Source organism: Ranitomeya imitator, chromosome 9, assembly GCF_032444005.1.
Source record: "Ranitomeya imitator isolate aRanImi1 chromosome 9, aRanImi1.pri, whole genome shotgun sequence".
Taxonomy (NCBI): domain Eukaryota; kingdom Metazoa; phylum Chordata; class Amphibia; order Anura; family Dendrobatidae; genus Ranitomeya; species Ranitomeya imitator.
Window position 1 is genome coordinate 36174153 of NC_091290.1, and position 70022 is coordinate 36244174.

A 70022-nucleotide genomic window follows, 5' to 3' on the forward strand; every position below is an offset into this window, starting at 1 on the left:
TATTTAGTGCAACATGACTCTGATTTAAGGGCATAAAAATTAAAAGTTTGAAAATTGTGAAATTTCGCAAATTTTTTTTTTTTTCACAAATAAACTCAAGTCATATCACAGAAATTTTACCACTATAATAATAGTGACAGTTAGTGAAAATCGGACCGCACTCGAATGTCATCACACACCCATTCACTAGCATTGATGATTTTTATCTTACCCTCGGATCAAAATGGGACTTGACTCTGAGATTTTTCGCAGACCATTTGGTCTGTGAAAAATCACGGACATGTGAATGGCTCCATAGACTATCGAAGCAACACGTGTTATCAGTGAACACCACAGATAGCGCTCCTACGAGAATATTGGACGTCTGACTGAGTCCTTAGGAAAGTTCCCATGATGACTATTTGATGAATTTTTTTCCACAGTGTATTTTTGTGTGCAAAAAACGCAGCATCTTACAGTTGCGGCAAAGTGGATGGGAGTTAGGCTGCGGTCACACGGTCAGTATTTGGTCAGTATTTTACATCAGTATTTGTAGCCAAAACCAGGAGTGGGTGATAAATACAGACGTGGTGCTTATGTTTCTATTATACTTTTCCTCTAATTGTTCCACTTCTGGTTTTGGCTACAAATACTGATGTAAAATACTGACCAAATACTGCTAGTGTGACAGCAGCCTTAAAGAAATTTAATGTCCACTGTTCTTTTTTTTTATTTTTATAATGCTGTGTAAGGCCGGTTTCACACGTCCAGATAATTCCAGTACCGTATAAAATCGGTACTGGAGTTGTCCGTGTGCTCACTGGGTACCACACACACAATGCAGGAGACAGCGCTAAAGTTTAGCGCTGTCCCCTGCATCGTGCTGAATCCGCTATTCATATCTTCCCTGCAGCAGTGTTTGCTGCAGAGAAAATATGAATAATAGTGTTTAAAATAAAGATCTATGTGCCCCCCGCCCTCCCACCCCCTGTGCGTCCCCCCCGCTGTTCTGAAAATACTCACCCGGCTCCCTCGTTGGCTGTCGCTGCTTCCTGTTCTGGCCGCATCTTCTCCTGTATGCGGTCACGTGGGGCCGCCGATTACAGTAATGAATATGCGGCTCCACCCCTATGGGAGGTGGAGCCGCATATTTATTACTGTAAATGAGCGCCTGTGCATTGCAAAGTACTGCAGTGCACAGGCGCTGGGAAAGGTCAGAGAGGCCCGGCGCCTGCGCACTGCAGTACTGTGCTCTGCCCTCAACAGGACAGACAAAGTACGCCGAAGCTGCAAGGTGAAAACAAGAAGAGGACATCATACTATGAAAATGGAAGGCCGCGGACAGCAACACCCATCGTACTGGGACCACCCCTGGGTGAGTATAATCTAACCTCTTTTTCTCATCTTTCAGGATACATCAGGGCTTATCTACAGCATTACAGAATGCTGTAGATAAGCCCCTGATGCCAGTGGGCTTAGGTCATCTTCGATTTTGGGGGTGACAGGTTCCCTTTAATCAGTCTGCATAGTTCCTCCTATGTTTTGCAGGTCAACAAGCCACAGGATCCACACAATGGTCAATCAACATAAGTATCAAACATCCATTCTTCAACGACCCTGCAACAACAAGTTACAACATAAGTCAACGTAAAATCTATAATATAACGCTGGGAGCGTCACTCTGTCCGAAGCCTCTATAGACTGCGCAAGCGCCGGCGCAGTCTGGGACTCACAGAGCGACGCTCCCGGGAGATCGCGGTGTGCGTTCACACTGAACGCACACCGCGATCTCCACCGCAGAAGCAGGGACCGCCAGGAGGGTGAGTATCGGCCTATATTCACCTGTCCCCGTCCCATCGCTGAGCGGCGCCATCTTCCCGGTCTTCGGCCTGTGACCTTCAGTTCAGAGGGCGCGATGACGCGCTTAATGCGCGCCGGCGCCGCCCTCTGACTGAACAGTCACAGCCAGGAGACCGGGAAGATGGCGGCGCTCAGCGATGGAACGGGGACAGGTGAGTATAGTAAGTGCTGGGGGGCCTGAGCTGGCGGCGATACCGGCACCTGACCCCCACAGCGCACCGGTGTCCCCGCCTGCTCAGGCCCCCCAGCACTCGGCGCCGAGCGGGTCAGAGGCAGTATGGGGACGCAGGATGGAGCAGCACATAACAGTATGGGGACGCAGGATGGAGCAGCACATAAGGATGGGGACGCAGGATGGAGCAGCACATAAGGATGGGGACGCAGGATGGAGCAGCACATAAGGATGGGGACGCAGGATGGAGCAGCACATAACAGGATGGGGACGCAGGATGGAGCAGCACATAAGGATGGGGACGCAGGATGGAGCAGCACATAAGGATGGGGACGCAGGATGGAGCAGCACATAAGGATGGGGACGCAGGATGGAGCAGCACATAAGGATGGGGACGCAGGATGGAGCAGCACATAAGGATGGGGACGCAGGATGGAGCAGCACATAAGGATGGGGACGCAGGATGGGAGCAGCACAAAAGGATGGGGACGCAGGATGGAGCAGCACATAACAGTATGGGGACGCAGGATGGAGCAGCACATAAGGATGGGGACGCAGGATGGAGCAGCACATAAGGATGGGGACGCAGGATGGGAGCAGCACAAGGATGGGGACGCAGGATGGAGCAGCACATAAGGATGGGGACGCAGGATGGGAGCAGCACATAAGGATGGGGACGCAGGATGGGAGCAGCACATAAGGATGGGGACGCAGGATGGAGCAGCACATAAGGATGGGGACGCAGGATGCAGCAGCACATAAGGATGGGGACGCAGGATGGAGCAGCACATAAGGATGGGGACGCAGGATGGAGCAGCACATAAGGATGGGGACGCAGGATGGAGCAGCACATAAGGATGGGGACGCAGGATGGAGCAGCACATAAGGATGGGGACGCAGGATGGAGCAGCACATAAGGATGGGGACGCAGGATGGGAGCAGCACATAAGGATGGGGACGCAGGATGGAGCAGCACATAACAGTATGGGGACGCAGGATGGAGCAGCACATAAGGATGGGGACGCAGGATGGAGCAGCACATAAGGATGGGGACGCAGGATGGGAGCAGCACATAAGGATGGGGACGCAGGATGGAGCAGCACATAAGGATGGGGACGCAGGATGGGAGCAGCACATAAGGATGGGGACGCAGGATGGGAGCAGCACATAAGGATGGGGACGCAGGATGGAGCAGCACATAAGGATGGGGACGCAGGATGGAGCAGCACATAAGGATGGGGACGCAGGATGCAGCATGAACATAAGGATGGGGATGCAGGATGCAGCATGAACATAAGGATGGGGACGCAGGATGCAGCAGCACATAAGGATGGGGACGCAGGATGCAGCATGAACATAAGGATGGGGACGCAGGATGGGAGCAGCACATAAGGATGGGGACGCAGGATGCAGCAGCACATAAGGATGGGGACGCAGGATGGGAGCAGCACATAATGATGGGGACGCAGGATGCAGCAGCACATAAGGATGGGGACGCAGGATGCAGCATGAACATAAGGATGGGGACGCAGGATGGGAGCAGCACATAAGGATGGGGACGCAGGATGCAGCAGCACATAAGGATGGGGACGCAGGATGGAGCAGCACATAAGGATGGGGACGCAGGATGGAGCAGCACATAAGGATGGGGACGCAGGATGCAGCATGAACATAAGGATGGGGACGCAGGATGCAGCATGAACATAAGGATGGGGACGCAGGATGCAGCATGAACATAAGGATGGGGACGCAGGATGCAGCAGCACATAAGGATGGGGACGCAGGATGCAGCAGTACATAAGGATGGGGACGCAGGATGCAGCAGCACATAAGGATGGGGACGCAGGATGGAGCAGCACATAAGGATGGGGACGCAGGATGCCGCAGCACATAAGGATGGGGACGCAGGATGCAGCAGCACATAAGGATGGGGACGCAGGATGCAGCATGAACATAAGGATGGGGACGCAGGATGCAGCAGCACATAAGGATGGGGACGCAGGATGCAGCAGTACATAAGGATGGGGACGCAGGATGGAGCAGCACATAAGGATGGGGACGCAGGATGCAGCAGCACATAAGGATGGGGACGCAGGATGGGAGCAGCACATAATGATGGGGACGCAAGATGCAGCAGCACATAAGGATGGGGACGCAGGATGCAGCAGCACATAAGGATGGAGACGCAGGAAGGAGCAGCACATAAGGATGGGGACGCAGGATGGGAGCAGCACATAAAGATGGGGACGCAGGATGGAGCAGCACATAAGGATGGGGACGCAGGATGCAGCAGCACATAAGGATGGGGACGCAGGATGCAGCAGCACATAAGGATGGGGACGCAGGATGGAGCAGCGCATGACAGGATGGGGACGCATGATGGAGCAGCGCATGACAGGATGGGGACGCATGATGGAGCAGCGCATGACAGGATGGGGACGCAGGATGGAGCAGCACATGACAGGATGGGGACGCAGGATGGGAGCAGCACATAAGGATGGGGACGCAGGATGGAGCAGCACATAAGAATGGGGACGCAGGATGGAGCAGCACATAAGGATGGGGACGCAGGATGGGAGCAGCACATAAGGATGGGGACGCAGGATGGGAGCAGCACATAAGGATGGGGACGCAGGATGGAGCAGCACATAAGGATGGGGATGCAGGATGGAGCAGCACATAAGGATGGGGACGCAGGATGCAGCATGAACATAAGGATGGGGACGCAGGATGCAGCATGAACATAAGGATGGGGACGCAGGATGCAGCAGCACATAAGGATGGGGACGCAGGATGCAGCATGAACATAAGGATGGGGACGCAGGATGGGAGCAGCACATAAGGATGGGGACGCAGGATGCAGCAGCACATAAGGATGGGGACGCAGGATGCAGCAGCACATAAGGATGGGGACGCAGGATGGAGCAGCACATAAGGATGGGGACGCAGGATGCAGCATGAACATAAGGATGGGGACGCAGGATGCAGCATGAACATAAGGATGGGGACGCAGGATGCAGCATGAACATAAGGATGGGGACGCAGGATGCAGCAGCACATAAGGATGGGGACGCAGGATGCAGCAGCACATAAGGATGGAGACGCAGGAAGGAGCAGCACATAAGGATGGGGACGCAGGATGGGAGCAGCACATAAGGATGGGGACGCAGGATGGAGCAGCACATAAGGATGGGGACGCAGGATGCAGCAGCACATAAGGATGGGGACGCAGGATGGAGCAGCACATAAGGATGGGGACGCAGGATGGAGCAGCGCATGACAGGATGGGGACGCATGATGGAGCAGCGCATGACAGGATGGGGACGCATGATGGAGCAGCGCATGACAGGATGGGGACGCAGGATGGAGCAGCACATGACAGGATGGGGACGCAGGATGGGAGCAGCACATAAGGATGGGGACGCAGGATGGAGCAGCACATAAGGATGGGGACGCAGGATGGAGCAGCACATAAGGATGGGGACGCAGGATGGGAGCAGCACATAAGGATGGGGACGCAGGATGGGAGCAGCACATAAGGATGGGGACGCAGGATGGGAGCAGCACATAAGGATGGGGACGCAGGATGGAGCAGCACATAAGGATGGGGATGCAGGATGGAGCAGCACATAAGGATGGGGACGCAGGATGCAGCATGAACATAAGGATGGGGACGCAGGATGCAGCATGAACATAAGGATGGGGACGCAAAATGCAGCAGCACATAAGGATGGGGACGCAGGATGCAGCATGAACATAAGGATGGGGACGCAGGATGGGAGCAGCACATAAGGATGGGGACGCAGGATGCAGCAGCACATAAGGATGGGGACGTAGGATGCAGCAGCACATAAGGATGGAGACGCAGGAAGGAGCAGCACATAAGGATGGGGACGCAGGATGGGAGCAGCACATAAGGATGGGGACGCAGGATGGAGCAGCACATAAGGATGGGGACGCAGGATTCAGCAGCACATAAGGATGGGGACGCAGGATGCAGCAGCACATAAGGATGGGGACGCAGGATGAAGCAGCGCATGACAGGATGGGGACGCATGATGGAGCAGCGCATGACAGGATGGGGACGCATGATGGAGCAGCGCATGACAGGATGGGGACGCAGGATGGAGCAGCACATGACAGGATGGGGACGCAGGATGGGAGCAGCACATAAGGATGGGGACGCAGGATGGAGCAGCACATAAGAATGGGGACGCAGGATGGAGCAGCACATAAGGATGGGGACGCAGGATGGGAGCAGCACATAAGGATGGGGACGCAGGATGGGAGCAGCACATAAGGATGGGGACGCAGGATGGAGCAGCACATAAGGATGGGGATGCAGGATGGAGCAGCACATAAGGATGGGGACGCAGGATGCAGCATGAACATAAGGATGGGGACGCAGGATGCAGCATGAACATAAGGATGGGGACGCAGGATGCAGCAGCACATAAGGATGGGGACGCAGGATGCAGCATGAACATAAGGATGGGGACGCAGGATGGGAGCAGCACATAAGGATGGGGACGCAGGATGCAGCAGCACATAAGGATGGGGACGCAGGATGCAGCAGCACATAAGGATGGGGACGCAGGATGGAGCAGCACATAAGGATGGGGACGCAGGATGCAGCATGAACATAAGGATGGGGACGCAGGATGCAGCATGAACATAAGGATGGGGACGCAGGATGCAGCATGAACATAAGGATGGGGACGCAGGATGCAGCAGCACATAAGGATGGGGACGCAGGATGCAGCAGCACATAAGGATGGAGACGCAGGAAGGAGCAGCACATAAGGATGGGGACGCAGGATGGGAGCAGCACATAAGGATGGGGACGCAGGATGGAGCAGCACATAAGGATGGGGACGCAGGATGCAGCAGCACATAAGGATGGGGACGCAGGATGGAGCAGCACATAAGGATGGGGACGCAGGATGGAGCAGCGCATGACAGGATGGGGACGCATGATGGAGCAGCGCATGACAGGATGGGGACGCATGATGGAGCAGCGCATGACAGGATGGGGACGCAGGATGGAGCAGCACATGACAGGATGGGGACGCAGGATGGGAGCAGCACATAAGGATGGGGACGCAGGATGGAGCAGCACATAAGGATGGGGACGCAGGATGGAGCAGCACATAAGGATGGGGACGCAGGATGGGAGCAGCACATAAGGATGGGGACGCAGGATGGGAGCAGCACATAAGGATGGGGACGCAGGATGGGAGCAGCACATAAGGATGGGGACGCAGGATGGAGCAGCACATAAGGATGGGGATGCAGGATGGAGCAGCACATAAGGATGGGGACGCAGGATGCAGCATGAACATAAGGATGGGGACGCAGGATGCAGCATGAACATAAGGATGGGGACGCAAAATGCAGCAGCACATAAGGATGGGGACGCAGGATGCAGCATGAACATAAGGATGGGGACGCAGGATGGGAGCAGCACATAAGGATGGGGACGCAGGATGCAGCAGCACATAAGGATGGGGACGTAGGATGCAGCAGCACATAAGGATGGAGACGCAGGAAGGAGCAGCACATAAGGATGGGGACGCAGGATGGGAGCAGCACATAAGGATGGGGACGCAGGATGGAGCAGCACATAAGGATGGGGACGCAGGATTCAGCAGCACATAAGGATGGGGACGCAGGATGCAGCAGCACATAAGGATGGGGACGCAGGATGAAGCAGCGCATGACAGGATGGGGACGCATGATGGAGCAGCGCATGACAGGATGGGGACGCATGATGGAGCAGCGCATGACAGGATGGGGACGCAGGATGGAGCAGCACATGACAGGATGGGGACGCAGGATGGGAGCAGCACATAAGGATGGGGACGCAGGATGGAGCAGCACATAAGGATGGGGACGCAGGATGGAGCAGCACATAAGGATGGGGACGCAGGATGGGAGCAGCACATAAGGATGGGGACGCAGGATGGGAGCAGCACATAAGGATGGGGACGCAGGATGGGAGCAGCACATAAGGATGGGGACGCAGGATGGAGCAGCACATAAGGATGGGGACGCAGGATGGAGCAGCACATAAGGATGGGGACGCAGGATGCAGCATGAACATAAGGATGGGGACGCAGGATGCAGCATGAACATAAGGATGGGGACGCAGGATGCAGCAGCACATAAGGATGGGGACGCAGGATGCAGCATGAACATAAGGATGGGGACGCAGGATGGGAGCAGCACATAAGGATGGGGACGCAGGATGCAGCAGCACATAAGGATGGGGACGCAGGATGCAGCAGCACATAAGGATGGGGACGCAGGATGGAGCAGCACATAAGGATGGGGACGCAGGATGGAGCAGCACATAAGGATGGGGACGCAGGATGCAGCATGAACATAAGGATGGGGACGCAGGATGCAGCATGAACATAAGGATGGGGACGCAGGATGCAGCATGAACATAAGGATGGGGACGCAGGATGCAGCAGCACATAAGGATGGGGACGCAGGATGCAGCAGTACATAAGGATGGGGACGCAGGATGCAGCAGCACATAAGGATGGGGACGCAGGATGGAGCAGCACATAAGGATGGGGACGCAGGATGCAGCAGCACATAAGGATGGGGACGCAGGATGCAGCAGCACATAAGGATGGGGACGCAGGATGCAGCAGCACATAAGGATGGGGACGCAGGATGGAGCAGCACATAAGGATGGGGACGCAGGATGGAGCAGCACATAAGGATGGGGACGCAGGATGCAGCATGAACATAAGGATGGGGACGCAGGATGCAGCATGAACATAAGGATGGGGACGCAGGATGCAGCATGAACATAAGGATGGGGACGCAGGATGCAGCAGCACATAAGGATGGGGACGCAGGATGCAGCAGCACATAAGGATGGAGACGCAGGAAGGAGCAGCACATAAGGATGGGGACGCAGGATGGGAGCAGCACATAAGGATGGGGACGCAAGATGTAGCAGCACATAAGGATGGGGACGCAGGATGCAGCAGTACATAAGGATGGGGACGCAGGATGGGAGCAGCACATAAGGATGGGGACGCAGGATGGAGCAGCACATAAGGATGGGAGACGCAGGAAGGAGCAGCACATAAGGATGGGGACGCAGGATGGGAGCAGCACATAAGGATGGGGACGCAGGATGGAGCAGCACATAAGGATGGGGACGCAGGATGCAGCAGCACATAAGGATGGGGACGCAGGATGCAGCAGCACATAAGGATGGGGACGCAGGATGGAGCAGCACATAAGGATGGGGACGCAGGATGCAGCATGAACATAAGGATGGGGACGCAGGATGCAGCATGAACATAAGGATGGGGACGCAGGATGCAGCAGCACATAAGGATGGGGATGCAGGATGCAGCATGAACATAAGGATGGGGACGCAGGATGGGAGCAGCACATAAGGATGGGGACGCAGGATGCAGCAGCACATAAGGATGGGGACGCAGGATGCAGCAGCACATAAGGATGGGGACGCAGGATGGAGCAGCACATAAGGATGGGGACGCAGGATGGAGCAGCACATAAGGATGGGGACGCAGGATGCAGCATGAACATAAGGATGGGGACGCAGGATGCAGCATGAACATAAGGATGGAGACGCAGGATGCAGCATGAACATAAGGATGGGAACGCAGGATGCAGCAGCACATAAGGATGGGGACGCAGGATGCAGCAGTACATAAGGATGGGGACGCAGGATGCAGCAGCACATAAGGATGGGGACGCAGGATGGAGCAGCACATAAGGATGGGGACGCAGGATGCAGCAGCACATAAGGATGGGGACGCAGGATGCAGCAGCACATAAGGATGGGGACGCAGGATGCAGCATGAACATAAGGATGGGGACGCAGGATGCAGCAGCACATAAGGATGGGGACGCAGGATGCAGCAGTACATAAGGATGGGGACGCAGGATGGAGCAGCACATAAGGATGGGGACGCAGGATGGAGCAGCACATAAGGATGGGGACGCAGGATGCAGCAGCACATAAGGATGGGGACGCAGGATGCAGCAGCACATAAGGATGGGGACGCAGGATGGAGCAGCGCATGACAGGATGGGGACGCATGATGGAGCAGCGCATGACAGGATGGGGACGCATGATGGAGCAGCGCATGACAGGATGGGGACGCAGGATGGAGCAGCACATGACAGGATGGGGACGCAGGATGGGAGCAGCGCATCACAGGATGGGAGCAGCGCATCACAGGATGGGGACGCAGGATGGGAGCAGTGCATGACAGGAAGGGGAACGCAGGATGGAGCAGCACATGACAGGATGGGGACGCAGGATGGAGCAGCACATGACAGGATGGGGACGCAGGATGGAGCAGCACATGACAGGATGGGGACGCAGGATGGAGCAGCACATGACAGGATGGGGACGCAGGATGGAGCAGCACATACCAAGATGGAGACAATATACCAATATAAATGCTCGCCACCCGGGCGTAGAACGGGTTCAATAGCTAGTATAATATAATATAATGTCTCTGGGTCTACTGAATTTACATCTGGCACACTTAAAGGGACACTGTCACCTGAATTTGGAGGGAACAATCTTCAGCCATGGAGGCGGGGTTTGGGGGTTTTTGATTCACCCTTTCCTTACCCGCTGGCTGCATGCTGGCTGCAATATTGGATTGAAGTTCATTCTCTGTCCTCCGTAGTACACGCCTGCAGAAGGTAATCTTGCCTTGCGCAGGCATGTACTATGGAGGACAGAGAATGAACTTCAATCCAATATTGCAGCCAGCATGCAGCCAGCGGGTAAGGAAAGGGTGAATCAAAAACCCCCAAACCCCGCCTCCATGGCTGAAGATTGTTCCCTCCAAATTCAGGTGACAGTGTCCCTTTAAGAAGAAACACTGTGTCCTCACACTGACCAAATACTGAACGTGGCCTAAGGCTGCCATCACACGATCAGTATTTGGTCAGTATTTTACATCAGTATTTGTAGCCAAAACCAGGAGTGGGTGATAAATACAGAAGTGGTGCAGATGTTTCTATTATACTTCTCCTCTATTTGTTCCACTCCTGGTTTTGGCTACAAATACGGATGTAAAATACTGACCAAATACTGCTAGTGTGACGGCAGCCATCAGCACCGAAGGAAGTGCTGGCAGAAAAAAATGCTGCATACAATATACACACTTTCATGATGCATTTTGATAGTTCTTTTTCTCCCCGTTCATTTAAAAGAATTGACGTGCTGCAGATTAATAAAACGCTTTGTTTAAAATCTAGAAGGAAAAATAAGCAGCACATAACCGACGTGAGATTATAGAAATGTCAATCACTTTGCTGCAGTGTTTTCTTTTTACCCTTGTGAAATGAGGGGGTGGGGGGTGGCAAAAACGCAGAGTGTGAACAAGCCTTTACATTTTACACTTTTTTTTTTTGCAGTTTTTCTTTTTCACCTGTCATTTGTGCGTACAACTGCTGAGCACTTGGCTCGAGGAAGTACAATAAAAAAGCGCGTTCCCAGCAGGAGCTACAGAACGCAGAGTCTGCGGCGCCTCCATCAGTGCGACAGATGCGACACTGCGCGCCGCACTTCACCACCCGGCGTCCGCACAGCCGCCAAGTGTCTCCGCCCCCCACATCGCAGACTGGCCAATCACTTCCTTCTTTTCATTTTGGCAGCGAGGCGAAGCTGTAGAAAGACGCTCAGTGATTGGTTGCCAGAATTTAGGGTTGCAATTGGTCGAGCTGTAGCGTGTGGGCGGGGCTGGATGTAGCCAGGAAGTGTTTGTGCTGTGCACCGTGCAGTGGGTGCTCGGCGTGTGGCGGTGCGGGCTGTGCGGCTCCGGTGTCACCAGCCGGTATGTAACCTTGTCATTGCACGGACGGGAAGGAACCGGTGTGTGCAGATTTATCTGCTCGAGTCATGTCATCCTCATGGAGGGGTCTGCTCTCCTGGGATAAGTAGTTCCTCCTTCTCCGTGAAAAGCGATACAATCGCTTGTGCTCTACCTTTAGGCTTGTTCACACACTGCGTTTTTATTTTTTACTATCCAAAAAAAAAGTGCTTTACAGTAGCAGCAAAGTGAGTCAGATTTCTGAAACCTCACGCACCTGCTGCTTATTTTTTTTTTCTAATTACAGAACTGAACCTCCAGCGGTTTTCACCCATCCTAATGAGTGGATAGAAAAAATGGGGACGGACTAAACTGCATATTGGGATGATGGGCTGCAATACTAGACTCCACCACTAGATGGCAGCACATTTTACAAATGCAGCCCAGGAAATGACTTCTTGTAATATAGCAAGAAGGGAATATGGGTATAATTATTGTTCTGTATGGGGATTATGGGTGAAATATCACAAATACACATGACCAGGAACATCATCTACTTCTGATAGGAATATGGGTATAATTATTGTTCTGTATGGGGATTATGGGTGAAATATCACAAATACACATGCCCAGGAACATACTTCTGATAGGAATATGGGTATAACTATTGTTCTGTATGGGGATTATGGGTGAAATATCACAAATACACATGCTCAGGAACATACTTCATCTACTTCTGATAGGAATATGGGTATAATTATTGATCTGTATGGGGATTATGGGTGAAATATCACAAATACACATGCTCAGGAACATACTTCATCTACTTCTGATAGGAATATGGGTATATCTATTGTTCTGTATGGGGATTATGGGTGAAATATCACAAATACACATGCTCAGGAACATACTTCATCTACTTCTAATAGGAATATGGGTATAATTATTGATCTGTATGGGGATTATGGGTGAAATATCACAAATACACATGCCCAGGAACATACTTCATCTACTTCTGATAGGAATATGGGTATATCTATTGTTCTGTATGGGGATTATGGGTGAAATATCACAAATACACATGCTCAGGAACATACTTCATCTACTTCTAATAGGAATATGGGTATAATTATTGATCTGTATGGGGATTATGGGTGAAATATCACAAATACACATGCCCAGGAACATACTTCATCTACTTCTGATAGGAATATGGGTATATCTATTGTTCTGTATGGGGATTATGGGTGAAATATCACAAATACACATGCTCAGGAACATACTTCATCTACTTCTAATAGGAATATGGGTATAATTATTGTTCTGTATGGGGATTATGGGTGAAATATCACAAATACACATGCCCAGGAACATACTTCATCTACTTCTAATAGGAATATGGGTATAATTATTGATCTGTATGGGGATTATGGGTGAAATATCACAAATACACATGCCCAGGAACATACTTCATCTACTTCTGATGGGAATATGGGTATAATTATTGATCTGTATGGGGATTATGGGTGAAATATCACAAATACACATGCCCAGGAACATACTTCATCTACTTCTGATAGGAATATGGGTATAATTATTGATCTGTATGGGGATTATGGGTGAAATATCACAAATACACATGCCCAGGAACATACTCCATCTACTTCTGATAGGAATATGGGTATATCTATTGTTCTGTATGGGGATTATGGGTGAAATATCACAAATACACATGCCCAGGAACATACTTCATCTACTTCTGATAGGAATATGGGTATATCTATTGTTCTGTATGGGGATTATGGGTGAAATATCACAAATACACATGCTCAGGAACATACTTCATCTACTTCTAATAGGAATATGGGTATAATTATTGATCTGTATGGGGATTATGGGTGAAATATCACAAATACACATGCCCAGGAACATACTTCATCTACTTCTGATAGGAATATGGGTATAATTATTGTTCTGTATGGGGATTATGGGTGAAATATCACAAATACACATGCCCAGGAACATACTTCATCTACTTCTGATAGGAATATGGGTATATCTATTGTTCTGTATGGGGATTATGGGTGAAATATCACAAATACACATGCTCAGGAACATACTTCATCTACTTCTAATAGGAATATGGGTATAATTATTGATCTGTATGGGGATTATGGGTGAAATATCACAAATACACATGCCCAGGAACATACTTCATCTACTTCTGATAGGAATATGGGTATAACTATTGTTCTGTATGGGGATTATGGGTGAAATATCACAAATACACATGCCCAGGAACATACTTCATCTACTTCTGATAGGAATATGGGTATAACTATTGTTCTGTATGGGGATTATGGGTGAAATATCACAAATACACATGCCCAGGAACATACTTCATCTACTTCTGATAGGAATATGGGTATAACTATTGTTCTGTATGGGGATTATGGGTGAAATATCACAAATACACATGCCCAGGAACATATTTCATCTACTTCTGATAGGAATATGGGTATAACTATTGTTCTGTATGGGGATTATGGGTGAAATATCACAAATACACATGCCCAGGAACATACTTCATCTACTTCTGATAGGAATATGGGTATAATTATTGTTCTGTATGGGGATTATGGGTGAAATATCACAAATACACATGCCCAGGAACATACTTCATCTACTTCTAATAGGAATATGGGTATATCTATTGTTCTGTATGGGGATTATGGGTGAAATATCACAAATACACATGCTCAGGAACATACTTCATCTACTTCTGATAGGAATGTGGGTATATCTATTGTTCTGTATGAGGATTATGGGTGAAATATCACAAATACACATGCCCAGGAACATACTTCATCTACTTCTGATAGGAATATGAGTATAATTATTGTTCTGTATGGGGATTATGGGTGAAATATCACAAATACACATGCCCAGGAACATATTTCATCTACTTCTGATGGGAATATGAGTATAATTATTGTTCTGTATGGGGATTATGGGTGAAATATCACAAATACACATGCCCAGGAACATATTTCATCTACTTCTGATAGGAATATGAGTATAATTATTGTTCTGTATGGGGATTATGGGTGAAATATCACAAATACACATGCCCAGGAACATATTTCATCTACTTCTGATAGGAATATGGGTATAATTATTGTTCTGTATGGGGATTATGGGTGAAATATCACAAATACACATGCTCAGGAACATATTTCATCTACTTCTGATAGGAATATGAGTATAATTATTGTTCTGTATGGGGATTATGGGTGAAATATCACAAATACACATGCCCAGGAACATATTTTATCATTATTTTAAGAACATATATATTTATCCCAAATAGTCATGCCCAGTACCACATTTGATGAATTTCCCATAATAATATGAATAGAATTATTCACCTCCATGGTAATTCAATGTGAAATATTATATTTACAGAGGCTAAATAATTTTGCAGCTTTGTTTGAAAAAATATCTTTAAAAACTTGTGGGCACCTAAGCTCCATAATAAATGAATACCTATATGTACATTTATATTACAGCGTCAAATAGGCTAAGTAATTTCCTTTTACAGCTTGGTAATTCTGCATTCAATAGCGCTGCAATAAGTCAGTATAGGCTGTTTATTGTCTCTATATGACGGCTTTTCATTAATATAGCGATAACAGTTTGAACTATTAATTTGAAAATATCTGCATTGATTTCCTGGACATATGCAGTGTTTATACGCTCAAAGATGCTGAAACAGGCCTGGAAAGACGGGTTTAACAAAGTTTTTGCTTTTTTTTTTTTTTTTTCTTCAAGATTGTGAAAACTGTCTGAAGCATTGACTTGAAAATAGCTTTTGTGACTTTATTGATATATGTTGTGGTTGGACGTCAAGGTTGCTGAAATAAGTAAATAAAGGCTGATTTAAGAGACTTTTAACTGCTTATCTTCAGTACTGAAAAAAAGGCTTAAAGCTGACCTGTCATCACATTCAATGCCACCAAGCCGCAGCTATGGTGGCATAGCTGACAGGTCCAGCAGTGTGGACAGCCCTCTATCCGCCTCCCTGGTGCCTCCGCACTAAAATATTACACTTTATTCCTCTCGACGGGCACCACTGGAAGCATGAAGTGTCTGTATCGGTCCGATGGAGTGTGAACAAATCTGCGCTATCTACAATGCACTGCGTCATCAGTTGCTGGGCAGGAATTTTTTTACTGCCCAGCGACTGATGACGCGGCACAGCGCAGGGCTCAAGCACTGATTGGTTCACACTCCAAAACACCAACAGGACCACTTCTTGATTCCCGTTACGCGCGCCAAGGGGGCAATAAAGTTTAGTATTTCAATGAGGAGGCACCCAGGGAGGTGGACAAAGGTCTCTCCACACAGCTGGACCTGTCAACTATGCCACCATAGCTGCGGCTTGGTGGCATTGAATGTGATGACAGGTCCTCTTTAAAGCGTCGAGTTGAAAATAGCCTGTGTTTTCTTTGTGAAATTTAATACTTAGCTGCTCAATCGTGCATGGCGTGTGCTGTCAACCAACAAACACCTTACCCCACTAATTTCACATAAAATGTAATGTGATATGATCATCAGATGTGGATGATTATATTATTGATTATTATCAATATTCATTTATATGGGGATTATGATTTGGATAACATGGCTACAAATCCCAACTCCCATATTTATCCTTTACCTGATAAAAATATCCAGTAGAGTCTCTTTTATCCAAGCTAAACGGGAGCAGAGGGTGCTTGGATTTGTGAAAAACTGGGATAACTCAAACAACTGAATAAAATGCCCCCCTTTGTATCCTGCTGTCCCGCTTTGGGTCTTCCTGTCCCTCTTGTATCCTTCTGTCCCTCTGAGTATCCTCCTTTTGTGTCATCCTACCTCTCTTTTATGTTCTACTGTCCGCTTTTGTCCGCTTTTGTCCATTTTTTGTGTCTAAAAGGGGAGCCCTGGGCAGCCGCCTGGATGCTTGGATAAAGCAGTAAATTGGCTGGCAAAGTGCTGTACAGTCATGGCCAAAAGTATTGAGAATGAGACAAATAGTAATTTTTCCAAAGTTTACTGCTTCATTTTTGTAATGGCAATTTGCATATACTCCTGAATGTCAGAGTGATCAGCTTAACAGCAATTACTGTACTTGCAAAGTCAATATTTGCCCAGAAAATGAACTTTAACCCCCAAAACACATTTCAACATCATTGCAGTCCTGCCTTAAAAGGAGCAGCTAACATTGTTTTAGTGCTTGATCCATTAACACAGGTGTGGGTGTTGATGAGGACAGGGCTGGCGATCAATCAGTCATGATTAAGTAAGAATGACATCACTGGACACTGTAAAAGGAGGCTGGTGCTTGGTATCATTGTTTCTCTTCAGTTAACCATGGTTATCTCTAAAGAAACACGTGCAGCCATCATTGCACTGCACAAAAATGGCCTAACAGGGAAGAGTATCGCAGCTACAAAGATTGCACCTCAGTCAACAATCTATCGCATCATCAAGAACTTCAAGGAGAGAGCTTCCATTGTTGTCAAAAAGGCTCCAGGGCGCCCAAGAAAGACCAGCAAGCGCCAGGACCGTATCTTAAAACTGTTTCAGCTGTGGGATCGGACTACCAGCAGTGCCGAGCTTGCTCAGGAATGGCAGCAGGCTGGTGTGAGTGCTTCTGCACGCACTGTGAGACTGCGGAGACTCTTTGAGCAAGGCCTGGTTTCAAGGAGGGCAGCAAAGAAGCCACTTCTCTCCAGAAAAAACATCAGGGACCGACTGATATTCTGCAAAAGGTTCAGGGAGTGGACTGCTGAGGACTGGGGCAAAGTCATTTTCTCTGATGAATCCCCTTTTCGATTGTTTGGGACATCTGGAAAACAGCTTATTCGGAGAAGAAGAGGTGAGCGCTACCACCAGTCTTGTCTCATGCCAACTGTAAAGCATCCTGAAACCATTCATGTCTGGGGTTGCTTCTCAGCCAAGGGAATCGGCTCACTCACAGTCTCGCCTAAAAACACAGCCATGAATAAAGAATGGTACCAGAATGTCCTCCAAGAGCAACTTCTCCCAACCGTCCAAGAGCAGTTTGGCGCCGAACAATGCCTTTTCCAGCATGATGGAGCACCTTGCCATAAAGCAAAGGTGATAACTAAATGGCTCATGGAACAAAACAGAGATTTTGGGTCCATGGCCTGGAAACTCCCCAGATCTTAATCCCATTGAGAACTTGTGGTCAATCATCAAGAGACGGGTGGACAAACAATAACCAACAAATTCTGGCAAAATGCAAGCACTGATTATGCAAGAATGGACTGCTATCAGTCAGGATTTGGTCCAGAAGTTGATTGAGAGCATGCCAGGGAGAATTGCAGAGGTCTTGAAGAAGAAGGGTCAACACTGCAAATATTGACTTGCTGCATTAACTCATTCTAACTGTCAATATAAACTATTGGTACTAATAATATGATTGCAATTATATTTCTGTATGTGATATAAACATCAGACAAACACTAATAAAAACCAGAGGGCAGCAGATCATGTGAAAATATAATTTTGGTGTCATTCTCAAAACTTTTGGCCACGACTGTATACGTTACCCTCATCTTTTTCCCACAGCCACACACAAAAAAAAAAAAAAACAATATGAACAATATGAAGGTTTCCATTCCCATTCAAGTGAACCTGGATGGAAAACAGGCACATAAGATTCAATAATGCCTTGCCTACTGACGAAGAAGCAATACTGAGTCCTATATCAGACATGTGAACGTAAGCAGCATCATTTATTGTTCCATGAAAGCTATTTTGTTGGATTTGTTATGATGGCCTTCGTATTAACCTAGAGACCAGTATACACTAAAATACATGTTCCATTTCCAAATATTTTTGTTAAGATAAAACCTATTATTTTATTAAAAGTTATTTAAAAAAAATTCTATATATCTCCATTAAAAGTTATTGATGTCAACAAACCTAAGTAACCAATAAAATCCTGCAAAAGATCCAACATCCTATAAAGAACAATGTATTGAGAATAATATAGGTATATAAGCAAGAAGTATGGTGCAAGACTGCTCATCTCTATGACATGGCCGGCCTAATAAGGAGGTGGGAACACTGGGTCAAAGACCTATGATGCCAGGGGTGGGAGAAGTCAATGGACATGTAATCCTGTCAGATGCAAATAGGTTACAGGATCTGTATATCCATAGCATTCTGACCACAACCCCATATAGAATAATAAATATACCCATATTCTTACCGGAAGTTAATGAAATGTTTCATCATATTTTACCAATAATCAACATATAAAACAATAATTGTACACATACGTGTTCTTACCAGGAATTGATTGAATATGACACTGGGCATGTGTATTCATGATATATCACCTATAATCCCCATACAGAACAATAATTATACCCATATTCCTAGCAGAAGTAGATGAAGTATGTTCCTGGGCATGTGTATTTGTGATATTTCACCCATAATCCCCATACAGAACAATAGATATATCCATATTCCTATCAGAAGTAGATGAAGTATGTTCCTGGGCATGTGTATTTGTGATATTTCACCCATAATCCCCATACAGAACAATAGTTATACCCATATTCCTATCAGAAGTAGATGAAGTATGTTCCTGGGCATGTGTATTTGTGATATTTCACCCATAATCCCCATACAGAACAATAGTTATACCCATATTCCTATCAGAAGTAGATAAAGTATGTTCCTGGGCATGTGTATTTGTGATATTTCACCTATAATCCCCATACAGAACAATAGATATACCCATATTCCTATCAGAAGTAGATGAAGTATGTTCCTGAGCATGTGTATTTGTGATATTTCACCCATAATCCCCATACAGAACAATAATTATACCCATATTCCTATCAGAAGTAGATGGAGTATGTTCCTGGGCATGTGTATTTGTGATATTTCACCCATAATCCCCATACAGAACAATAGTTATACCCATATTCCTATCAGAAGTAGATGAAGTATGTTCCTGGGCATGTGTATCTGTGATATTTCACCCATAATCCCCATACAGAACAATAGATATACCCATATTCCTATCAGAAGTAGATGAAATATGTTCCTGAGCATGTGTATTTGTGATATTTCACCCATAATCCCCATACAGAACAATAGTTATACCCATATTCCTATCAGAAGTAGATGAAGTATGTTCCTGGGCATGTGTATCTGTGATATTTCACCCATAATCCCCATACAGAACAATAGATATACCCATATTCCTATCAGAAGTAGATGAAATATGTTCCTGGGCATGTGTATTTGTGATATTTCACCCATAATCCCCATACAGAACAATAGTTATACCCATATTCCTATCAGAAGTAGATGAAGTATGTTCCTGGGCATGTGTATTTGTGATATTTCACCCATAATCCCCATACAGAACATTAATTATACCCATATTCCTATCAGAAGTAGATGAAATATGTTCCTGAGCATGTGTATTTGTGATATTTCACCCATAATCCCCATACAGAACAATAATTATACCCATATTCCTATCAGAAGTAGATGGAGTATGTTCCTGGGCATGTGTATTTGTGATATTTCACCCATAATCCCCATACAGAACAATAGTTATACCCATATTCCTATCAGAAGTAGATGAAGTATGTTCCTGGGCATGTGTATTTGTGATATTTCACCCATAATCCCCATACAGAACAATAATTATACCCATATTCGTATCAGAAGTAGATGAAGTATGTTCCTGAGCATGTGTATTTGTGATATTTCACCCATAATCCCCATACAGAACATTAATTATACCCATATTCCTATCAGAAGTAGATGAAATATGTTCCTGAGCATGTGTATTTGTGATATTTCACCCATAATCCCCATACAGAACAATAATTATACCCATATTCGTATCAGAAGTAGATGAAGTATGTTCCTGAGCATGTGTATTTGTGATATTTCACCCATAATCCCCATACAGAACAATAGTTATACCCATATTCCTATCAGAAGTAGATGAAGTATGTTCCTGAGCATGTGTATTTGTGATATTTCACCCATAATCCCCATACAGAACAATAGTTATACCCATATTCCTATGAGATGTTGATGAGATATATCACCAGGCGTGTGTAACCCGATATTCTACACATAATCCCATATAGTTACAATCTTTTTTCCCTGGTTCAATTATTAAACTTTAATCCAGCCCTGTGGATGTTCTGATTCATTTAAGTATTTCCATTGAATTCCCTTCTTGCTATATTACAAGAAGTCATTTCCTGGGCTGCATTTGTAAAATGTGCTGCCATCTAGTGTTGGAATCTAGTATTGCAGCCCATCATCCCATCATCCCATAATCCCAATATGCAGTTTAGTCCGTCCCGAAAAAATGCCATTTAAAAAGCTAATTTTATACAACTTTTCTTGCTAACTTTTTTTTTTGCTGCAGATAAAGCTCAATGTGCGCACACGACCTACGGCCCCGTTCACATCAGGGTTATTCTGGGACCTGGAGAGGAAAGGAATGGTGGAGAGATTCACTGCCGCTCCATGTTCTGGTTTACAAATATTGCCAGAAAGTAGATTGAAAACACAAAAGGAGTTTATACTATAAACAAATCAGGAGTCAAAATCTGCACTTAAACAATAAATACATACAATGCAGGGTTAAATGCAGATTTTTTTTATGATTTTCACCTTTTGCAACCAACATCAAGTCAGTGGGAAACGTCCATGTAGGCGGATTTTGCAGTAGATTTGTCCACGGTGTGAAATGCTGCGTGTGCGTCCACTCAGAACAATGACCTTACAAAAGTCGCTCATTGTGTCATACTGGCGACTACTTGCCTCCATCCGGGAACACGAGCAGCTTCACTCCAGTCTCAGTCCGAGGGCTATCCGTCAAAAAATCAGATTGCAGCTCTGGACATTGTAATGATTCTTTTTATTGTTGTTCCTGTTTAAAATTTCATTAAAATTTCAATAAATATATTTACGGAAAAAAAAAAAAAAATCGGACTCGGACCGATGTTATCCAATGGGACCGTGCAGATGAGCAATTTTTTTTTTCACTCAATTTGGCGTGTGAACAAATTGCAGCATGCACGATTTATCATAGGCTTGGATGAGACTCGCAAAAAAAAAAAATAAAAATGTATATATATAATAGCTGAAGCCGTATGGAGACACCGTATGATTTAACAGATGCATAGGAAACTGTAAATAATTAATTGCTGCTGTAAAAAAAAAAATATATCATTCTGGACCATTTTTTTTTTCTCTTTATAAACCCCATTGTGTGAACCTAGCTGTAGACCGAGATAAACCTGTATGCGGAAAGCTGCCGGCCGTGTGTACCCATCGGACCGCACTGTGTGAGGCAATTGATGAATTTTGTGCAAAGCCCAAAATTGTATTTTTTTTCTACTTTTTTTGTGACTTTTTAGTGCAGAAAGTCCTATATTTTGCAAAATGTCTCAAAAAATGCAGCTGGCGTACATAAAAATCACATCAGGAGTGAAGTAGAGTTGTGACAAATTTGGAAACTTTATTTAGTACGGTAGCATTTCATGAATTTGTGTGAAACATCTGGAACAGCCACATTGGTGTAAATATCAGAAAAGTAAACCACAAAAGGCGACTTGGGGAAGAAAAAAAGCGCAAATCGTTTGCAGAATTTGTCACAAATCCCAAAGGCAATGACTTAGAGAGATTCACGCCAAAAAGATGCAATGATGATTCGGGGCCTAATTCTGCAGACAAAGTGTAAAGTGATTATTAGCTGTGACCCTGAGCTTCCATCACTTGTATTACTAACTGGCATCTTTCTTTCTTCTTTTTTTCTCTCCTCTGCACAGGCTATCCTGCCCTCCGACCAACACGACCTCCTCTCTCGCTCCCTTTATACGTTCTTTCCTCTTTCACCCAATTCTGTATTCTTCACGGATAACTCTGATTTCCACACTGAGCAGTAATGTGACACACAGCAGCACGTAGAGGCTGACACTGGAGGAGGTATACAGCCCACCCCGGCGTATGCGCCCGTCTTCCAAGCATGGTCTGTCTGTTGGCTGCGTACACCCTGTAGATATACACAGCGGAGCCTGTGACGCTGCTGATACAGACACGCACTAATGGTCACAGCTTCGGTTTGGATCCGCACGGCATTTAACTCTTTATTAACCACTCGGCCTTGTTTTGTGAGATCGCCATATACTTCACTATGTCCACCGAAGTGTCGCCTCCTCTCCTTCAGTGGGTGGAAGACATGTTTGTAATCTTTTTTCTGCGGACTCGGCGGCTGCTCCTCCAGACTGGGATTTTGGTGTGTGTCCTCCTCCTGCTCCTGTGGGTGTCCATCTTCCTGTACGGCAGCTTTTACTACTCCTATATGCCGACTGTGAAATATTCCACTCCGGTGCACTATCAATACAGGTATGTAGGCATGTGTACCCTGCAGGTGGCACAATGCTTGTTGGAGAATATATATATATATATATATACACACACTAGATGGTGGTCCGATACGAACGCATCGGGTATTCTAGAATATGCATGCCCACGTAGTATATTGCACAGCCCACATAGTATATTGCCCAGCTACGTAGTGTATTGCACAGCCCACGTAGTGTATTGCACAGCCCACGTAGTGTATTGCACAGCCCACGTAGTGTATTGCCCAGCTATGTAGTGTATTGCACAGCCCACGTAGTGTATTGCACAGCCCACGTAGTGTATTGCACAGCCCACGTAGTGTATTGCACAGCCCACGTAGTGTATTGCACAGCCCACGTAGTGTATTGCCCAGCCCACGTAGTGTATTGCACAGCCCACGTAGTGTATTGCACAGCCCACGTAGTGTATTGCACAGCCCACGTAGTGTATTGCACAGCCCACGTAGTGTATTGCACAGCCCACGTAGTGTATTGCACAGCCCACGTAGTGTATTGCACAGCCACGTATGTCACAGGTTAAAATATAAAAAATAAACATACTCACCTTCCGATCCGAGGGCCCCTTGTAGTTCTGTCGGCAGCTTCCGGTCCCAGGGTGTGATGATGTCGTGGTCACATGACCGTGATGTCATGGCAGATCCTTGTCGCATACCATCGTTGCCACCGGAACCTGCCGCTTGCATGGAGCGGTTACCGGAGCGTAGCGAGGAGCGGGAAAGGCGGCGGAGGGTGAGTATATAATGGTTTGTTTTTTTTTATTATTATTTTTAACTTTAGATGTTTTTACTATTGACGCTGCATAGGCAGCATCAATAGTAAAAACTTGGTCACACGGGGTTAATAGCGGCGGTAACGGAGTGAGTTACCCGCTGCTCAACGCGGTCCGTTACCGCTGGCATTAACCCTGTGTGAGCGGTGACTGCGGGGAGTATGGAGCGGGCGCCGGGCACTGACTGCAGGGGAGTAGGGGAGGGACTAATCGGACCGTGGCCGTCGCTGATTGGTCGCGGCAGCCATGACAGGCAGCTGGCGAGACCAGTCAGCGACTTGGATTCCATGACAGACAGAGGCCGCGACCAATGAATATCCATGACAGACAGAAAGACGGAAGTGACCCTTAGACAAATATATATATATATATATATATATATATATATATATATATATATATATATATATATATATATATATATATATATATATATATATACACTGCTATAAGGTGTGGGTATAGTATTACATATAGAGAATAATGTACACAAAGCAGTATTTCCATATAAGCCTGTGTGTCAGACTTTATGCACAGCCCCCTGTTGCTGATGTGTGAGCGCCTGGCACCACATTATAAGTGAGGACCATTAAGTTCCAGTGGTTCCCATCATATGACAGTTACAAAAGCAAACCACAGAATACATGAGAAAAGAGCCTAACTTGTTCTTGCTCAGATTGTTGTTGGGTTTTTTTTTGCTCTTCTTTGTATTGATACTTTGCTCTCATACATTTTTTGCTCCTTTATGAAATTGAACATTAACATGTAAATTAATTGCTTGTCAAACAGAGCTCGCTTTACTCTACCTGGCGTGTTAACATTTTCTGGTTCAAGCCAATGTCTCTCACAGTCAAAAAGTATATACTTGGGGTAAATTAAACTAGACTCACAGAAAAAATCCCCCAAAAAGAAAAAATCTCCTAAAAATTATCCTTTATTTAATATATATTAAAACCATAAGTGTGCACTTGACAACACCATCACCAATAGATGCAAGCGTACTACAGGAGAGGCCAGGTTAGTACCAAGCCCTACGCTTTCTTAGTGCTCCCTACCTGCCTGCGGAGGTTGGCACCCTATTATCCTGCGCTGTGGCGCCCCCGCTCCTCGTCGGCTAGCCCTGCTATCCCTATAGTACCCTAATAGGGTCAGGAGAGAAAATCTCACATATACAATAATTAGATATGGATAGCTTGAGAGGACATGAATATGTCAGTAAAATATCTAACTGGAACTAAGGGTCTCAACTGACTTGGTGGTCTGTGTCCCTCACTTCTTATATACATATATAAAGAAAATTATTATTAAGCCAGACAATATGACAACAGGTAGAGATGCTACAAAGAAACTAAAGATGCACAAATGATCATGGTCTAGCTATATATGTATTACGGTCACCAGGTACTGTTGTGACAATAGGGAAAATGTATTTGCTGTAGTGTCAAGCATATCCCATACAGCCATACAGGAATCAAGCTGCAGCCTTAATTAAACAATAAATGCAAGATAGCCACATACCGTCCCCACATAATTGTTTGTTGCGACCCCCGTGCTGACCAGATCAATAAACCACTTTCTATCTCATACAGACATTAATGTACATATCCCTTTCCTACTCAACGCGTTTCTCCCCTTCTAATGAAAAGAAGTTCATCAGGAGTACATCCAGATAACAAAGGGTTACTTAGCTTGCATAAGATATCCGCATATCAGCATGGTAGACAGCTGCACCACCGGGCCGATCCCCTTATCTTAGTAGCGCCTGCACGCACGTGCTAGATCTCATGTATTATATGGGCTTCCAATTACCGCCGCACACCTGAAGACCTGGAACGCTTACCCCATTTCCGGCGCTTCTATATTACTGGCCCTATAACCTGTGTGTTCAAGACGCACTGGCGTCATCAAAAGGCGCGCCGTCGCCACACCAGGACAACAGTGCGCAGGCGCCGGTTAATCCAAAATCGCGCATGCGCCCATTAGTGTGCGCCGCCACAGAAGATTTAGAATGCTGTATATTCAAGACGCACTAGCGTCATCAAAAGGCGCATCACCGCCACACAAGGACGACAATGCGCAGGCGCCGATCAATCCAAGATCGCGCATGCGCCCCTTAGTGTGCGCCGTATCGCCACAGATCAGGGCGATAGTGTGCAGGACCCGATCAGCCCCGAGTCGGGCATGCGCCCCTCGGTGTAAAGGATGCCAGCCGGCTCCATTAGCGCACGCGCTATAGCGCAGGAGAAATCTCATACTCCTGCATAGTTTCAAAATGCGACACTGCGCAGGTCAGCTACGGTCGCGCCTGCGCACCTAAGTGTGGGGGCTCCAGCTCTCCAGGTTCTATAATATAGTATAATGCGCACACGTGTCATATATCACGTAGGCATTGAAATGAGGCTATAGTGCCCTTCTATCAGATGTATATCTATTGCATGCCTTATCTGTTACCGCTGCCCTTTCTAACCACATAGGTACACACATTGGGATGTACCATTTGTAAGTAAATATGACAGCGTTTGCGCACATGGGATTGTCCTGATATATGACACGTGTGCGCATTATACTATATTATAGAACCTGGAGAGCTGGAGCCCCCACACTTAGGTGCGCAGGCGCGACCGTAGCTGACCTGCGCAGTGTCACATTTTGAAACTATGCAGGAGTATGAGATTTCTCCTGCGCTATAGGGCTAATGGAGCCGGCTGGCATCCTTTACACCGAGGGGCGCATGCGCGACTCGGGGCTGATCGGGTCCTGCGCACTATCGCCCTGATCTGTGGCGATACGGCGCACACTAATGGGCGCATGCGCGATCTTGGATTGATCGGCGCCTGCGCATTGTCGTCCTTGTGTGGCGGTGATGCGCCTTTTGATGACGCTAGTGCGTCTTGAATATACAGCGTTCTAAATCTTCTGTGGCGGCGCACACTAATGGGCGCTTGCGCGATTTTGGATTGATCGGCGCCTGCGCATTGTCGTCCTTGTGTGGCGGTGATGCGCCTTTTGATGACGCTAGTGCGTCTTGAATATACAGCATTCTAAATCTTCTTTGGCGGCGCACACTAATGGGCGCATGCGCGATTTTGGATTAACCGGCGTCTGCGCACTGTTGTCCTGGTGTGGCGACGGCGCGCCTTTTGATGACGCCAGTGCGTCTTGAACACACAGGCTATAGGGCCAGTAATATAGAAGCGCCGGAAATGGGGTAAGCGTTCCAGGTCTTCAGGTGTGCGGCGGTAATTGGAAGCCCATATAATACATGAGATCTAGCACTTGCGTGCAGGCGCTACTAAGATAAGGGGATCGGCCCGGTGGTGCAGCTGTCTACCATGCTGATATGCGGATATCTTATGCAAGCTAAGTAACCCTTTGTTATCTGGATGTACTCCTGATGAACCTCTTTTCATTAGAAGGGGAGAAACGCGTTGCGTAGGAAAGGGATATGTACATTAATGTCTGTATGAGATAGAAAGTGGTTTATTGATCTGGTCAGCACGGGGGTCGCAACAAACAATTATGTGGGGACGGTATGTGGCTATCTTGCATTTATTGTTTAATTAAGGCTGCAGCTTGATTCCTGTATGGCTGTATGGGATATGCTTGACACTACAGCAAATACATTTTCCCTATTGTCACAACAGTACCTGGTGACCGTAATACATATATAGCTAGACCATGATCATTTGTGCATCTTTAGTTTCTTTGTAGCATCTCTACCTGTTGTCATATTGTCTGGCTTAATAATAATTTTCTTTATATATGTATATAAGAAGTGAGGGACACAGACCACCAAGTCAGTTGAGACCCTTAGTTCCAGTTAGATATTTTACTGACATATTCATGTCCTCTCAAGCTATCCATATCTAATTATTGTATATGTGAGATTTTCTCTCCTGACCCTATTAGGGTACTATAGGGATAGCCGACGAGGAGCGGGGGCGCCACGGCGCAGGATAATAGGGTGCCAACCTCCGCAGGCAGGTAGGGAGCACTAAGAAAGCGTAGGGCTTGGCACTAACCTGGCCTCTCCTGTAGTACGCTTGCATCTATTGGTGATGGTGTTGTCAAGTGCACACTTATGGTTTTAATATATATTAAATAAAGGATAATTTTTAGGAGATTTTTTTTCTTTTTGGGGGATTTTTTCTGTGATTCAAGCCAATGTAATGACCACGTTCTGACTTTGGCACATCAGTTTATGTTCTGTGCTGAGCCGCCATACAACATCAATGTGTCATTGCAATGGATTATGGAAGTCCTCGATCACACATTCATGTTCCCAATATGTGTGGCACAGATACCACACGTACCCATTATAACCCATGGTGTGTGTGTCCATGCAAAACACGCAGAGACATGTCCACTTTTTTCTGGCAGCACGGATCACAAGGGCCAATGCAAGTCTATGAAAAACACGTACAGCACACGGATGGCAACAGTGTCCCGTCCGTGTTTAACACTGCAAGGTATAGGAGAAGTTTTGTCATTTCTCTTTTTTTTTTTTTCTTTTTTTTTTTTTTTTTTAACCATACCGGAAAAACACTTGATGGTAATAACGGTCACACTGATGGGGGCGTCAGAGATACAGAGCAGTGTAACCATATTTTGCAGAATATTTCTCTGCATACATCTGAAATATTCATGGTTTTGACTTTTTCGTTTCAGCTCCACATGTAACCCATCCCCTGGAATCCTGTGCTCCTTTCCCACCGCTAATGTGTCACTTTTGAGGAATAACCGTGACCGGGTGAGCTTCTAAATAGGGCAAACTGCAAGATGGGCCAAGGCCGGGTCCACGCAGTCATACAAAAAATTGAGTTAGTCTCAGTTGCTTTACTATTTATTTTTTTAACCAATTTAAAAAAATTATACCTTGTGTATAAAAAAATATACATATTTTATACACAAAGCGCAATTTTTTTAAACACTTAAAATCTAAAATAAATATATATTTTAGAAATATATAATGTGTGCGCTCTGTACCAGCTTAATCATACTGACCAGAAGAATTGTGATGCCTGATCATTTTTACCGCACAACTTATTTTTTATTTTTTTCCCAAAATCTTTGTTCATTATAAGGCAAAATAAATTGTCATTTAAAAATACAACTCGTCTCGTAAAGAAAAAAAAAAGCCATCGTATGGCTATGTTGATAATGTGTTGTTTTTTGTTTTTTTACCTACCGTATGTGAAAATAAAATCCCAAAATGTAGCAATTTTCACTCTGGCTACTAAGCCTAACACTAGGCTTTGTATTTCCTGTTGAGTACAGAATACTTTTCAGCAGTCTCATTATCATCACAGACAAGATTACAATGACGGATACATTGTATTCAGATAAGATTTATTCTTCGCTCCTCTTTCTGCAGGTGCTGATGTATGGGCAGCCATATCGTATAACTCTGGAGCTTCAGGTGCCGGAATCCACAGTCAACCAAGACCTCGGGATGTTCATGGTTTCAATGTCATTTTACACCCGAGGCGGAAAGGAGATTTTTTACGCGGCTCGATCTGTGAGTTACTGATGTTGATCCCTTCCTTTCTGTTCATGTGTTTTGCCTTGATCTCCTCGTTGCCATGTTGTCTTTCACAGGCGATGCTGCACTACAAATCCCATCTCCTGAAAACCTTGGAGACTCTGGCCGTGTTCCCTTTGTTCATCTCGGGACTTTCTCAGCAGAAGCAAATTCTTGAAGTTGAGCTGCACTCTGAATATCGAGAAGATTCGGTTGGTATCAAACTTTTTTTTTTTTTTTTTTTGTTCACTCTAATCATTATTTTAATGTAACTTGTTTTCAATTCTCACTATTCTCTAGTAATTAATCTTCATTGACATTAAAAAATACTTTCCCATAAAGGCATTTTTATCACCTATTAAAGGGAACCTGTTGGCAGATTTATACATGACAAACCATGCCCATTCTACACCCCCATTATACCGTCATACGTCCCTATGGATACTTCTGAAAGTGTTTTATTCATATCCCACGCTGCATGCAAGTTGCGCAGTCAAGTCTGATGGGCGAATCCTGATTGTGCTCAGTGCCACCTTTTCTATCCTGCTGGAAGTGCCCTACATCCTAGGCCTGCCCTGGCGCATTTCGCTCTGCGCCTGCGTAGTTCAGTGATTCCGCTGCACAGGCGCTAGAGGTCATCAATTTCCATCAAGATAGACCAGGTGGCGCTTGAAGGGACTGGCGCGACGCTGAGCGCAATCTGTAGATCAGACCACGCAATTTGCATGCAGCGCTGGACATAAATATATACAACTAGATGGTGGCCCAATTCTAACGCATCGGGTATTCTAGAATATGCATGTCCACGTAGCATATTGCCCAGCCCACGTAGCATATTGCCCAGCCCACGTAGCATATTGCCCAGCCCACGTAGCATATTGCCCAGCCCACGTAGCATATTGCCCAGCCCACGTAGCATATTGCCCAGCCCACGTAGTATATTGCCCAGCCCACGTAGTATATTGCCCAGCCACGTAGTATATTGCCCAGCCCACGTAGTATATTGCCCAGCCCACGTAGTATATTGCCCAGCCCACGTAGTATATTGCCCAGCCCACGTAGTATATTGCCCAGCCACGTAGTATATTGCCCAGCCCACGTAGTATATTGCCCAGCCACGTAGTATATTGCCCAGCCCACGTAGTATATTGCCCAGCCACGTAGTATATTGCCCAGCCACGTAGTATATTGCCCAGCCCACGTAGTATATTGCCCAGCCCACGTAGTATATTGCCCAGCCCACGTAGTATATTGCCCAGCCACGTAGTATATTGCCCAGCCCACGTAGCATATTGCCCAGCCCACGTAGCATATTGCCCAGCCCACGTAGTATATTGCCCAGCCCACGTAGTGTATATTGCCCAGCCCACGTAGTGTATATTGCCCAGCCCACGTAGTATATTGCCCAGCCACGTAGTATATTGCCCAGCCCACGTAGCATATTGCCCAGCCCACGTAGTATATTGCCCAGCCCATGTAGTATATTGCCCAGCCCACGTAGTATATTGCCCAGCCCACGTAGTATATTGCCCAGCCCACGTAGTATATTGCCCAGCCCACGTAGTATATTGCCCAGCCCACGTAGTATATTGCCCAGCCCACGTAGTATATTGCCCAGCCCACGTAGTATATTGCCCAGCCCACGTAGTGTATATTGCCCAGCCCACGTAGTGTATATTGCCCAGCCCACGTAGTGTATATTGCCCAGCCCACGTAGTGTATATTGCCCAGCCCACGTAGTGTATATTGCCCAGCCCACGTAGTGTATATTGCCCAGCCCACGTAGTGTATATTGCCCAGCCCACGTAGTGTATATTGCCCAGCCCACGTAGTGTATTGCCTATATACAATCTGGATGAAGGGAACCTGTCACCTGTTTTATATTGACTAGATCATGCCCATCACCTTTTAAAGCCTGTAAATCGGGTCCTACAACCCCTTATTAAACTTTTATAGGTGTCCCTGCATGTCTCCAAAAAAGTGCTGATTTTATTTTTAATTTGTTTTCAACCCAGCACTGGGACCTCACCCCTTTGGTTGTGCAGTGAGGAGGATCAGGGGGATTTAAGACTCCTGTTCTACTGATTATTATCTCCCACTGTATAGACAGTGACAGAACGTTCTTTTTGGGAGAGCCCTTTCACCCATCTTGCTTTTAATTCTTCTCTTTGCATTGCTATGCTACACTCCTCTTTTCTCTTAACATTCCTATATATTTTTTGTTCTACTCTCTTTGCAGTACGTTCCAACCACCGGGGCGGTGATACAAATACAGAGTGTCCACCTACAAATGTACAGTGCTGAGCTCCGGGTCCACGCACACTTTACTGGTCTCAGGTGCGGTTATAGATTTGTGTGACTCTCCTATTGCTCCTATCCCCGCTCCCCATATGACCATTTTATTTTTATGTGAAGTGAAAACATTGGAAGACTTTAGCATGCCCCGGACTTAAATGGCAAAATCATTGGCTCCCCACGATGGTGCTGCGGGGTGACAATGGGCATCTAAATGCACTCACCCTGCAGCATCTAACCACATTAGCATTTTCGATTGACTGAACCATCTAAGGCTATAGTTTCACACTAACATTCGGCAGGGCTGCAGACGGCAGCCTTCTTCCTCTATTAAGCCCCGCCCACTGCTGCGCCTTTTCCTTCAGCTCCGCCTATGTCTGCATGCGCCCTGCCTATCCTATCTTTAACATTGGGTACGCAGGCCATGCGGATGTATGTGGATGCCTCTGCATGCGTCGTTTGGACGCTGCGCCGACCGCAACAAAATGCAACATGTTGCGTTCGGCGCAGGTCAGCGCAGCGTCAAAACGACACACTGCCGAACGCTAGTGTGAAACGAGCCTAAGAGGTTATGCAGCAGTGATAGGAGCTGGCTCTGGATTATCACAGGTCCTATCAATATTCCGCAAATGTGTTCAATGTGAGGGGGGAAAACATATGCAGTAGTTCTGCATATCAGGGAATACCCTGGTGTATTAGCCAAAAATGTATATATGTATTTTTTTATTTATTGAAGAAATAGATTATCTGCGTGCATCTATCAATCAGCCCTGCAGTACCTTAACCTCCTCCTAAAGCCCTGTTTTATGCATAAGATAGTTGTTCGAGCCCAAAACTGAGAACACTGGTGTAGTTCAGACTTACCCCTAAATCACAAAAGCGGGAGCCAGTTTTTTTTTTTTTTTTTCAGAATGGTCTGAGAAAGCTGGTAATTTTTATCATACTTTTTTTTTTTTTTTTCATTACCCATTTTTGTTTCATATTGGTAGTTTTTACAATATTGTGCTGCTTATTAGCATGCATTTGTCTTTTCCCTATTTTTAGTCTTTTATTTCTAAGCTAACTTCTGTTCTCTGTGATCTGTTTGTAGGTATATTCTGTACAATTACCCGGTCATTTCTGCCATCATCGGCATTGCCAGCAACTTTGTCTTCTTGAGCGTCCTGGTGTTACTCAGCTATCTGCAGTTTGGAACTGGAAGATCTCGTTTCAGGGTGAGTGAGAAATAAAGTGAGGAAAGGGACACATCAGGAATCCAGCTGACAGTATGACTACATGAATGCTTCCTTTTTTTTCCCTGTAGGCGACGAGTGTGGGCAGCACCGAAACCGGAAGAACGGAGACACAAGAGGGGAGCGCTGCTCACTCAGGTAAAGTCGCATGTTATGGCTAATTTAACATCACACATAGATAAAGGGAACCTGTCGGCTGATTACAAACCACGGACCGCAATTATCAAGAGTCTGGAGCATTTCACGTAAAAAATATAGTTAGAAAATCCAAGGTTCCAGGTTTTTCGTCAGAGCCGCCATCTTCTTAGTTAACCATGTCCTACTTCCCACTCGTTTTTCAAGAAGAACAGTGTGAAAATCACAAAGTTCCAAACTTTTTCACTAAAGCGAAGCGTATTAAACTTTTTGACTTTGACACTCCGTTATTAATCTGCCCTCTCATATTTATATATTACTTGATGCTTCTTAGACATTGAGTGGGCACAAGAGCAAAACATAGGGCCGGCTGTGGCAAGAACAACATATCCTGAATTGTTGCAGAAGTGATAAATACAGATGGAGGTCTGTACAGGATATAAATACTTTTCTCAAAACTGACTCCCCTAACGAGGCTCTCGAGCACCTAACGGTGCGAGAAGCACAATTGTATATTAATATATGGTCACTAGATGGCAGAATTTCTCTATAAAGTATATTCTGTGACATGGAATGTTTCACACCCAGCTTTGATACCTATCTACCAGTGATGAGCGAAGGTGCTGGGATATGGTGTTATACCTCCATGCTCGGGTGACTTTGGCGTGCTCGAAAAATGTGCGAGTCCCCGCGGTTGTTCGACAGCCACAACACATGCAGGGATTGTCTGATGGAGGAGCGCGTGACTGGTCCATCAGGCGCCGACAATAGCTAAATGGTTCACATGACAAAGCTGCTTTTCTCTTGAAGGATGCTGATGGTCTGGTGACTTGGTCCTCGGCTTTTTTTTTTTTTTTTTTTTTTATGGACAAAAGTGCTGGTCATTTTGAGGAAAGCTGCCCTAATGAGAAAGGGGTCAACCACTTAAATTTTTTTTGCTCAGTTTTGCAATATATCAATGATTTAAAAATTAAAAAAAAAAACACTTTAGCTATGTTCTGTAATGGATGCACAGAACGGCCAAATATGCTCCAGTGATGAAAATAGAATTCTTAGAAGATGACCATTTGCTGCAGGGGAAGAACTGTAGCGGCCATGGGTCGGCTCCCCTCTTGGCATTCGGAATCATGAGCTAATGAGGCTCCCTTTGTTGTCCGAATATGACAAGTGGTCTTCATGAGACGGCCTTTTTATGGTAAACTTGTCTGTATTGTACATTTAGTAGAATTCACTTTTTGGTGGGTATTGAGGCACAAAGTACAGGTGGTAGTCGTGATTTTTACACCTGACCATACCCAAAATGTTTCTTCTCTCAGAGCGTGGTGAGGATCCGGACACAGAGACTCTTGGCCAAGGTGAAAGCACTAGAGCAGACCCTTCCTCTGACGCTGGTACGTATGTTCATTACCATCCATATTGACCTGTACACAGAATTCATCTTCAATGGTGGCCACCCTATATACAGTCATGGCCGAAAGTGTTGGCACTTGTTCGAGAAATCTAAGTATTTCTCCCAGAAAATTATTGCAATTACATATGTTTTGTTACACACAAACGAAATAAACATGTGTTCTAATATGAACGACACAAAAAAACAGAAAAAAAAGGTAAATGGGACATCATTTCACACAAACCCCCCAAAATGAGCAGGACAAAATTGTTGGCACCTTTGCAAAATCTTTGCACTGTGTGTTCCACACTAAGCATGGAGAAGAGAACTGTATGAGGACTTGAGAACCAAAATGGAGCAGAGTTTAGGATAGATTGGAGAGGAGTTAGAGATGAGGCGACAAAGCAGCAGGTTGCAGTAGTCGAATTCTGTTGAATTTTTGGAATTCTTCTTGCGGCAGCGCGGGGATGATCCTTTTTTCTCCTACCTAAGTGTTCAGTAGTCGAGGCGGCAGATGAGGGCATGCACTAGTTCTTTTGAAGATTCTTGGTTGAGGAATGTGTGGATTTGGGAAATATTTTTGAGTTGGAGATGGCAAGAAGTGGAAAGGTATGTGGTTTGAAGGGAATTGTCTGAGGACTTGTAACCTTGATATTGTTGATATTTTTCAACTACTTTGGTTCTCAAGTCCATATCCAGAAATCTTGATGTTCCTTTGTCCACGGCGCACAACAGAATCAACAAGGTATTAACCCACAACACAGTAGCTAATCTCCCTGGATGGCAGAGAAAAATTGATGAAACATTGCAATGGAGGATAGGCCAGATGGTGGATAAGCAGCCCCAATCAAGGTCCAAAGAAATTCAAGCTGTCCTGCAGGATCAGGGTGCATCAGTGCATCAGTGTCAGTGCAAACTGTGTCGACATGTGAATGAAATGAAACGCTAAGGCAGGAGACCCAGGAGGACCAAATCACTCGCAGCAACATAAAAAAGCTGGATGGCAGTTTGCCAAAATGTATGCGAGTAAGCCAAAATCCTTCTAGGAAAGCATCTTGTGGACAAATGAGACCAAGAAAGAGCTTTTTGGTAAAGCACATCACTCTACTGTTTTACCGAAAACGGAATGAGGCCTACAAAGAAAAGAACACAGGACCTACAGTCAAATATAGTGGAGCTTCAAAGATGAGGTTGTTTTGGTGCCTCCTGGCATTGGGTGCCTTGACTGTGTGCACGGTATCATGAAATCTGAAGATTACCAAAGGATTTTGGGTCTCAATGTAGTCCCTAGTGTCAGAAATCTGGGTTTGCATCTTAGGTCATGGGTCTTCAAGCAGGACAATGACCCCAAACATACTTCAAGAAGCACCCAGAAATAGATGAAGGCAAAGCACTGGAGAGTTCTGGAGTGGAGAATTCTGAAGTGGCAAGTAGTGAGTCCGGATCTAAATCCCATTGAACACCTGTGCAGAGATCTTGAAATTGCTGTTGGGAGAAGGCGCCTTCAAATATGAGAGACCTGGAGCAGATTGCAAAAGAAGAATGGTCCAAAATCCAGTTGAGTGGTGCAAGAAGCTTGTTGATGGTTATAGGAAGCGATTGATTGGAAGTTATTTATTCCAAAGGATGTGCAACCAAATATTAAGTTGAGGGTGCAAACAATTGTCCAGAACACAAATTGCAATATACTTGTGTGTAAACTCTTCAATATTTTACCATACAGCTTAACCAATTGGCAACTTTGGACTTGCGGTTATGGTGCTGTAGCTATACACTTAGCCCAAACACCATAATAGTAACTCATAGTGATGGTGTGCTCGGGCACCAACGTTATCTACCAGCCGGCATCCTGCTGTAGGTAGTTATTGTAGATGACTGACCAGCTAACATCTTAGATGACACGGTTAATAGTGACAAAGGTGTCTACGTGGGCCCTCTGTCATCCCCTTGGCATTCCAGTGATATCCTCTTCTGGACACACTGGGTTTCCATGATGGCTGAGGGCCTCAAGAAGGCTCCTGCCCACGTCTGCCATATTGGTATAGAAGTCTACTGTTATATCGGTGGTCAAGCATTCATTTTCTAGTGGGAGTGAAAAAAATGCATAAACAAAAGTTTAAAAAATGTATATCATGCACACGGACACAAATAAATCTAGTGTATAGGTCTTTCTTGCCTAGAGTAATTCACCATTTGTCAATCGTTTCTACTGTGATTAGAAAACAAGTGGAAAACTATTAGTTGCATATCGTTCTTGTCCGTTCCTGTCTCTTCTAGGTGCGCAGCCTCGGACTATAGGAATGACAGAAGAGAGCGAGGACCAAGAGGATTTTGACATAAGTTTGCTGGGAGACGCGGACATCCCTGGCGCTGTTGGCACAAGCATGGAACCTCCGAATGAGCCTCAAACCGGACCGATGCTGCGGCAGCGACTGACCCAGTGCAGCGCCCACTGATGACTCCCACCATTGCGCCTGCTCACCCCACATCCTTCCAGAGTGTCAGCAGTGCAGATCCTCATTAGATAAGACGCTCTGTCTCATTCCCTGGTGTCTAGTTACTACTCCCAGCATGTTCTGTTATACAGAGACTTGTTACTCCGCCACAGCTTACCACCGTGATCCGGAACCTGGGACTTTCCAGGTGTGGTCAACTACAACCCTCCGCATGCCAAGACCGCCACAGCGGAGTGAAGACCCGCTGTTTAGGATAATAGAACTAAACCAAAACCTTGTTGCCATTGGTCATGGAAGCAGAAATCCTCGTTATTTCCCTCTCTGATTTACTGTGGTCACTGTGAGTCTCCTGATCGTTAGTGTACACACAGTCACACAATGATTTCATTTTTCTAGGTCAGTTTACACACTTTTTGCTAGATTTTGACATGTTCCTTTTTTTTCTCCTTAAGTAATTCCTATTAGGATCTCATGTGTTTGTCTTGTGCCAACACTCAAGATTGTGGTGTTTCATCATTCATGATCAGATGACTTGGCTGTCTTGAGATGTATAGACACGTACATGGACGTACATTCCACACAGACTTAAAGGAAGTCTCCTCCTTACCTGTATCACTTCAACTTTTCTTGACTTGTCAGCCGTACAGACACACCTTAATGATCTGGTATGTAGTGATTTTTTTTTTCCCGAAATGTGCCCAGACACGACGACCTCCTAGCTGAGGATGTTTCTAGTTTTTCTATCGTTACAGAAACTCTACCACGTAGCATACATAGAGTTATGTTCTATTCTAATGACCTCTGTGTCATGAGCCAATCTGTGGACATATTTATCCTTGAAGGCATCAGTTTATCTCCTTGTGGAAAAAAATCTGAGCTTCAGAGGTGTTGTCCCATAAACAGCATATATCTCCTACCACTGGGTGTTCGACTGCTGAACCCCTCATGAATCATAAAAACAGGGTAGCTAAAGTCGTTAATGATCATGTGCCACTTCTCCATTAACTCTACTTTAGGTGAAGAAGCGATGGTCACACATACTCATTACTGCTTCATTTAATAGAGGCGCATTGCCTTCCTCACTCTGCGGTTCAGTGGGGGTCTTAGTGGAATCGTCTAGCAGTCTAATGTGTTGGGCGCTTTCCCAACTCTTTCCCAATAGATGACCTTGGTGGAGAGAAGCATACGGCCTGCTAAACTTCAAACCTTATGGAAGATAAGTCCTACAGCAGCTCTCTCGTAGAGCGTAATGGAGAATTTTGCCAAATCTGAGCCCTCCTATGTATGGAGGACTCAAGAGTCCACCCTTCTCTGGTCCTATATAGTCAGAGCTGTCAATAAAGAGGGAGTGGAGATTGAGGGAAAACAAGCAGGTGGGAAGGTGTAGTTAAAGGGACTCTGTCACCTGAATTTGGCGGGACTGGTTTTGGGTCATATGGGCGGAGTTTTTGGGTGTTTGATTCACCCTTTCCTTACCCGTTGGCTGCATGCTGGCTGCAATATTGGATTGAAGTTCATTCTCTGTCCTCCATAGTACACGCCTGCGCAAAGCAATCTTGCCTTGTGCAGGCGTGTACTATGGAGGACAGAGAATGAACTTCAATCCAATATTGCAGCCAGCATGCAGCCAGCGGGTAAGGAAAGGGTGAATCAAACACCCAAAAACTCCGCCCATATGACCCAAAACCAGTCCCGCCAAATTCAGGTGACAGGTTCCCTTTAAAAGTTTGACCCTGCTGTGAAGCACCGAGCGACGGGACTTTGAAAAGTCATTTAGCGCGGCCAGGGACCCTTTAAGTTTCCTTCTGATTGAGAGGCAGATTGCTATAGTGGGACCCTTGCCTTGCATCTTCTAGTCACTCCTGCCCATTCTTCACACCTCCAGCCGGAGATAGGAGCCTGCTGCATTTCTATCTTCAGATAGATTTCTTTACGATATATTGGTGGTGTCATGTGTTTTTTCTGTTCTGTCGATATATTTTTTTTTTTTCAAACTTTTTTGTTTTTTCCTCTATTACAGCAATAATTAGTTTGTTTTTTTTTTTTTTTTTTAGGGTGTGATCAGTGTTATGTTGTAGTAAAGTCGACTGCTCGAGCACAGCCAGGGCATGTTTTAGGTGATAAATGACTGATGAATATTTATTTATTTATTGTCCTCATGGGCCACAATTCGTTTTAGTGTAGGATCCACAGTCGATCTGCTTAATATTAACACAAGCTTAGTAATTTTAACTGTTCGCTTGCTGCACCGTATCTACACTAGGGGTATAGAGAACATAGAAGAAAAGGAGCATTTCAAACCGTCGCACACCGACTGCGCACATCGTTGTTACACAATTGGTCATCGTTTTTCTGAAGCTAAATAAAAATGAATTTCCAATACTGTGAGTGGTCATTAAATCTGCACAAATATAAGTCTGCAAGTTATTCTCTGTACTGCTGCAAAACGCGTCAACCTATGCCCTCTCCTTGTCCGTTTTGTAGAATTTTCCCTATTGAATTCAGTAGGGTATAAAAAAAAAAAAAAAAAAATTGTGATCTTCTATTTATGTAATTGCAAACAAAACTTTTGTTTTTCACAATATGAAGATTTCTTTGTGTTGAATTCGTGTTGCGCTTCACCTCCTTGGAGCACTGAGCTAATCAATTCGAAATCTATATATATATATCCTGCCGTGCTCCCTTGATTTATTCAGTGTTTTGTTTTGGGTTTTTTTACGTTTTTTTTATTTGCAGAGGCCGTGGTCATATGTTTGCTGTCAGATAAGAAAATATTAAATTTACCTCTGCACATATTCTTACAAGGTACCTTCATGCACACATTTATTAACCTTTTACAATAAGCTTCTAACATCATTCACAAATCTCTACATGTCTTGAAGTTGCGTAAAAATCTTATGACTTTTAGCTTTTTTTATGGGGATATTAGATTAGACACCACCGCAGATTTCTGACTCGGGTGCACAAACATCTGGAAAGTTGCTCCAAATTTATTAAGTAATACTTACACTTTTTTTTTTTTCTTTGCATTCACTACCATGTTGGCAAGAAATTCCCTGCAAAGCTCTAAGCAGTGTTGGATCAGGTTGGTAATGGCCTACCAGTAACATTGATAACATGCAAAAATAACCTGACCCTAGTACATACATTTACTTTTTCTAATAATAACTTGGCTAGCTTGTTTAATGAGTAATCAGATAACTTTTTTCTGCAAATTGTGAATCAAGCATACGATCACTGCTCATTAGTAGTGATGAGTGAGTGTACTCGTTGCTCGGGTTTTCCTGAGCACGCTCGGGTGGTCTCCGAGTATTTGTTAGTGTTCAGAGATTGTTTTTGTTGACTCAGCTGCATACTTTGCGGCTGCTAGACAGCTTGAATACATGTGGGGATTCCCTGGCAACCCCCACATGTATTCAGGCTGTCCAGCAGCTGTAAATCATGCAGCTACGTGGACTAAAACTAAATCTCCGAGCACTCACAAATACTCGGAGACCACCCGAGCAACGAGTATACTCGCTCATCACTACTCATTAGTAATCCTTCACAGAGGCCTACTGGAGGATTTTCGTGTTCCCCTGTCGGCCAGTCCGCCCCTGCGCACATGCTAAGAGATATACAGGCTCAGACTTTTTATAAACCCGTTGGGGGGGGGGGTGGGTGTTTGCTCTCGTACAGCAGCTGGGGATTCCTACTTCTAAATCTGCACATCTGACATGTGTTGGTGGATCAGTGGGTTTCTTAGGACATGGATCCCCCACCCTCCACCAACACCAATTTGCAGGGTATTTCATGTTTTGCAATGTTCAAAAGTCTTTTAAGATGTCATCTCTCGAGGAATTTGGCTTCTCTTTCTTTCACCAAGGGCCCTACAGTGTTGTGAAGGATTGATTTTTTTTTTTTTGATCACCTATGACTGTTCCCCAGAGACAGGATCCGCCCTTTAAGGAAAGGAAACCTACAGAATAGGAGGAGCATCTCCTAACGCATCAGTGGTTTCCTGTCCTTGGAGAGGGAACCTACACCCTGGGGTCTGTGCAGGGAGAAGATTGTCGTGGCTTGGAATACTCACCCAGGCCCTAGTCTGGTCGCCTTCTAGAGCTGGTCAGGTGGAAAACGGGCGCCACAGTGCTTCCCCGAGGGAATGCAGCTAGCGGTCCACCCGGGTTGATAACGTGAGGAGAATACGTGAAGTCAAGATTGCTTCTGAGTTATTCCAGAAGAAGGTGAGCAATTTGTAAAAGACCAAAGGTAATGTAAAACAATTCTCTTAAAACCCTAATTCGTGCTTAAGAATTTAGGGGAGAAAAATCGTCAAGAGCCAAAGCCATACCCTCTGATTCAGATGAGCATGTTCTAGGTATTCCTATTTTTTTTCAGTATTTTTCCATAAACCAGTTTAGGAACAGAATGGTGGTTTTGTTTTTTGGGGGGTGTTAAATGTAGAAAGTGCGTGACAAGATCCTCCCCACCACTGCTGCCCTTAAAGTGCTTGCAGATAAAAGCAAAAAGCTGAAGCTGTAAATGCACAAGCTCCTACCTGATCTGCATGAGTTTTTTTCTCTTGGCATATACTTTAGTATATTTTCCTGGAAATGACGCCATGAAGTTCGGCAACCAGACAGTTCTGTGGAGACTCTGAGTTGAAGTATGATAGGATGTAGTTTCGAAATCCTGGCACCAGCGTAAATGCTCGACCTGGAACTCCACCTATCATCCTGTGACTTCACAAGGCAGCGAATCTGCTAGAATCTAGATATCACGAGCGTGACTACATGATTATACTTTATTATACATTCAGGCAATGGGCTCTGTCATATTGAGAATCTGCTTCTTTTGTTATTTTATTGTTTTGCTCCTGTGATGGCGCAGAACAATGGAGATATCCAAGGTTGTTATGAACAGATCCTTTGGGGTTTTTTTTTAATATACTGTATAGTCATGGCCGAAAGTGTTGGCATCCTTGAAATTTTTCCAGAAAATGAAGTTTCTCTCCCAGAAATTTATTGCAATTACACGTGTTTTGTTCTACACATGTTTATTTCCTTTGTGTGTATTGGAATAACACACAAAATAATGAGAAAAAGACTAATTGGACATAATTTCACACACAGCCCCCAAAATGGTCCAAACAAAATTGTTAGCACCCTCATCTTAATATTTGGTTGCACACCCTTTGGAATAAATAACTACAATCAATCGCTCCCTAAAACCATCAACAAGCTTCTTACACCTCTCGCCTAGAATTTTGTACCATTGTTCCTTTGCAAATTGCTCCAGGTCTCATGTGAAGGCGCCTTCTCCCAACAGGAATTATAAGACCTTTCCACAGGTGGTCAATGGGATTTAGATCTGGACTCATTGCTGCCAATTCAGAATTCTCCAGCGCTTTGTTTCCGTCCATTTCTGGTGCTTCTTGAAGTGTGTTTGTGGTCATTGTCCTGCTGGAAGACCCATGACCTTGCACGCAAACCCAGGTCTCTGACACTGGGCACTACATTGCAACCCAAAATCCTTTACTAATCTCCAGATTTTATGACGTCTTGCACACAGTCAAAGCATCCAGTGCCAGAGGCATCAAAACAACCCAAAAAATCTTTGAACCTCCACCATATTTGACTGTAGGTACTGTGTTCTTTTCTTTGTAGGTTTCATTCCATTATCTTTAAACAGTAGAATGATGTGCTTTACCAAAAAATTCTTATCTTGGTCTTATCTGTCCACAAGACTCTTTCCCTGAAGCTTTTTTTTTTGTCTGTGTCAGCAGTGGGGTCCTCCTGCCATAGCATTACATTTCATTCAAATGTCAACAGATAGTTCCCGCTGACACTGATGCACCCTGAGCCTGCAGGACAGCTTGAATTTCTTTGGAACTCGATTGCGACTGCTTACCTGCCACCCAGACTATCCTGCATTGCAACCTTTCATCAATTTTTCTCTGCTGTCCACGTCCAGGGAGATTATCAATATTGCGATGGGTTGTAAACTTCTTGATTATGTTGCGCACCGTGAACAAAGGTACATCAAGATCTCTGGAGATGAACTTGTAGCCTTGAGATTGTTGTTATTGTTCAATGTTGGTTCGTAAGTCCTCAGACAGTTCTCTTCTCTTTCTGTTCTCCATACTTAATGCGGCACACACAGACACACAATGCAAAGATTGAGTCAACTTTTACACTTTTTATCTGGTTTCAGGTGTGATTTTCATATTGCCCTTACCTGTTACTTGCCACAGGTAACTTTGACCAAGCATCACATTCTTGAAACAAAGTTGTCTACCCACAATTTTGGAAAGATGCCAACAATTTTGTCTGACCCAGTTTTGAGGATTGTATCAAATGATGTCCAATTTACCTTTTTTTTTTCTGATTTTTTTTTTTTTATCTTTGTGTTGTTCTAGAACTCACAAAGGAAATAAACCATGTGTATAACAAAACATGTGTAATAGCAATATTTTCTGGGAGATATACTTCATTTTCTGAAACAATTTCAAGGGTGCCAACACTCTCGGCCATGACTGTTTATATGAGTGATATAGAAATCCTGAAAGCAGGGGATGAACTGCGGAGCCCAGCACCCCGACCATCCTGTAGGATCACATTACTGTACGGCCCCATTGGAAGGCGCTATAGACCTGTCCTTTCCCCTCTCCTGTCATCCTGATCACCTTCCACTCGCTCTCCACTCCCACATACTCCGCCTGTGAATCAGGGCTCGGATCCTGCTCAGGAATGACCTCACAATTGGGGCGAATATAAAGACACGTGCGGGATTTCTCCAGAACACACGCAGCCGAGAAATCCCAGGAAGTCAATCCAGCCCGAAAAGCTACGAACTCCAGAAAGGTAAGTGAGACTAGTCCCCCTGATTTTCCCCCATCGCCCATAAGACAATCAGAAGGAAGGGCTTGTTCTACTGTAGTGATTAACTCTTGCTTTTTCATAACCACAACTCCCAGCATATTTTCACAGCCTGAGGCTAGGTATAGTAGTGTCGACGCCCCAGGGTGTAGTATATGTGTTGCCATCCTGATTACGCACGGGGCATCCCGCCAGCTATCATGACACTACAACTCCCAGCAGATTTTGACGACCGGAAGCTGAGCATTATAGATTCTGATTTACCTGAGCATATTGAGAGTTGTAGTACAACTCTTGGCATTCTTATCTTAACCCTCCCTGTTCAAGACATTCTATATATATTACATCAGTGGGGGTGACATGAAGCTTGTGGGCCCCCAACTATCACAGGTCTTTAGTAGTACTGTTCTCATATGGGCCATTTTGTCCCCCCTCCCGGTAAAACCCCCCCCAGGGGTTTGGTGCGACTACCTCCTGCATTACACACTATATAGCCAGTACATAAGGTTGGATTACTAGGTAAATGAAGGTTGTGCTACAATGAATCATTCCATTAGGAACCCACAGCCTCCTGTAATATTCCTATATATCAGATGTAGCCGAGCTGAAGTAAAGGGATTATCTGGTGCAAAGCGCTGTGGAATATGTTGGCGCTATATAAATAAAATTATTATCTCCTATCCAAGGAAAAGGTGATGACTTATCGATCTGTGTGATTCAAACTGTTTGGACTCGCACTTATCAGCCAACAAGAAACTTTTATCCCCATTAAAATAAGCATGTTCCACTGCCACTCCATTCGTTCCCTATGGAGCTGCACTCATTTTTTTTCTCAGCAGCCCCATAGAGAATGAAGGGAGCGGCAGTCAGGCGTCCAACCTGCCTCTCCATTCTACCATGGGTATGAAAGTTCCTGCCTCTCCATTCTGCAACAGGTATAAAAGTTCCCCCATCTTATCTAAAGGGAATCTGACAGCAGGATTTTGCTATGTGTCATGAGACCAGCACGATGTAGGGGCAGAGACCCTGATTCCTGCAATGTGTCACTTGCTGGGCTGCATGTTGTCATTTTGACAAAAATCACTGTTTTCTCTGCTGCAGCTCTAGCAGAGCTAAAAATGCTGAACCCTGTGTAACCTAAATATCAACACTCTGAGGCTACCTGTTGTAACTTCAGTACTGCCTAAAAGGGAGTGCATCACCAGAAAATTGCCTATTGTTTAAATTCGCTTGTTATGTTTTATGTGTTTAAAAAAAAAAAAAAAAACCTTTTGGCAAAATATATATATATATAATATATATATTCCTGCCATTTTGACACTGGTTTTTAGACCAATACTTCCTGTCCTTTCAGGAAGAGTTTTCAGCAGTCTCATTATCAGCAGAGGCAGGATTACAATGACTGGTAATACCTCTATACACAGCTAATACAGAATCCACCAATCACAACAGGCGATGTCACAGCTCCTCCTGTTTTCACAATGACCTTCCCACTCTCATTAAATGCTTTCATTCAAAAGATACAAAATATATAACACATGTACATTGGCAGCCATTGTGGCCAATGTACATGTGTTGTTTCCTTAAACAATAATAAATTAAAGTCTAAAATAAGCCCCATTGGCCACTATGAAAATTGAAAGACTTTTTTAATACAAATTATGACATGTAAAAAATTAAAAAATACAGAAACTTGATTTGAACAATAAGTAATTTTGTATTGACACATTCCCTTTTAAATGTGCATGCACAAAACCCATGTAACACATTCTTTTTACAATGACACACTCGGCTCTGCTACATCTGTACCTGCTTTTCTTACAGGGAAATGTTTAAGTCGACAAAACATGAAATGCCTGAGGTTTGTCCTGACATGTTGCTGCACGGACGATAAGAGTGAATAGGGGAAACGGCGACGTGCAACGTCTCTATCTGCAAGGATAGGAGAACCATGAGTCAAAATGTAGCCAAAAAGATATACCAAAAATATTTATTTTATTATTTATTATTTTTGGTATATCTTTTTGGCTACTTTTTGACTCATGGTTCTCCTATCCTTGCTATTTGGTTGAGTCGCCATTTTTTGTTGTGATTTACGGCTGATGTTTATTTATGCATATCTCTATCTGCAATACTGATAGGAACAAGTGATACCGTCACTGCAGGGTTGACCATTTTTTTTCTGGACAATGTACCCAAAAATAATGGACAGACATTTTTGTATGCCCTCCTCACTGCACTTTTGTGCTCCGTTGCAATAGAATAGAAACGTGAGGCATTAAAATAATAATCATAATAATCTTTTCTATTTTTTTATTTCTTGCCATTCTCACTTCACTGATTTTCTCCATTATTTTCCTTTTTTTTGTTCTCTGCCTTCTTTTCTTTCTGCCTCCAGATGGCATCATCTTTCCTATTGCTTCTTCTGCCTTTCTTAGTTTTTACAACAGCATCCTCACAAGAAGGTGGAAACTCCAGCTCCTCCGCCCCTGCTCCAATCTCGGGCATAAACCAAACATCTGTCACCCCTCGTCCCACCCAGAAGGATCGAAGCACAAGGGACGGGATTGAGTTCATCGTTGGAGGGTCAGAGGAAGAATATGATTACGAAGACGAAAGGACAACGGTTGCTTCAACCTCACCGGTTACTAAACTTTCCTGCCAGTATGATGGGTGTAAGCACCTGGAACCCACGTGTGAGGAGATTCAGTGGCATGCAGGTGGGAAATGTCTTTGCCCAGGAATTGATGGTCCAGAAATGATTCCAGATTCTCCGTCTGTTCGAGAAGTCCTGCTTGGTGAGACCCAAATGACCATAAACTGGTGTTCCCCTTCATCCACGGTACGTGGGTACAGAGTGCTGCTTGGAAAGCAAGGGGGCTCATTGGAGAAGGGACCGGACCTCAACAGCTCTTTTCGGTCACATACCATTGACCATCTTGATCCTGCTTCTCCATATACAGTGTGCATGGTGGCATTTAATGAGGCAGGAGAAAGTCAGACTCATGAAGAAGAAGACAGACCAGCCGGAAGTAGGCCAGGTCCATGCAGGACCGTCCATACCACCATGCAGTCCCTATACATAGGCATTGGGATAGGACTGGCAGCGCTCGCGGGATTGCTGATTATTTTGGGCTTCTGCCTTTGGACAAGAAAGAGAAACGAGGTCAAGAGGGAAGTCAACCTGGAGGAAAGTGGAGTACCGAACTACACCTATCGGGCAGGGAGCATAGGCAGTTATGAGTAGTCCTAGAGTCTACCGGGAGAGCGCGAGGTCTCATAGTGCTGAATGCGACGATGCAAAAGAAGAAATGTAATGTTGTGATATTTATTGTAATAAAATATATTTTTATATTATTGCATTCCATGATCATATAATTACAAAAGAAAAGTTTGAGACTTCGGGTTTACTAAGCAGGAGGCCTCACATAGCGGAGCTAGTCGTGCTCAGAAGACATAAGGGAAAAATTACTAGGATCTCGGGTTTATTGCTAAGATGGATGTCCGATTATATAAGGTCAGGACCACTAAGGCCATGTGCACACGTTGAGTATTTGGTGAGTTTTTTACCTCCAGAATTTGTAAGCCAAAACCAGGAGTATAATAGAAACACGTCGACACTTCTGCATTTATCACCCACTCCTGGTTTTGGCTACAAATACTGATGGAAAATACTGACCAAATACTGAACGTGTGAACGAGGTCTAACACTAAGGTCTCTCCATCACTTGGTAGAAAATCCCAATCTGAAGCATTAAACTGCCAGAGATCCGCACCTTTATGAGAGCAAAGATGGAGGTTGCAGAGGTAACTTGCACCTTGACACATTACTATAATTAACAGGCCAGGTTCAGATGTGCGTATGCCAAACTGTCCATTTTTCATCCCTCCCAAAAAAGATGATTTTTCAACCATGTCCCCCCTTCCTATATACCGTACTTATGTTTCTTACCGGAATAATTTAGTAATTCGAAAACTATATTTTTCTTTTTATTATATTGCAAATTGTTATGGAGCCATGAAAAACGCATGCCAATTGGATGATAACTAGTGATGAGCGAGTATACTCGTTGCTCGGGTTTTCCCAAGCATGCTCTGTAGGTCTCCAAGTATTTGTTAGTGCTCGAAGATTTAGTTTTTGTTGACGCAGCTGTATGATTTATGGCTGCTAGACAGGCTGAATACATGTGGGGATTCCCTAGCAACTAGGCAACCCCCACATGTACTCAGGCTGGCTAGCAGCCGTCAATCATGCAGCTGCATCAACAAAAACTAAATCTCCGAGCACTAACAAATACTTGGAGACCTACAGAGCATGCTTGGGAAAACCCGAGCAACGAGTATACATCACTAATGATAACACGTACGTGATCTGATTTTTACTCACTTAGAATGGACGAGTGTGATCCGAAACAGAGATCAGAATAGTGATTTTATCCACCATCATCGGTCCGTGTGTAATAAGGTTCATGTGAACCACCATATTGACTTGCATCGGTGACTGTGCTGTCTGTATCCGATCAGTTTGGCACACGGACGTTTAATATGCTCGTCTGAATGAGCCCTAATGGTGATGTTGAGATGGAGAAGGCATCAAAGAGGATGTCCCATGAGAGACATGCACTGATCTCCAGAGCGGAACTCCCCCATTCCGGCTGGTGTCGGACCACCAGTGAGTGGAGAGGTGGCAGCGCATATTCTATGGTAGACAGGCTCCATATAGCTCCTCTTATGCTTTAGGGCCTCAGAGAACCACTAGATATCCAGCACAAACAGGTCCCAACACAAAGGTCTCATGTACCTGAACGTACTATCTACTGCTGTGTACGGAGCCTATTCACGTGCACATGGCTCTGACAAAATAGTGATGGCTGCAGTTGATTGCCTGCAGCGGTTACATGACATAAAGAATGCCACATTACCATCGAGAAAGATAGCACCGACATTGCTGGAATGGTGCCACCATCGTCTCATTTTCATCATCCTGGTGGATGGCAGCAGATTTTTTGCAATAATGTCTCAGTACATTTGTCTATTCATCCTTCCTTCATTTAGAACAAGTTTGCTGTATTCTAAAAAACATACTTTTTGTTCGGCAATGGAGTCTTGCTTGTTGAGCGTGCATACAGGCCATGGAGGCTAAGTGAATTGCTTATTGTTTTCTTTTAAACAATTGTACCTGCTGATTCCAGGTCTTTCTGTAGCTCTCCACAGGTGATCCTTGGCTCTTGGACAACTCTTCTGATAATTCATTTCCCTTCTCTGTCTGAAATCTTACGGTGAGCATCTGTTCGTGGCCAATTCATGGTGAAATTATGTTTTTTCCACTTCCAGATTATGGCCCCACAGTGCACACTGGAACCTTTGTAGTTTAGAAATTCTTCTGTAACCAATACATCAGTATCTTTTGCAACAATAAGGTTGCAAAGGTCTTGAGACAGTTCACTGGTTTTACCCATCATGAGATATTTCTTGTGTGCCACCTTGGTAATGAGACACCTTTTTATAGGCCAGCAGTTGAACGAGCTGATATTATTTTTCACTAAGTAGCAGGATTACTTTCTAATCACTGACAGATTTCAGCTGGTATCATGACTTGCATTTATATGTTCATTATTTCTATATTTTAAAGGGGAGTAGAAGAGAAAACCGGAGGACATTGTACAGCACAGAATTCAACTTAATCCTCAAAAACTCACATCAAACATCTTGCGAGACAAGCAAAAAATAAGAGATTAAAATACTTTAATTCAAAAAATTTTAATTTTCAAGTATCAGTTTTTCACATTTTCAATAAGATCCCTGAAGCTTGTGTCTGGAAATGGCCTGTTGAGAAATGAAAGAGAATGACCTTTAGTTTATATCAGGTTTTTTTGTATTAAATGTACAGTATTTTTTTTTTAATTGTTGCTTTTTTATATCATAATCTTTATTTAAAAGAAAATAAAAATAATCCCAAAATTTTCAAGCAGTCCACTTTTGCTATTTTAGACTCAAACTTTGGTAGAGTTTTCAGCAGGCTCCTTATCATCAAAGGCAGGATTACACTGACATGACATGTAACACCTTTATACACAGCTGATGTCCCCTCAGCTTGGACTGGAAAGTATTCAGAGAACAATGGAGCTTACTTGGTCTCCCTTGAATAGACAGGACTAGACTGTACCAACTCACAGGAAGTGTGTGCACTGAGCTGGAAGGCTCCTCCCAGACATTTCTATGGTAGATTGTTGTACTCGTACATTGACCAGTAGAGGGCAGCGCAGCACAAATGACAAAGCACATTTGTGAATCCTCAGTGTATGCACATGCAATGTATTACATCTCCTTACTCAAGGTGGCACACTGGAACAAATCCACTGCCACACCACAACTGTTTCACTCAACAGCAGTAGACCGGGTTCTGGGATATCACAGATATGTGTTGATTGCATCTTGTATTTCCACTTTTATGAAAACTCTCAGATCCTGCATGTACTTAAAATAATGTCAGAGTTATTGGAACTGGAGGATGCAGTTGGCAGCAATTTCCTTCCTGAGCAATACTGTTGAAAGTGACACATAAATTGGTGCAATCTGAGGGAAATACTATTTTTTTTTTTCACTGAAATTATTAACCCAGTCCCAACCTGTGACACCACGTAGGCGTCATGAAAGTCGGTGCCAATCCGACCTGTGACGCCTATGTGGCGTCATGGCAGGATCGCGTTCCTGAGTTATTACCTCATAAAGGGACACTGGTCAGAATTGCAAAAAATGTCCAGGTCATTAAGGTCAAAATAGGCTGGGTTATGAAGGGATAAAGAAAACTTTCCATCTACATCAATTAACCTCAATAAGGAGCTTGGAACCCACATGTGGCCCATGGCCCACTTCTGTGCAGCTTGCTATAGAAGCCCCACGTTATGGCAATACTCACTAGTTACAATACAATGCTCAAATATTCCCTTTAAATGGGACTTGTTCTGAGATCAGAGTGGTGCAAACCGGTAAGGCTACTTACACATTTCCGTCGGTAGTCGGCTGTCACAAAGCGTCGGCGCGACGCACTGACGGACGTTTGTGAAATAGTGTATATCGTGAGCAGCGGACGCATTTTTTCAACATGTCCACTGTCCAGTCTAAAGTCCCGGGGAGGAAAGAGAGAGCGAGATTTCCTGCTGGACATGCAAAGTCGGAAACACAGGATACAACGTACAGAAAAACGTTCCCTTGAACATTTTTTGCAAAAGACGGGCCGTCACATTTTGCAGGATCCAGTGCACGGCGGACAAAATGTGAGTACATACGTCGCTAATACAAGTCTATGGGAAAATGCAGGATCCTGCAAATTTTTCAAAAATTGACGTATTGCGACGGTAGCAGAAAGACGGAAATGTGAAAGTAGCCTAAGGCTACTTTCACACTAGCGTCGGTACGGGCTCGTCGCAGTGCGTCGGGCCGACGTACCGACGCATACTGTGAAATAAAATCACAACGGGGCAGTGGATGCAGTTTTACAACGCATCCGCTGCCCCATTGTAAGGTCCGGGGAGGAGGGGGCAGAGGTCCGGCCGCGCATGCGCGGTCGAAAAAAGCGGAACCGACGGACAAAAAAAAATGTTGCATGGAACGTTTTTTTGTCCCGATGGATTGCAAAAACATGACGCATCCGTCGCACTACGGATGCGACGTGTGGCAATCCGTCGCAATGCGTCGCTAATGAAAGTCTATGGAGAAAAAAAGCATCCTGCGGGCAACGACGATGGTGTGAAAGTAGCCTTACTTGGATGTAATGGCACAGAAGCTACTGGAAAGAGCAGGAACAAGCTTCCCTGGCCGTCAGCCAATGACTGCAGCTGAGAAGTCACATGGTAGGGGAGTCAGTAGAGGAAGGCAGACTGCAGAGAGGAGATGTGGATCTCCCCCTGCCTTCAGATTGGAACCATGGTTCTCTTATGAAAAGTATTTTGGAGCTGACATAGACCGTTCCTTGCCGGAGTATTTCTGCCTGCACAGACCTGTTTCTGTCTGTACGTGCTGAACTCTTCCAGCCCCGACCTTGGATTTGTAAGATCACTATTCTGTTTATGGATAATTGTATCTTGCTTTGTAAGAACCATGGGTGAGCCATTCACAGCTGCTAGTGAATGCTACTTTGCAGATGTGACCTGTTGATTTGCTGCCATTTTATGTCTAGATTTATCCCATAAACTTTCAATAGTTGATGAAAATCCGCAATTAAGAAATGCGCACTCATTTTTAATGCGTTTCCATGACGGAAACGCTTAAAAAATTTGCAACAACCACATGGGTTTAATAAACCCGTAAATTAATCCTAAAAAAGGATTGAACTTTAAAATGTATATTAAAAAAGGTTGTTATCCCTGAAATGTTTTTTCTTTTCTGGAAACTGCTCAGCATGCTGTAAGATATAAAAATAAATGATATTCACCTTACTGAGTCCTCTCTGCTCCTCTTCTGAGGGCAGTCTCACACGTCCAGATAATTCCGGTACCGGAAAAAATCGGTACCAGAATTATCCATGTTCGTGTGCCCCTACGTTTCTGTGGCACATCAGTGTGGCACACGTGTGCCCACTGGGTACCACACACGCACCGCGCTGGGTACCACACGTACCAGCATCTGGTGCTGAAGCCGCGATTCATATCTTCCCTGCACCAGCGTTTGCTGTAGAGAAGATATGAATAATTGTGTTTAAAATAAAGATCTACCGTATGTGCCACCCGCCCTCCCACCCCCTGTGCGCCCCCCTCCCCCGCGCCCCTCCTCACCTGTTCTGAAAATACTCACCCGGCTCCCTCATTGGCTGTCGCTGGTTCCTGTTCTGGCCGCACCTTCCACTGTATGTGGTCATGTGGGGCCGCTCATTTACAATAATGAATATGCGGCTCCACCCCTATGGGAGGTGGAGCCACATATTCATGACTGTAATCGGCGGCACCACGTGACAGCTGATACAGTAGAAGATGCGGCCAGAACACGAAGAAGCGACAGCCAATGAGGGAGGGAGCCGGGTGAGTATTTTTAGAACAGCGGGGGGGGGGGGGGGAACACATAAGATCTTTATTTTAAGCACAATTATTCATATCTTCTCTACAGCAAACGCTGCTGCAGGGAAGATATGAATCGCGGCTTCAGCACCAGTGGGGGGGACAGCGCTTAATGTAGCGCTGTCTCTTGCACGGCACACGGACAACGTCCGTTTGCGGTACGTGTTTTACACGGACCCATTGACTTTAATGGGTCCGTGTAATTTGTGCGCTCCCACGAACACTGACATGTCTCCGTGTTTGGCACACGGAGACACGGTCCGCAAAAAATCACTGACATCTGAACAGATGCTTTGATTTTAATGTGTCTACGTGTGTCAGTGTCTCCGGTACGTGAGGAAACGGTCACCTCACGTACCGGAGCCACTGACGTGTGAAACCGGCCTAATGCTGCCACCAGTCTTGGGACTTCATTTTCCTACCATATGGCATGTGACCACTGCAGCCAATCACTGGCCTAGTTAGTGATAACCACTGGGGTGAGCGATTAGCTGTTTTGGTCGTGCGGAATCTAAATAGTGTTTTTGTTTTTAAGATAATGGACCATCATACAAAAAAAAATTCCAACATCCATTTTTATTTCGAAAACCTGAAATTATTCCTAAAAATAATTCTGTTATTTCCACTTTATCAAAATGAGAGGATTTCTGTGGATAATTTCCGCGCTGCTGAATAGACCAAGTCGGATATCTAGGTGTGATGAGATAGAAAAGTAGTGGTTTATTCAACGCGTTTCGAAGTACAAAGTTACTTCTTCATCAGGATATGACCACATGTGCATGTGGCTGACAGGATGTGTGCAAGCGTGCCCGACACATTCTTCATAATTTACGCCTCAAAGGCGCACCCCAGCCTCAGGGTTGCATTTAATTTCTGGTGGTGGTTAACAGCTGTTCAAAGAGGCACCAGATTTATAAAGATATGCATGTTGACTAATGAATTTGGCTCATCTTACTCCATTGCTCTCAAGTTTCATCAGAGTTTGTTCTGTTTACAGGGGACAATGGCTTCATTGGATTAGGTATTAAGATGAGTATAATGTGTTTTTTTTTATTTTATTTATCATTTTACACTCGACGTAGACAGCGGGGGTTGAGTACACCTCTAAACAACTGATCTCAGCATGAGCAGGGGACAATGATGAGCGCTGCCTTCAGCAGCCGGCGCCATGGATCTGCGCGAATAGTACCACTGATTCCCGGATGCCGCTGCATGTCACATTGATGGCACAAGGATGTCATCCGTGTGTCACCAGTGTACACGTGTGCGGGATGTTTTTGTCGCCCGTGCTGACATTAAAAAACGGGCATGTCAGCGTGTTTTACCCACTTACACTCGGCCCGTGGAAACACACTGACATGTACGCAGACCGATTCAGTTGAATGGGTCTACGTGTGTAAGTGTGAAAACTGTCACCACACATACCAGAGACACAGACTACTAAGTCACGAAAAAAATCACGAACATGTGACTGACCCCTATTATATGTACGAGTGCTTTCTGTGAAAAATACTGATAGCACTCATGCACAAAAAAACAGACGTGTGGATGAGGCCTTAGTCTGGGATACAAAACGCCAGTTATAATGAATCAAGCCCTGTGTTGTCAACACTAAAGGCACACCAAATTGTACTATGGTTCTACAGGTTGCGTTGTGCATACTGTTGCTGTGCATGTCCAATTGTTATTTTGTGCTTTATTCTAAACAAGAAGTGCATAACTTTTTCTGGGTTGATGACCACATTTCTAGCTTGTACTTCTCCCAAGAATCACAATACAACTTAAGACGGAGTTCAGATGAGCATATGAACAATCGCCCAATTTTTGTGCAGAAAAAATAGACGATTTTCAACCATATTGCATATTCCATTTGCAATCCGTGCATCATCCTTATGTCTGTTTTTTATATCACATCACTAATGTATAACACATCCAAATGGTGTGAAGACTCAGTGTCAATATGGCCATATGTGCAGGGGTGAATTATTCTTAAATATGCCAAATGTACTATTCCTTTGTTCAGTAAGGCTAGGTACACATTGCGTTAATGGGTTAACGCTAACGGACTGCGTTGCACGGCGAAAATGTCACAATTAACGCCGTGCAACGGGTCCGTTAGCGCACCCATTGACAGCAATGTGATTTGTGCCTGTAGCGCATCGCTAGCGCATGCCATTTTCGGCACGCGCTAGCGATGTGCCGTTCTTTTGTGACGGACCTCGGACGCTGCAAGCAGCGTCCGAGGTGCGTCCCTCGCTAGCGCAGATCGGGGATCTGCACTAGCAGGGACGGCGAACGCGGACCCAAAATAAACATTGCGTTAGCGCAATCCGCTAGCGCTATGCGCTTAACGGATTGCCCTAACGCAATGTGAACCTAGCCTAAAGGTACCGTCACACATAATGATATCGTTAACGATATCGTTGCTTTTTGTGACGTAGCAACGATATCGTTAAGGAAATCGTTATGTGTGACAGCGACCAACGATCAGGCCCCTGCTGGGAGATCGTTGGTCGCCGAAGAAAGTGCAGAACTTTATTTCGTCACTGGATCTCCCGTGGACATCGCTGGATCGGCGTGTGTGACACCGATCCATCGATGTCTTCACTGGTAACCAGGGTAAACATCGGGTTACTAAGCGCAGGGCCGCGCTTAGTAACCCGATGTTTACCCTGGTTACCAGCGTAAACGTAAAAAAAACAAACACTACATACTTACCTACCGCTGTCTGTCCCCAGCGCTGTGCTCTGCACTCCTCCTGTACTGGCTGTGAGCACAGCGGCTGGAAAGCAGAGCGGTGACGTCACCGCTCTGCTTTCCGGCCGCTGTGCTCACAGTCCGTGCAGAGGAGTGCAGAGAAGCACAGCGCCGGGGACAGACAGCGGTAGGTAAGTATGTAGTGTTTGTTTTTTTTACGTTTACGCTGGTAACCAGGGTAAACATCGGGTTACTAAGCGCGGCCCTGCGCTTAGTAACCCGATGTTTACCCTGGTTACCCGGGGACTTCGGGATCGTTGGTCGCTGGAGAGCTGTCTGTGTGACAGCTCTCCAGCAACCAAACAGCGACGCTGCAGCGATCGGCATCGTTGTCGGTATCGCTGCAGCGTCGATAAGTGTGACGGTACCCTAAGTCAAGGGGCACGAGCCATTGTTTAATGTAAGACTGTTTTATGACCCTTTTGTGTGCTAATTTGTGGGATACCTGCTGATTACGGATTGCGTCAGTCCCCTGCAGTGTACTAGTCTGCACCACTTGGAGGACAATTATGCAGACTAATGGAACAATGAGGGAACAGTCATGATGATCTCCCCCAAATCGTGTGGGACAATGCCCTGTACTTTGCACAAGGTACTGCACATGGACACTACTTTGACAAATGCAAGTCAAAGTACTAGTGCACAGGAACAATTTTCCAGCTTTTTGATCTTCTTTAAACCGTTTCACGTTTCCAAACACACCAAACGGTTACAAGTAGTGATCTGACCATTCTTCAGGCAGCTTCAAAGAGGAAGACAGTCACCAGCTTATAAAATAGAAGTAAAAAAAAAACATTGCAGAAACCTACAGAAAAGGTGCTTTAGAGACAAAAATGATGGCGGCTCCTGAAGAGTCTTTTGCTTAAAAAACTGCAATGCTGCAGCATAGTTGAAGGTGTGCCTGCGGATGAGGTGACTGGTCTCAGAGGAACATCTCTGCTGACTTCTTCCTGCTCATTCAGTAAGCCTTGACAGGTTTCTGTCCATGTGTGGTTATAAGGAGAGACCTGTCAATCTAGACGAGTGGGCGGGAAAAGCCAAAGGGGACCTGCCCTTTGGACAAGTCACTTCATCCCTAGCTACACTTTCATCTATGTTTTTCCCAGAAATGCCGCAACTCTGCAACAAAGGCGCAATGACATGACAATAGGACAGTAGTGACTCTATAATAAAATTGATTTGTTTTTATTCAAACATTGCTATCATCTCTCTTGAAATGATATCTATGTGCTACATACAGGACAAAAACACAGGAGGAACCTGAGATTTTAGAACAGACATCACATATTAGGAAATATTTCCTGTGTTGTAAGACATTATGACAATTAACCCTTTAGTGACCATCAATACGTCTTTAAACTGACCTGAGATATAAGAGAATAGCCTCCCCATACAGATGACAATCCAGCAGCTGTCGGCTGTACACTGTAGCTGACAACGTGCTGCATCAGCCACAATCAGTGTTGTCATCGTCCATATCTGTTTAACCCCTTAGGTGCTGCTGTCAATAGTGACTACATCATATAAATGGCTAACAGAGTGTGGGGGCTTCTTATTTATCCCAATTGGCACCCTGAGATCATGATTGTGTGGTCCTGATGTTTGCGATGGCAATTCATGACCAAATAGCGGCCTTAGAGTCTGACGGTTACAGTAACCTGTTCAGAAGTTAGAGGCATTTAGGTGGTAAAAATACACATTTTCATTCCTATCATGCCACTTTGCATTAATTCCCGAAAATCACCTGAAGGGTTAATAAACTACCTGACTGCAGTTTTCAATATGTCAGGGGGTGCTGTTTTTAAAATGGCATCACTTTTGGGGGGTTCCCAATAAATGGGACCCCTAAAGGCACTTCAAACATGGATAAGTCCCTAAAAAAATAAATTTTGTAAATTTCCTTGAAAAACTGAAAAATTACTGCTACATTTTTAAACCTCGTAAAATGCCAACAAAATAAAAGAACATTTTACAAATGTTGCTGATGTAAAGCCGACATGTGGGAAATGTTATTTATTAATGTTTTCCTGTGATATCACTATCTGGATTAAAGAGATAATCATTCAAACTTAGAAATTTGCTAATTTTTTAACATTTTTCTTACATTTCTCATATTTTTTTATATACACAAAACATATGGAACGCCCGCCAAGGCCATGGGGACCTCGGTACCGCGGGTCCAGTACTTAAGGGGACGTGTTACGGCGGCGACCTGGTCCGTGGCCCTGGGCGCCCATGAAAAAGGGATTTTGATTAAAGTTTATGTTCGTGACACCACCTGTGGTATTCGGTCAGTGGGGACCGAGGCTGCTTAAAGGGGTCCTCTGGGGTGAAGGTATGGCAGCTAGATGGTATACCTTCCCACAGGTGAAGTAGGTCCCCAGGGCTCCCGGTGTATAGATAGAGGATGTTGAGTGGTGCAATGAAGGATGAGGACACAGGTTTGCAGTCTCTTTACCTGATTTACTGAAGCTTCAGGCAACCAAAGTCCAGGACACCAGATCACAGGACAGGCAGGGTCCGGCTGGCTTGGAAGCGAACCCAGGGTCCCCTTCACCAGGTGGAGATGAAAGCCTTCCTCAAAGCACGGTGGTGTTGTAGTCCCTTACTGCCTATGGCTTCTGATAAGGTCCTCACAGTTCCTCTCTGTCCCCCATAAAGGTTAGGACAAGCAAGCCTTTTTATAGGGTCTCTATCATGACCCGGGCCCTATATGCCACTTTGTCTCCTGGGTAACTTAAAGTTCAGCTGTCCTGCTGGTTTCAGTTATGCCCCTTAGAGTTCAGCACAGCCTCGGTCTTCCGGCTACTGGAATCTGCGCCAGCAAGGGAGGCAGCTAATTCACTGCTCTGCTCCGCTGGTATCACTCTCCTGTGCCTTTCTCTCCTCCACACTTTCCACAAGTTGTTCGTTCTTTCTAAGTTCTCCTTTCTCCAGGAGCTGTAGTACTTCAGACTACATGGCTCCTTCAGACCTTCTGACACTCTGTCTGTCTGTCTGCCCTCTTCCCTGTCCTCTGACAGTCTGACTGAAATATCTCTTTCCCTCCAGACCAGAATGTATTTATAGGGGAGTTCTCCCTAAACCAGGTTTAGGCCCTTCTGGCCTGGAGTGTGAACGTGTTGTGTGTATGTGATTACCTGGTGAAAGAGATCCTTCATCGCTTCCAAGCGTGACATCACTCTCCCCGTGGAGAAAGCAATGCCACTGTGACTACCAGGACCCTGGGGCGTCACACATATTGACCTAAATTTACCATTATCATAAAGTATAATGTGTCACAAAAAAACAATCTCAAATTCACTGGGATTTGTTGAAGGGTTCCAGAGTTATTACCACAGAAATTGACACTGGTCAGATTTCAAAAATTTGGAAATAAAAGGAACCTGTCAACTTGGAAATGCTCTCTGGGCAGTGCGTATATCAGGACGTTATTCATTGGATTCCCTGTGCTTTCAGGACTTAGGAGACAATACATTCAGTGTCCCTTGTTGTTTCCATATTTTCTGTATAAACAGGAGCATTAATAACAATAGAGAATCCTTCATGCACTAAAATGTTAAATATGGTAACATAGTAACATAGTTAGCAAGGCCGAAAAAAGACATTTGTCCATCCAGTTCAGCCTATATTCCATCATAATAAATCCCCAGATCTACGTCCTTCTACAGAACCTAATAATTGTAAAGGTACCGTCACATTAAGCGACGCTGCAGCGATATAGGCAACGATGCCGATCGCTGCAACGTCGCTGTTTCGTCGCTGTGTGGTCGCTGGAGAGCTGTCACACAGACAGCTCTCCAGCGACCAACGATGCCGAGGTCCCCGGGTAACCAGGGTAAACATCGGGTTACTAAGCGCAGGGTCACGCTTAGTAACCCGATGTTTACCCTGGTTACCATTGTAAATGTAAAAAAAAACAAACACTACATACTTACATTCCGGTGTCTGTCCCCCGGCCTCAGCTTCCCTGCACTGTCTCAGCGCTGGCCGGCCGTAAAGGAGAGTGGTGACGTCACCGCTGTGCTTTACGGCCGGCTGGCGTTCACAGTCAGTGCGGGAAGCTGACGGGGAGGGGACAGACACCGGAATGTAAGTATGTAGTGTTTTTTTTTTTTTTACATTTACACTGGTAACCAGGGTAAATATCGGGTTACTAAGCGCGGCCCTGTGCTTAGTAACCCGATGTTTACCCTGGTTACCAGTGAAGACATCGCTGATTCAGCGTCACACACACCGATTCAGTGATGTCTGCGGGAGATCCAGCGACGAAATAAAGTTCTGGCCTTTCTGCTCCGACCAACGATGTCACAGCAGGATCCTGATCGCTTCTGTGTGTCAAACACAACGATATCGCTATCCAGGACGCTGCAACGTCACGGATCGCTAGCGATATCGTTGTTAAGTCGCTCAGTGTGAAGGTACCTTTAGATACAATATTGTTCTGCTCCAGGAAGACATCCAGGCCTCTCTTGAACCCCTCGACTGAGTTCGCCATCACCACCTCCTCAGGCAAGCAATTCCAGATTCTCACCGCCCTAACAGTAAAGAATCCTCTTCTATGTTGGTGGAAAAACCTTCTCTCCTCCAGACGCAGAGAATGCCCCCTTGTGACCATCACATTCCTTGGTATAAACAGATCCTCAGCGAGATATTTGTATTGTCCCCTTATATACTTATACATGGTTATTAGATCGCCCCTCAGTCTTTTTTCTAGACTAAATAATCCTAATCTCTCTGGGTATTGTAATTCCCCCATCCCCTTTATTCATTTTGTTGCCCTCCTTTGTACTCGCTCTAGTACAATAGTGCCCTCCTTTGTACAATAATAGTCCCAAAAAGTCTGATTATAACTGATTTATAGGTTCCTGGTCCTGAAACTGCTTATTTGTTGACCCTGAAACCATCCTGGAGGGGTGATTAACCCACTAGTCACTAGGTGTGCTTAGGCAGTAGCCGTTGTTGCCATTTTTATTTCATAAAACAATACTACACGTCTAGTTGGCATGTGACCACATGCATACAGATCACATACTTGCAGCTACACGGCCGCCGCTCCCGGCGCTGGCACCGGAGAATCCACACAGTGCGTGCCCCATAGCGTGACTGCAGACTTGTAGCCCAAGACCGGACAACCCCTATAAACTCTTCGCCATACTAGATCTCCAGGAATGCTAACCACTTACTGATCGAAACCACTAGGTTGCTTAAATTAACCCCATCACTGCCTTAACTCAAAACGGTTGTTGGAATTAATCATAATTTAGACCGTAGGGATTTGTGATAATAAAAGTATTTTTGTGAAGCCACATCCTAAAGATCATACTGTGTTTTTATCCAGTTTCGATGGAAATGGTGGTATCATTACTCCTTGGGACAATTTTTATCTGTTTTAGTCACAAATAAATATGATAGATGTTGTGTTCCACATACTGCGTGCGGGAAACAGAGCGCACAACAGGGCGATACCCTAAGGAGGAAGAGGGGGAGAGTGCTGGCTACGCTCACCTGGTGGAGTTGTGATCCTCACAACTCCTATGTAGGCATGAAGAAAGCAGCTGCTGCCCTGTGGCTGGTGGATAAATGGACATTTGTGTTTTTTTCACTTGATAAAGACCCCGGTACAGCATTGAAACGCGTTGTAAATAAAAAAAATGTTTCTCATCATCATTTCTGAAGAATTGATTTACTCCAGCAGCGCAGCCCACCTACGTGTTCATCCAACTGGTTCAAATGCCACACACACCATAATTATTCCATTTCATGCCTATTTTCTAACAACTAGACTCCATCCAATGACTCATCACTATAAAAACATTCAAAATTCCAAGCAAACGCGTTAGTCGCATGTCTTTAGTCCTTGCATGCATGCAGTCATTGCACCCCTACTCTGCTGCACCAAATATCGGATTACAAATTCATCTTTGTTGATACTGTTACACAAGGTGCCTGATGACAAACTCTTCTCTCTGAATGCTGACATTGTTCACACTTACAACTTTGCTACAATTGTGTGTAATCTTCTCTTCAAGCAAGTATTCAATTTGTCTAATGACCATTGCTATTCTGCGGTTAGCTATGTGTTTGGTGTTTGGTGGTTGCACTCGTCTAATCCATTAGCCATCTGTCTACTAGAAGAATATGACTGCTATTAACTATTTTTCTGCTGCAAGTTCTTTATTAACTATACACCTGCTACAATTGTGTGTAATCTTCTCTTCAAGCAAGTATTCAATTTGCCATTCACCATTGCTATTCTGCAGTTAACTATGTGTTTGATGGTTGCACTTGTCTAATCCATTAGCCATCTGTCTACTAGAAGAATATGACTGCTATTAACTATTTTTCTGCTGCAAGTTCTTTGTTAACTATACACCTACAGTTCCACACACCTGGCACTGTTTCTTCTCCTGCCTTCTGTTCCTCTTCTCTGTCTCCCAGTGTCGGACTGGGGTGACAAGGGCCCACCAGTAACATTGACTTTGGTGGGGCCCACTTTTCACCTGCATGCAACTATTACACTACCTTTTTTCACAAATTTACCTATATCTCTATATAATAATAAACTGGGTAGTTTAGTTAATGAATGATGAGCTGCTGCTTTTTTTCTGTACAGAGTAAATCAAGCGAATTATGCCAAGTACTGCCCATACAGTGGGGTTGGGGGCCCAGATCTGCACAGGGGCCCACCGGGGGATTCCCCTGTTACCCTGTGGGCCAGTCCGAGCCTGCTGTCTCCCTACTGTTTCATTCCTCGCTGATCAACATGACATCCAGCAAGACCCGCTCTGCTCTGTCATGGCTTTGAGTCCGTGCGTCTCACCCTAAGCTACAGCTGAGAAAATCCACCTCACTAGGGGAACCTTAAGAGCGTGATGGGTCCTGAAAACAAAGAACAACACTATAGAGTGTAAAAAAAAAATAGTTCCAAATGAAAACTCCAATCTAATAACTCAGAATGTCTAAATATGATATTTTATAAAAAGGTTAGGAAACCTTTTAATAAGTGAAGCTGTAACTGGAGGATTATAACACTGAAGTATATAAAATCACTATCCGAAGCTGATAACTATTGCTGATTATCAACTAGAATTACTACGTACTTTCATGGTATCAGTTTATTTTACCTAAACATCCATATCTGCAGACGTCTGCAAACCTGAGGGCACATTATTTGTAATGTATAAAAGTTAAACTAGGACACAGTTATATTTCTGAATGTTTTCTATCAGATAACATTTCTATTATGATTTATGCCTTAAGGTAATTACCTTGATATTCATATTTGCACTTTCACCATCTGCTGACATGGGAAACACAACACTGTCACCCCCAGACTGCACTGCCGACATTTGGCAAATGGACCCATTGACTCGTTGAGTCATTGTTATATCGACACACCCTGTAAAAGTCCACGACTGAGAAATAACAGGAACTTAGAAGAATCAGGCAATGATTTCTCCTGTCAATGTTTATACCTATTTCCACTTCCACATATATGCTAATAATATTTTACAGAATATGGGTCAAAATGTTGGGTCTTGAGCAAATCGGAGATTCGGTTCTTGATATGTCTTAAAACACCATTAATTAGAGGCTCAGGCAGACGGCCCATTTATAATTATAAAGATGCATAATGTCCTTGATTGCGATGGACCCACAATGTTTTTCTATGAACTTCCCATTTTATATCAGACAGAGATTTATTTATTTTTTTGCATATTTCTACAGTATATGTGTGAGGCTTGTTGCCACCCACCTTTAGTAGTGGTGTAACTCCTTTTATTAAAAAAATACCAAGTTCATAAGTCAATTTGACTGCGGACTGTTCATATATGCATATATGTGTGGCTAGCCTTAAAGAGAATCTATCTGTAAGATCAACCACTGAAACTACACATATTGGCATGTAGGTCTTTGAAATGTAAATCTATCGAAACCTTTATATTTTCTATCTGTTGCTGCATTCCCAAGAAATCGGTTTATAGGGTTCCAGACGTGACAAAGCACTTAAAGACTCTCTACCTCTAGAGCATGTTTCTCTGCACAGCATCAGCCTTTTTTGCTTGATCGATAGCTCCCTTCTGATTTCCTTGCCTGGCACCTGACGTCACTCAGACAGTGAGGAGACGATCAAGTGAAAGAGGTGGGTGCTGGGGGGAGGGAAGCTTTAGAGGCAGTGGCTCTTTAAGTGCTCTGTCACACCCAGAGCACTTAACACCTAATTCATATGTGATTTATAACACTGATTTCTCTGAAGTGCAGCAACAGATAGAAGACATAAAGGTGTCAATGAATTCATTTTTCAAAGACTTGTGTGGCCATATATGCAGTTTTAGTTGTTGATCTTACATATAGATTATGTTTAAGGCTAACCACACATATCAAAATTAAACCTATCAATGTATATATGGACAGCCTCTATTCAAGATCAACGCAGTTGCCATAGCATATTGCTTGTAAGTAAAGTGGACAAGATTTTACCAAATCCCATTATATGCTGTGGAATCCATGCAGAAATTGACTCACATTAGGGATTTTAAATCTGTGGCATATATTTTAAAGAAAAAGCTTATTTTATCTTTAGAAAGTAAATATAACAACATTAAATGTACAGTGTATTCTCAAACATATTTATTTTGTACTCATTATCAGAATATCACACATTCCTATGATAGCTACAACATATGTAGACAATTATTCATAGATATTTACAAGTAGTAAAGAAAAAATATACGGTGCAAAAAAAGAACAATTATTTCCTAAAGTTGATGGAACCTCTTAAATAGGTTTTCCACTTTACACCGTTTTAGGCTAATAGTTGTGGTCCTACAGACGAGCCACCCTCTGAAAGCAATGGGTGCCCATTGATAAAATCTTGGTTGAATACTTATGTCTAGAGTTCTGCAAATGGAAGAAGAAAGGGGAACAAGATCTAAATACTGTATGTACTGTAGGGATTCAAGCTCTCAAGTAGTCGCTTGGATACATGTGGAACAGGGTTTTATATCAAAACAATATCAATGGATAAAATAAACAGTTCTTTTCTTCAGGAAGAATGAAACAACATAAATGTAGCAGCCTCACCAACTCAATATTCCCAGCGGCAGCTAAAACTTATATTAAATGTGTTCACCAAACAAACACCTCTCTGGCTCCAGCACACCTCTTTTTGCAGGGCAGATTAACGAGCAGCTCTACCTTTCTCCAATCTTAGCACACTCAACTAACTCATCTGCTGTTCATAGGCCTGTAAATCCCAGACTGGATCATAGGTGTCATGATTCACACCAGGCTTTGAGTCCTGTCTTCCCCTTTTAACGGTCTGGTCATGCCAGGGGTTAACGTCCTCAGCCTCAGTCTGGTCTCAGGTTTGCTATTTATCTCCGTTGTGTCCTGCAGACCATGTCAGTTATAGTTTTTGCCTACGGCATGTGTAGCTGACTGCGTTTGCCCTGATTTGTCCTGCTGCTTGCTTACTGAACCTGTGCCTGTTTATCCCCTCTTCCCTTTCCGACTCTGTGTTCCCCTTTCGTGTATTGACTCACTGGTTTTGGCTTGGCTTGGACCCTGACCTGTTGTTTTGTCTCTTGTCTTTGGCATATCTGCTCCTGACTTCTACTGACCCATTTGGCTTGTTATTGACTCTGTGTTTGCTTATTCCTTTTGTACTGCGCTACAGTCTTATATTGACCCGGCTTGTTTTGACTATTCTGCTGACACTTGGTGGTGGCCTCGCCGCTGCATTGCAGGCCTGGTCTTGCTGTGTGCAGTCCTCCCTCCACTACTGCCACCTAGTGGAGCTTGCAATTACCTGCATTGCAACGGCGTGACAATAGCATCGACTTTTCCCAGCAAGGTTCTTTTAGTTACTGCAAAAACCCGGACCAAAATCCAGGTACATTAAATCCTCACTGTAACCTAGGAATATTCGTACAGCTTACATTACCGACACATACCTACCATCCAGGACCTTACCTCCTACTTTCCTACATTACTCATAATGCTTCCCTTCTTCTACATTCTCTCCCTTTTTTCTAATTGAATGAACTTGATGTACTTTTTCCAACTTTGAAAACTATACAGCCATGTAAAGAAGTGTGACCCAGTAACAAAACTAGCTGTAGATTTCTTGGAAAGAGACTCTTCTGTAGTCATGCAGGTCTTCGGGAATGAGATGTTGCACATGCGCAGTGAAGTACGTATGCTCATCCACCAGAGGCGGCTAGAGCTGTATTATAGTACCAGAACTGGAATAGATTAGACCAAAGGCATCAAAAATGGAGACTCGTAGGCTGGTGGGTCATGTTTGAGTAATATATTATTGGATATGCATTTGATATGACTTGGATCTGGGATCATTCTTTACCTCTTAATTGTTTGTTAAATAGCTGTGTGTTTAGGTCACTCCTTTCCTGTACGGCTCTCATCTGTTAGATTTTCTGTCTACTTTTCATCTTTTTCTATTTTTCACATTGATGCCTCTTCCTGCTCTGGAGATCCCATTGCAGCTTAGCCAACAGATTTTTTTCTTTTCCGTTAACCCTCACTTTCTCCAATCCCTAATGTTTTCCCACCCACGGATTTCATGGACCTATTCACCGCACCCCATGCAAATGTGAACATGTAATATTATAAGCTAATGACCGCACTTCCTGCCCTAATTCCCAGTCTACAGCATCTTCTGAACTCTTCATCACTGGCAATAAAACTTTCCCATCTCCTGCTACACCTAATGCTATGTTTATTAAGAGAGAAAGTTACATTTTCTAAATCAAATATTATTAGTGCTAATGTATAAATACAATAGGATGAGTGCAAAAAAAACAACACAACTCAACTGGTTCAAGGAAGTGAGTTGACTGTTCTTCAGGTGTTCACTCTATCTATATACATAATTGTCTAAGGGGTACTTCTGTCTGTCTGTCTGTCCTTCTGTCACAAATATTCATTGGTTGTGGCCTCTGTCTATCATGGAAATCCAAGTCGCTGATTGGTCGCCACAAAACAGCCACGACCAATCAGCGACGGGCACAGTCCGGAAGAAAATGGCCACTCCATACTCCCCACAGTCAGTGGCCGGCGCCCGCTCCATACTCCACCGCAGTCAGTGTCCCCGGCGCTCCGCTCCCCGCAGTCAGTGTCCCCAGCGCTTCGCTCCCCGCAGTCAGTGTCCCCGGCGCTCCGCTCCCCGCAGTCAGTGTCAACTGCGCTCCGCTCCCCGCAGTCAGTGTCCCCGGCGCTCCGCTCCCTGCATTCAGTGTCCCCGGCGCCCGCTCCATACTCCCCTCCGGTCACCGCTAACACAGGGTTAATGCCGGCGGTAACGGACCGCGTTATGCCGCGGGTAATGCATTCCGTTACCGCCGCTATTAACCCTGTGTGTCCCCAACTTTTTACTATTGATGCTGCCTACGCGGCATCAATAGTAAAAGAAAGTAATGTTAAAAATAGTAAAAAAACAAAAAACCTGCTATACTCACCTTCCGTTGTCCGCTGAGCCTCTCGCGCCTGCCGCCATCTTCCTTTCCCAGCGATGCTTTGCGAAATTACCCAGAAGACCTAGCGGTCTCGCGAGACCGCTAAGTCATATGGGTAATTTCGCAAAGCATCCGGGGAACGCAAGATAGCGGCAGGCGCGGGCCCATCTGCACAGCGCCGCTGGATCCCAGGAAGCGGAGAGACTGGACGCTGAGGAGCAGCGACCAGAATGGTGAGTATGTTAGAACTACAAAGTGCCCTCGGATCGTTAGTTGAGTATGTTTATTTTTTATTTTTTTAACCTGTGACATACGTGGCTCGGTAATATACTACGTCACTGGGCAATATACTACGTGGCTCTGTGATGTATACTACAAGGCTGGGCAATATACTACGTGGCTGGGCAATATACTATGTGACTGGGCAATATACTACGTGGCTCTGTGATGTATACTACAAGGCTGGGCAATATACTACGTGGCTGGGCAATATACTACGTGGCTGGGCAATATACTACGTGACTGGGCAATATACTACGTGGCTGGGCAATATAGTACATGGCTCTGTGATGTATACTACGTGGCTGGGCAATATACTACGTGGCTCTGTGATGTATACTACAAGGCTGGGCAATATACTACGTGGCTGGACAATATACTACATGGCTGGGCAATATACTACGTGGCTGGGCAATATACTACGTGACTGGGCAATATACTACATGGCTCTGTGATGTATACTACGTGGCTGGGCAATATACTACCTCGCTCTGCAATATACTATGTGGCTCTGTGCTGTATACTACGTGGCTGGGCAATATACTACGTGGCTCTGTGCTGTATACTACGTGGCTGGGCAATATACTACGTCGCTGGGCAATATACTACGTGACTGGGCAATATACTACGTGGCTCTGTGCTGTATACTATGTGGCTGGGCAATATACTACGTAAATGGGCAATATACTACGTAACTAGGCAATATACTACATAGCTGGGCAATATACTACGTGGACATGCATATTCTAGAATACCCAATGCGTTAGAATCGGGCCACCATCTAGTACTTTATAATGGTAGTAAATGGGAAAGCTCAAAGAATGCCCAAGTATATTTTTTTTAGCATTTTGCCAGTGTTTTTGCTTGAAAAGCCGCTAGTGACTTCTTCATTGTTGATTGGAGTATTAAAAAAAAAAATGTTGGCAAAACACCAGTAAAAAAGATGCTGCAAAAACGCTGGAAAAATACAAATAAATCCCCCACCAATGGCCATAAAGTTGATAAAGCGCTCAGGAAATAACAAAAAAAAAAAACACTAAAAAAAGATGCTTCAGAAAAAAAAGACTATCGTGTTTCCTGAAGCGTATTACCCTTGACAAACTTGCGGGGATCACCCACTTGGAAAGACATCATGTGCACATACAGTTAGGGCCAGAAATATTTGGACAGTGACACAATTTTCGCGAGTTGGGCTCTGCATGCCACCACATTGGATTTGAAATGAAACCTCTACAACAGAATTCAAGCGCAGATTGTAACGTTTAATTTGAAGGGTTGAACAAAAATATCTGATAGAAAATGTAGGAATTGTACACATTTCTTTACAAACACTCCACATTTTAGGAGGTCAAAAGTAATTGGACAAATAAACATAACCCAAACAAAATATTTTTATTTTCAATATTTTGTTGCAAATCCTTTGGAGGCAATCACTGCCTTAAGTCTGGAACCCATGGACATCACCAAACGCTGGGTTTCCTCCTTCTTAATGCTTTGCCAGGCCTTTACAGCCGCAGCCTTCAGGTCTTGCTTGTTTGTGGGTCTTTCCGTCTTAAGTCTGGATTTGAGCAAGTGAAATGCATGCTCAATTGGGTTTAGATCTGGAGATTGACTTGGCCATTGCAGAATGTTCCACTTTTTGGCACTCATGAACTCCTGGGTAGCTTTGGCTGTATGCTTGGGGTCATTGTCCATCTGTACTATGAAGCGCCGTCCAATCAACTTTGCAGCATTTGGCTGAATCTGGGCTGAAAGTATATCCCGGTACACTTCAGAATTCATCCGGCTACTCTTGTCTGCTCTTATGTCATCAATAAACACAAGTGACCCAGTGCCATTGAAAGCCATGCATGCCCATGCCATCACGTTGCCTCCACCATGTTTTACAGAGGATGTGGTGTGCCTTGGATCATGTGCCGTTCCCTTTCTTCTCCAAACTTTTTTCTTCCCATCATTCTGGTACAGGTTGATCTTTGTCTCATCTGTCCTTAGAATACTTTTCCAGAACTGAGCTGGCTTCTTGAGGTGTTTTTCTGCAAATTTAACTCTGGCCTGTCTATTTTTGGTATTGATGAATGGTTTGCATCTAGATGTGAACCCTTTGTATTTACTGTCATGGAGTCTTCTCTTTACTGTTGACTTAGAGACAGATACACCTACTTCACTGAGAGTGTTCTGGACTTCAGTTGATGTTGTGAACGGGTTCTTCTTCACCAAATTAAGTATGCGGCGATCATCCACCACTGTTGTCATCCGTGGACGCCCAGGCCTTTTTGAGTTCCCAAGCTCACCAGTCAATTCCTTTTTTCTCAGAATGTACCCAACTGTTGATTTTGCTACTCCAAGCATGTCTGCTATCTCTCTGATGGATTTTTTCTTTTTTTTCAGCCTCAGGATGTTCTGCTTCACCTCAATTGAGAGTTCCTTTGACCGCATGTTGTCTGCTCACAGCAACAGCTTCCAAATGC

At 44.7% G+C, this 70022-nt stretch overlaps 2 protein-coding genes and 1 long non-coding RNA gene across 3 annotated transcripts; all 3 read left to right on the plus strand.

Annotated features, from left to right (window-relative positions):
• Positions 1-11760: 11760 nt before the first annotated feature.
• On the plus strand, positions 11761-39638 carry BSCL2 (BSCL2 lipid droplet biogenesis associated, seipin). Its single transcript, XM_069739278.1, has 10 exons — positions 11761-11862; positions 22731-23307; positions 28765-28846; positions 29471-29614; positions 29695-29829; positions 31857-31954; positions 33003-33126; positions 33216-33282; positions 34596-34670; positions 36947-39638. The coding sequence occupies exons 2-10, from the start codon at positions 23096-23098 to the stop codon at positions 37123-37125; spliced, it is 1116 nt and encodes a 371-aa protein (XP_069595379.1). The 5' UTR covers positions 11761-11862; positions 22731-23095; the 3' UTR covers positions 37126-39638.
• A 4162-nt stretch (positions 39639-43800) lies between these two features.
• LOC138648577 (LRRN4 C-terminal-like protein) lies at positions 43801-47342 on the plus strand. The gene is made up of 2 exons (XM_069738365.1): positions 43801-43970; positions 46384-47342. The coding sequence occupies exon 2, from the start codon at positions 46384-46386 to the stop codon at positions 47230-47232; it is 849 nt and encodes a 282-aa protein (XP_069594466.1). The 5' UTR covers positions 43801-43970; the 3' UTR covers positions 47233-47342.
• A 944-nt stretch (positions 47343-48286) lies between these two features.
• On the plus strand, positions 48287-49946 carry LOC138648660 (uncharacterized). Its single transcript, XR_011315174.1, has 2 exons — positions 48287-49264; positions 49618-49946. It is a non-coding gene; the product is annotated as an uncharacterized lncRNA (long non-coding RNA).
• The last annotated feature ends 20076 nt before the right edge of the window (positions 49947-70022 follow it).

Bases quoted from the DNA above. Each gene is read 5' to 3' on its own strand.
- BSCL2 (XM_069739278.1), top strand. From the start codon at position 23,096: ATGTCCACCGAAGTGTCGCCTCCTCTCCTTCAGTGGGTGGAAGACATG. The intron at 28,847-29,470 runs GTGAGCTTCTAA...CTCTTTCTGCAG, and splicing joins TGAGGAATAACCGTGACCGG to GTGCTGATGTATGGGCAGCC. The intron at 29,830-31,856 runs GTTGGTATCAAA...CTCTCTTTGCAG, and splicing joins CTGAATATCGAGAAGATTCG to TACGTTCCAACCACCGGGGC.
- LOC138648577 (XM_069738365.1), top strand. From the start codon at position 46,384: ATGGCATCATCTTTCCTATTGCTTCTTCTGCCTTTCTTAGTTTTTACA.